Raw genomic sequence first — 72089 nt, 5'->3', positions numbered from 1 at the left:
TATATATATATATATATATATATATATATATATATATGTAAACAGGTAATATACAGTAAAGATACACACACACGTATTTCATGAAATGTAATAATATACATTATTGGATTATTTAAAAAATTATATTACGCACTTAGACTACTGAAAAGAAGTACTTCGTTCAAACATATTATCTAAATTACTTTAAAAAAAATTAAAGATTGATCATATTTTATGCATGTATAGATGTGTGTATGTATACAATACAAATGTGTATATATGTAGACACATGCATATATATATATATACATATGTGCATATATAGTACGCATATATTGTATTCTTTTATAAAGGTGAAAAGTAAAGAAAGATAAAGATTTTTGATAATATAAATAGTTTATATTTTTATGAAAAATGTCATATATATCATCTGATAATATTAGTGTTATTTGTTCGATAAATAAATTCATGATATCATATATTTGTTAATTAATTTTTTAAAACTAAATATATATCAAATTTATGATAATTAAAATAATTAAAATAATATTGTGAACAGGTGTGACACATTATTAATTTATAATAATGTGATTGATATATTGTAAATATATATATAATACTTTAAATCGAATGCTGTTATAGAACAGCTAAAATACGTTTAGAATATTCAATTTAAATGTCGTTTTTTGCCGTCACGTTTAATTATATTCCAATAGATATTCCGTGAATTTATATTTCATAAATCATATTCGTATATATATACACATACATATATTAATAATATATTTAAAAATACGATGTGAAGTATAAATTATAAAAATGTAAACAAATTTAATGCATAATTTCAAAATATTGCTAAGAATAATACGTAATAACACGTAACGTTAATGATTATAACCTATATGAATGTCGAAAATTTGACAGTAAAAAAAAAAAAAAAGGAAATCAATGATTTGAAACAATAAATATTTTAATAAGTGCTTAGTGAAGTGTTTTTTAGTTTTCTTTATTTATTTAATTTGAAAGTGTGAAAATGTAAATAATTTAACTATTTTTCTGTGGAATATTTTTACCAATTTGTATTATAAAATTATAACAATTATAACAATTGTTTATATAATAGAATTTTAGAACATACGTAAATATAAATCTCACATATAGTTTCTCTCCATATTAATTTTCATAGTTTTGTTATTTTGAAGATTATACTTTTTAAAATTATACGATGTAATTAGAAGAATTATAATAATGCAGAAATATTTAAATTCATAATAATTTTTGTGTTCAAATATATTGATAAACATTCGTAATAATAATAATAATAATCCATTTTAAATATATCTTGTTCTATAATAAGATTTAATTTTCTATATTACTAATATTAATATTATTTAACTATATTACGTGGAAATCGACAATGTGTAAATATTCGATAATGTGGAATTTATAATGGTCTGATCTCGTGGTTTGTGTTGTAAAAACAAATACTGACGCAGTGTTTAAAGAATCTTGTGGAAAAAGAAAATTCATGAATTCCAAAGCACATGTAACCTTATTACGGGCACGATTGTTTGATTTTTTTCTGTAAAAGATAAAATCGAGATAAAGGTCCAAAGGTCCGATATGGTGTGGATTTGTTCAATTGCTATTAATAAATGCAACAATGTAATGATACGAAAACACTGGTGTCATTAGAATCCACTGCATTGTGTTTTCTTCTGAAAGTGATGAAGTAAGTTTTGACTTTAATGTTCTTAAATATCGTGTAAGTTTTCCTAAGATCATAAAATTAAAAATTAAACTCCATATATTTTATTGGAATAAAACAAATATTAATGTCATTTACTTTTATGTAATAAATATATAAATATTTCTTTGTTTTTTTTTTTTTATGGAAAAAATTCATCCAATATGCCTGTCACTGTCAACACTTATATCGCTGGACTTACAAGAATCAGCATAATGTCACAAAATAAATAAAAGACAATTTTATAAATAATTTTTAATATTTTTTTAATATAATTTTACATACTTTAATAATCTTTTGAACTATTTTGCGATTTTGCGATTACTATCAATTATATAGCAATTACTATCAACACAACTATCAACTGATATAATAATACTGGGTAATATTATTTAATTGTTTTGGAAGAAAAATTAAAGAAATCTAGAGCTTTTGAACGTCAGTATATATTGTGAATTTAAATTTTCAAATTAAATTAACGAATATTGCAATTGTGTAAATATCCTCATACAAACAATTGAACTATCGAATGAATAAATAATACATATTGAAAAAAGTATTAAATTCATTTAGAACAGAAATAAAGTATATTATTAATAAAAATAATTTTTATAAAAATAAATAAAATATTTTGTTTGTTTAAAATATATTATAAAACGAAGAAAATATCAATTTTTTGCAATATCCAATTTTAATTTTTTAAATTTCTAAATTTTCAAGTTTAGAAAAATTTAATACAAAACTAAATATATATTGTTTGGTTATATATAATTGAATGATAGAATTAACACGTTATTTGATTATTTATATTATATATTTGTATCATTGAAATATATTGATATAATATTATAATATCTTTATATTTAAAATCGACCAAAAGTGTTTGTTCACGAATATTTATTACTCACGAGATTTATAAACAGCTTATTCGGAGAAATTTTTCATATAAAAAACTCTTTTTGTTTTTATCGCGTGCGGATCTCTATTAAGTCTAAACGAAAGATGGTGTTATCTGAGAAGATTGTCTTTGAGCCGACACTTATATTGTATATTTCTAACGTATTTCTAACGTAACTGAATCGATCCTAACGATGATATATTCCAGACGCGGCTAATTCAAAGACAAATAACATTGTTCTAGTTCGAAAAATGTATAAAAATAATTCTGTTCCTGTTTATAAGATTTTTGAATACAGATCACTGAGCGAGGAATTTCCTCGAATTTATGGGTATCGCGAACAGGCCGCGATATTATTGTTATTGGCGTGTCCCAACAAGAAACTGTTCCAATCGAATTAAAAAGGAATTTTTCTTTAAAAAGGGCACGAATGTCACTACTAAAAAGATCTTGTTGTGAACACGTCGTAGTCCGATCGCCAGAGATTATTAATTACATTAGTTTTGTTTTAACACCTCATCGTACGATTATTTGCTGCGATTTTGTGAGAAACCATGCTCTTTAATAATCACATCCGCATGTGCAACTATTTATACAGTCCATTATCATCTTTGAGAAGTATATAAGTATATAAGTATATTTAAGAATACCATTTGTTGTCGAAGGACATTTAACAAGTATCCAATATTAGCTTATATTCATCAAAATTATTACAATAATAATAATTATTACAATAATAATTATTACAACAATAATAATATTACAATAAAATTTTATTTTAATTTATTTAAATTAATATATTGTCAATTAATATTAATATTCCGTTATTTTATACGTTAATTAAAATGATGATCCAATGTAAAACTGAATAACCATTGAATAATTATTAATTTAATTTAAGTTAAAATTTTAATTATCTCTATCAACATAGTTGTTTAATACATAATGCACACAAAATAATTATCAATTAATACTGGTGAAATTTTTATTTATTTTTCATATCTCAATCTCAGTTTTTCATTAAACAGATTTTTAATATCTTAAGAAAAACTATAATATAAAATTGAATCCAGAAATCCAGAAGAAAAAGAAATTTTTAAAATTTTAAATAAAAGTACATCTAAAAATACATAACGAAGTTAAAGAAAATTTTATCAGTCTTATATCATCATTTTTTTTATATAAAATATTAAATAATATCGTGTTGAGCAACTAATTTAGATATAATAATCAAATAAAATCAATTCTATATAATTTTAAAAGTGCATAATCTAAATAAATATAATTTACAAAAAAAATTTTAAATTTATCATAATCTATCACGAATCCATAACGAGAAAAGACGAAATTAGAATGAGACAAATCTAGTTTATATATTTTTTATATATTTTTATATTATATTTTATAATTGTATTTAAAATAGAATGTTATATAAATGTTTATTTTATAGAAACACAAAATAGAGGGAAAAAATGCAAAAAAAAAAGTAATGAAAAATTATGATTTCTTACTGAAAGTTCTCGTGATGGTACATTACATGGTATAGAAAAGTCACGAGATCATACGAGATCACGAGATCAATTACGACTTTCAAAATATTGATAAATAATTTATCTGGAAATATTATCTTAACATTATTTTAGAACATACAACATGATTCAATTCTTATGAATAGTACTAATTTCTTTCTTGTCATAATTGATATTGACATGATCTTTGTAAACGAAAGTATGATTTACTGTAAAGTAAAATGCATCCAAAATATGATTCTTTTCTCTCTTTCTAAGAATTTTTTTTTTATATAAAGAACTATATTATATAAAGAACTATATGAAATATAAAAAATAAATATAATTGCATACATTATATTAAAAAGAATATCAAATATTCTTGCCGTAAAATTTTAATGATCTTTTGTCAAGTAAATTAACATGAGTTTTTGTAATTGTATTTAAAATAAGTCAAACTTGTAAACCTGTTTGAAAAATTGTATAAATTAATTCTGTAAAAGATCCAAATACATATATTACTTAATATATATGATATAATATATATTACTTAATATATATATATTATAATATTATTTTATATTATAATTTTATATTATAATATATATATATTAACTAATTATAATATAATATATATTACTTAATATATATGATTTGCTGAACTTTTTTACTGTACTTATGAAGAACTGAATTTCCATTCTTTAGTTTCAAATGATGATATAATGTAATTTCGATTTCACACAAATTTGTTATTATATACAATGAAAAATGTAAAATAAACATATCTTTATTTTTGAATATTGGTTATTATTAATGATAAAAAAATCAAATTAAATTTGAAGAAAAACTTAAAGCTATAATATTAAATATTACATAATTTAACATAAGTAATTTTTGATAGATATGTAGATCATAGAAGAAAATTTATTTTATATTTTCTATTTATTTTTACATTGAATTTTTCTATCAATAATTAATTCGCATATAGTCAAAAGCAATTAATTTCGCTTATACTTGATAACTTTTTGAATTTCATTTATTTGAATAAAAATTTCAAATGAAAAAAATTTTTTTCGATTTCTTCTTTTCTATTTCCATCTCGCTTCGTCTAAACTTAAATTGTTTAAAACTTAACAAGTAATATTTTTTTATATATCTAATCTTATTTTCGATCGACTTCTCCACAAATATCTATGGTATCACACTTTAGATGCCAGAAAATAAAAATTTGTGTCAATATTATTGCTTAATATTAAAAGAAATTTTTACTTTATTTTTATATTATTTTAAAAATAAACAAAGACTTAACAAATGTAAATTAAGAAAATTAAAATAGTAATAAGAAAAATATTTGTTAATGTTATTTTATAAAAAATATTAAAAATTAAGTATAGTAATTAAGAAAAATTTCATTTGTTTATCATATTTTAAATATTTTTAATATATTAAAAATTTTTTTTAATCAATGACTCTATGTTATATTCTTTTGTTAATAACCTAACCTTTTGTTAAATGAATTTTAATTTTAAAAATTATTAATTTATTTAATATTTTAAAAACTGATGAAATGAAAAGAATCAATCATTTAATTTAAAATCATTTTTAAAGGATAAAATCAATCTTCAAAAATTCAACTATTCAAAAATTCCGATTTTATGTTATAATTCCCAAAAGAAAAATAAAAAAATAAAAAAATTGAACAAGGAATCAGTTTCTTTTTATAATTATCATTTGATAAAACATTTTTTAATTGTTTATTTAAAAAAAGTTATAAACGAAAAATTAATAATTTTTAATTTTTCAACATGTAGTTTTAATCAATAGTTTAAATAACCATAATATAATATGGACAAGGAAATAGTTTATTTTTAATAAATAGCTTTACTGTATTTCATTTCGTAATTGTTTGAATTTCGAATTAAAAAAAGTATAATATAATTTTCGAAATTTATATTACACGTTATATATATATTATATGTTTATATATAATATGTACTTTTGTCCTTTATTAAATATTAGATCAACATATCACTTCAAAATAGAAAAAAAAAGAAAAAACAACTTATATAAATTTTTTATAAAAAATTTTATATTTAATTATTAATTATATATTACTAATTATATTATAATTAATACTAATATATACTAATTATAATTATATATTTACTAATTATATATTATTAAAAATATTAATTATACTTTTTATTTTTAATATATTAGAGTGTTTCATAAGATTTTCGCACGCTAGGAATGACTTTAACTAGTTATTTTTATATGAACATATAAGTTTATCTATTAGCCATTTATAGCATCAATTTCAATCATTCCGGAACTCTTTTAAAGTTTTTTCGTTGGTGAATGTTTCTTGTAAGACTTTTTTCTACATCATTCGATATGAATAGTCAAAGAAAGTATTTGCGGCATGTTATGCTTTATTGCTTTAAAAGAGCAAAAAAAGTGATAGTGTAAATGATAATACAAACGAGATTTGTACTGTTTACGGAAGTGGTGCTACAAAGATTTAGAGCTGACAATTTTAACTTGAAAGATGAAGATTGCAGCGATCGCCCAGCAACGACGAATATGGACTTTATCAAGGCCATACTCGCTGAAAATTCGCAATATAATGTGCAAGAGATAGTGGATACCACTAACATTTTCAGGAAAACAGTAAATAATCACCTAATCAAGATGGGATATGTCAATCGATATGAGGTTTGGATTCCATAGCTATTGACACAGACCGATGAACCGCGTCTCTACGTACAATTTTCTTCTCCAGCAACATGAAAGAGATTCTCTTATAAAGAGGCTTGTCACTGGAAACGAGATTTGGATTTTGTATCAAGATGCATCGAAAACGTATTTGATTTAAGGACAATCGATCTTCAACTATCACGAAGCCTGAATTTCACCCGAAGAAAGTTTTTTTTATCCATTTGGTGGGATTGGAAAGATATAGTCTACTATAAACTCTTTTCTCAAGATGAAACCATCAATTTTGGAAAATATTGCAATCAACTTGATAAATTAAAACACGCCATAGCAGAAAAACAGCCAAAATTGGTGAACTGAAATGAACTGAAATTGCTGAAATGTAATGAACTGACGAAGTCATTACAACAAAATCGCATGTTGCATCGACTGTAAGAGAAAAATTATAGAAATTATATATGAATTATATATAGAAATTATATATGTGCTTAATGTATATGGTTTTGTATATGGTTTTATACAGAAGAATTTTATATAGAAATTTTCTTATTTTGTTGTTATATTATATAACTACAACATAAATATATACATCTATGATATAATATCATAATATCATAATGATATAATAATAATATAATATTAATATACATCTATGAAATAATATCATTAAATTACAGTTTCTATTTCATAATCAATTTTCATCTCAAAAATATTATAAAGTATTCACTCACGCATGATTAAACGGTACATGATGATGAGAAATCAAATAATTTTAAAAATTCGTTAAATAATTTTAAGAATTCGCTTTTTTTGGAACATTTTTGCAAGATTTCGGATGATCGTCTCATTTAATATACAGTAATCATAATATTATAGAATGAGAATGGTAATAAATTTCTATTAATATCTAACACTTTTCTGAAAAATTTCATTATCACGTAGAATAATTCATAATATTATTTATGTTATTTGTTCACTGTTATTCACTTTACTGTTATTCATTTTTATCCCTTTATTATCATAATAAAAATAAAGAAGTCTGATGATTACGTTAAAAATAAAAGATCTCATAAAATAATTATACATTTATCTAGTATGTCCAATGTCTAGTGTACTGTACCCATTGTTTAGTAAAAAAAAAAAAGTATAAAATATAAATTTTTCTATTTTTAAAATTTAACAATGAAAATCAACACGACAAAATTGTATATATTAAAATCAAAAATATTTATTTATACTATCACGATTATTTATACTGTTAATTAAAATTTTATGTTGACAAACAAGTTTAAAAATTAATTTTTTTGTTTATAATTTTTTTTAATTAATTGTATAAAAAATATAACAATTGTATAAAAAATATAACAATTGTTCTATCAGATGAAAAAAAAATTTATCCGAAAACATTTTTTCATATTTTTTATAGTTTGGTTATAAGATAAAATCGAAAAATAATTTAAAAATAGAATTTTTAAGAGTTGATTTCCTCCTTGATTTCAAGCAGGAAAAAAATTATATAATTATGCATATCTACATAAGGATATCTCCAAAGTTTCATGATTTTTTGAATCTCTGAATTTGGAATCGTTTTTTGCTAAAAAAAATTGAAAAAAATGATAAAACAAGAAAATTTTATAAGTTTAAAAACAATTATGATTTCAATAACGTTTACAGAAAATGTTTATAATTTTTATAATTTAATAAATTATAGATAAATAGGATTACAGGATATCTAAAAGAAATTAGAAAATTTTGATTTACAAAACATATTTAATACAGTTTTATGCTGATTATCGCATTGATTCTTGTAATTATTATAATAATAATAAAATAGATTAATAATACGAAATTCTTGTCTAAGTGAAGAACTGTATAAATTCTTATGAACGAAAAATTCGATCGATAATATGCAATGATCTCAACACGATTTATTTTAATTAAATTAGATTGAGATTAAATTTAGAGAAACGATATATATGCGATACATTTATATATATATATATATATAAAAAGAAGAAAAGGAATTAAATTTTAATTAACATTTTAAAGATCTTTAACATCAATTTAAAAATGTGAAACAAGAAATAATTTTAAATTAAATTATTATGTTATGTTATATAGTTCTGTTATATATTTATATATATTATATATTATAATAAAATAAAAAAAAGATGAAAAAGAAAAAATCTCTTTCGAAATGATTAAAAAATAGAATTGAAATAGAAAAAAAAATTGGAATTTTAATCTAGCAATATTTTATCTTTTAAACTATTTGGAAAATTAATTATATTATTATATATATATATATATATATCAGCATTGGTACAGTTATCAGAAGGACCCAGCGATGATATCACTATTCACATCGTAAAGCTTGAAAATCTTGCACATTGGTTGTAAACTCTGGGATGAGAAAATTCCAAGTCGAATGAGTATTACTAAAATAATCATAATATTACCTCCGTCATTCAAATAGTTTATTAGTGCGTGAGAATCAACTCAACCCAACGAAAGAACTCTCGCAAATCTTATTTCAATGCTCACCATTGAGGAAATAAGGACAGGAACCGAAGAAAGAGCAGAGAACATTGCTTTTACTGCCAATAAGCATCAATACAAGAAATATTTCAAAAAAGGCAACGTTGGATCAGGCGTGTGTCATTATTGTCACAAATCAGGACATTGGATCGAGAAATTCAGAAACCGAAAAGCAACAACACTAAACGAAAAATACACAGGAAGGAAAGAAGAGGCACTCATTGAAGCTATGTCTGCAGAATATAATTTAGAAACCAGTGATGTATAGCACATGGATTCGGGTGCGAATGAACACATGTCAAATCGTTGCGAGTGGTTCTCGTCATATAAAAAATTCGATACAGTAGAGAATATTAAGATAGGCGATGGAAAATATATTCAAGTAATTGAATCAGGAAGTTTTCTTCAGGAGAAATCGATGAGGTCATCTACATGCAGCAATCGAAGGAATACGAAAATGATCGTGTTTGCAAGTTGAATCGTAGTATATATAGTCTAAAACAGACAAGATGTTGGAATCATAGTTTTACAGCGGTATTGAAGAAGCATGGTTTCACGTTCACCAGAGCTGATTTACGTATTTACAAATGAAAACAATCAGGACCGATTGATTCTAGCGATCCATATCGATGATGGACTAATTAGTACAACGAACCAATCATCTATAAAAAAGTTGTTAGCTGAACTCCGTAAGAAATTTGAAGTAACATCCAATGAGATAGATACATATCTGGGATTGAGCGATTGGCAGATGGATCCATATTTTTGCATCAGGAGACTTACACTAAGAAAATTTTGCAACGATTTCGGATGGATGCTAATGCTAACGTAGCTAATGCTAACGATGCTAATGCTAAGTAGCAATCCCAACAGATTAAAACCATCAACTGTGCGTGGAGGCGCATAAAAATGAGTACAAGGAAAAATCAGAATTCCGTCCTCTCGGCAAGCGATAGGAAGTTTAATGTATTTGTCAATGGGCACTAGACTAGACATTATATTTGTTGTAAACAAAGTTAGTCATTAATTGGAAAAACCCAACAAAATTCATTGGAACGCAGTAAAAAGAATTTTCAGTATCTAAAGGAAACAACAAAATATGATATTCATATTTCAACCGAACAGAATAATCATATTAAATTCATTCAGTGATGCAATTTAAGCTAGAGATAAAGAGAAACTAGAAAGTCCATTACTACTTTTATATTAAAACTAGGCTGCAATTCTGCAATTGCTTGAAGGTCAAAACGACAACGAACCGTAGCTCTATCGAGCTACTATACTGTAGCTCTATTGACTACTGAAACCGAATACATAATAATTAATGAAAGAGATCAAATGTCTGATGATCAAATGATCTAGCTATGTCCAAGAATCTTACAACGACTGTTTATGGATAACTTGAGCGCAATCAAACTTATTAAAAACCCAGAATTTCATCGAAGAAGTAAGCATATTGATATACGCTATCACTTCATACGAGACAAATTCAAGGAAAAGAAGTTTCTTCTGCAACATATAGCATCGGAGGATCAGCAGAGATAGATCATTTGACGAAACTCCTGAGAAGAACAATATTTGAAATATAGAGAAATCGACTGAATATCAAGCGTATCGAAGACATAATGGGCACATAGAAATATAACACTCAAACATAATAAACATACATACACTAAATAAATTTCAGTTCACTTTTTTTAGTGGGCGTGTTATAAAATTTAAAGTTCATTGAAATTTTATTTGTGGTTTTATTATTTTATTAATGTTGCTAGCAATACCACTATTTTATAGTTGATACCTATTTGTTTTTCTTCGATACGCATACTTTCACTGTTTTGTAAATAGATATGCACTATTACGTATAATCAAATATATATTCATTCAGTTAAACCCGTACATTTTTATTTATTGTTTTCACTGCTCGACAAATTTATATAATAATAAAAAAAACAGAAAAAATAAAAATAAATCTTATGAACTGAAATATATAATAAAAAAATAATAAAAAAATAAAAAATTTAAATAATAATAAAAAAATTTTGAATCTTAGCATAAAATGAAAATTCACATACATATCTCGCAATCTTTGATATATCTTTCTAATGAATTACAATAAATCAAATTATTACGATCAATACTAAAAAGAGAAACAAGTATTTTCATCTAGATAATATTATTTATTAATGTTATTTATTAATAATTTATTTCCATTCTGGAATGAAAAAAAATTATGGAACAAATAAAACAAAATCGAGTATTTAAAAATAAAATGATGCGTGATATAAATTCGATATTGGTCTATATATAATTAACTTAAACATAAATCACAAGCAAAAAAAAAGTGCAATTAAAAAGTGCCATTTAACACACTTTCCGAATATAAAGAATCCAAGAATCCAAGAATAAAGATTTCATGCTTGAATTTTTTATGAAAAATACGAATTATAAGTATACTATATATTTTATTAATATTACTGTATTTTAAAATAATCTTTTAATAAATAGTTCAATAATTATAATATTGATTATATTAAGAAATTCATAATTTAAAAACAAATTTGATTTTTATATATTTTCTAAATATTTATTTATAAAAATTGCGTAAAAATGAATTCGAAATTGTGAAAAATAAAAAAAAAACATTAATTTCAAAATAAATTTATTAATCGGATAATTTTTCATAAAAATGATCTATTTTTAGAACTTACATAGGACATATTCTAATATTCTTTATATTAAAAAATATTTTAATTTTTATGTTCCGATATTATTTGAATATTGAATCGTTATCAAAGTTATATAGCAATCGTAAAAGTTTCCAATCGCGTTGTAATTTTATTACCAATCGATATTTAGATTTATTTATATATTATATTGTATTAAAATTATTTATACTTTAATGTAAAATTATTATAAATTTTTTTCTTTAAAAAATATATATATTATAGAATAAATATATATTAATATATATTTATAGAATAAATCTCCAGTTCCTATTCTACTCTACAATATAATATAATAATATATTATCTTTTGCGTTTAAGTAACAACTTGAAATTTTAATTTTAAGAGAAAAACATTACCTTGTTTAAAAATTCAATAATCTAAGTGTTTCTAAGCGATTCAAATGAAAATAGTTTGAGACAATGCAAAGTTCAATCAATACTACGTGCAATTATGATAATAAAATGTCACTATTGCGCGCATCTTTAGCGGATAATTCGTTATTTTATGAACGAGACAAATAATTAAAAGTATAAAATTATTATCATGAATTACTATTTTTTTTATTATACAAATCTATCAATTCATTTGAACAAGACCAAAAGGCGATTAATTATTAATTAGGCGAGAAAATATTGAAACTACAATACCATCATATGATAGTTTACATAATAAATAGTTCTCGTAAACGATAGCAAAATATCAATTGTATAGATTGCACTTTGTCAATATTTCGATCGATGGTGACTTATTAGTTATCGATTTTTGCATGTTTGCATCTTTTTCTGTGCATAGCATACAATATATGCAAAAAGATTTTTTGGATAGAGTATTAGAAACTGAAACAAAGAAAAGATACAAATATATTATAATTATAAATATATATATTATAATAATTTATTATAAATATATATATTTATAATAATTTTAACATATTCATGCTTTAAATATTTTAAAATATACAAAGAAAAGTATCAAGATAAAATAATTCTAGAAAATAAGTTTTGTTAGATAAATGAGAAACGATAATTGTGACAACTAAATTATTTTGAAAACAAATTGAAAAAATTTGAAATATAAAGAAAAATATCAAATTATATTAATCTCGATTCAATTATAAAAGTTTTATTTTAATTTTGTTATATAATAATTTAATATTATTAATTATTATTCTATAATATTAATAAATTTTCACATTGATAGGATATTAAAATTTATAGAAATTTAATTTTTCAAACGAATTATTAATAATCATAAATAATAATGCTTTAGAAATGAAAAAATTTTATAAAAACGTGATAGTCAATAACTTATATCATAGAGATATTGAAATATCATAACGATGTTGAAATTTTTAGCAAATATTAAAATTTTGTTTGATAGAAAATTTCTGAAAATATATAAATTCTTAAGGAAAGATTCTAAAAGAATCCTAAAATTTATGATTTGTGATGTGTTCGCGCCCGCACATAATAATAATAGAATTGTAATGGATTATTAAGTGCACATTTGTATATGTGTCGAATGCTCTTTCGATTTATTCGATTATGTTATATAAAAAAACTGGTTACTATTGGTGCATTTTTTCACGATGAGTGGACTGTATTAGTGCGATTACAAATGCGATACATAAAAGAGCTAAGTCTTTCACAATGTATATATATAGATATGTGTGAGATGGTAATCGACGATAATCTAACTATTTCATTATTGTATTCGGCAGTCAGAAAATGAGACTCTATTTCAAGTGAAGCTCATGTCTCTCTTCTTAGTTCAATTGAGAAAATCTTAGTTTCTCCGTATGCATAATAACCAATAATATCGCGATCAGTATCTGACTCGCGATATCCTCAAATTAGAGGAAAATTTTTCGAATTAAAATAATATTGGTTATACGTTGAGTCAATCGTGCTTGGAATATTACCTTTGGAATCGGGCTTTGCTCTAACCAGGCTGAAGTATGTCAAAATATACAATTATACAATATAAATATACAAATATACAAATATGACTAAATTTTTAAAAATGTTTTTTCAGATAACATCATTCTTTGTTTAGGCTTAATAAACATCTGCCAGCAATAATAGCAGAAAAGAGTAAACTGTTTATAAATCTTGCGAGCAATGAATTCTCCCGAACATGATGATTTCAAAACTTTGATTTTTTTCAATATATCTTTTGATATCTTTACAAATTTCATATGTTTAATATCTCTAATGAGTTTAGTTTCTATCTTTTTATCGATTTATTGAGAAATAGTAAAAATAAAATAATTAAACATACTAATTATCGATAACTTTGAAGAAAAAAAAAATTTTTGTTTCTATTTTAGTTTAAAACTTTTTAAACTATTGATTAAAAATGTTTCAAATCAAATATATAATATTTAAAAATAATTTTTTTTAATTTGATCCATTTCTTATTATGTAAAAGTTTGGAAAAATTTCCTATTACATTATTTCATAAAATTTGATTACAAACATAAATTTTATAATATTCCTTTTATTATTGTTATTTAAGTTTTGCAATATAATTATAATTTATCACTATCTATTATCATTATCAAAAATAATTGCATTTGTTATATTTTTTTCTTTAGTAACCCCGTGATTTTATCTTATTGTCAATTTCATGCGAAACATAGAAATCTCATACTTGCATTTTATACTCGTTTTTCGCGTTTTTGATTAGTCTTGATTTCTTCAGTTTTTCCAAAGAAATTGATTACATTAAATATAATGTAAATATAATGTAAATGTTTTGCGTATTTCTGATTATCCTATCGATTATAACTATCAGTTGTTTAATGTTTATTCGACAGCAAGATTGCTAAGGATTTATTTATGCAATGCGGGGATTTGCGATGAATTCATTAATTAGTATATATCATTTTGAGGTATTATATTCTAGTTGACAATATAATTTCATTATGTATTCATTCATATCATTATTATTAGTTAAATGATCATTTATTCGACTGTCTATAATTTATGAATTACACGAATTATTGCAAAATGATCGAAGACGATTTTTCTTCTTTGTCTTAAAACAAAATTTATAGTTACATATTATAATAAACTTCATCGAGAAATTTTGATTTTTTTTTTTTTGATGTAATAAATATTTTGGTAATATGAGATAAATAATCATGTTTGTATTTTTTATATAAAATTATGAAAATTATGAAAATTATTATTAACGATTAATATTAAGATTTAAATATTTGAAGTTAACTGAATTACAAAATTATTCTCTTTCTTTGAAATAACTTTAATTGCTATGTTAAATAAGCTATTCTGAAATATAAATAAAAAGTATAATTTATTGCGATTATTATTTAATTTTGTTATTATTTAATATTATTTAATTTATTATATTTAATAAGCAAAAGCAATGATAATCACTTAATATTTTAGAAAATTAATATTAATTAATATTAATATTAAGAAAAATATTGTATTAAATCTTTGATATTAAGATAATAACAACAATTTGATTGTCATGTTTATTATAACTTTTTATTATTACAAATTTTTTAAAAAATAAAACTACTAAATTACTTTCTTTTTAAAAATGTTTTCTCTATTAACATAATTCTATCTCTAATTTTAATTTTCATTTGATTGATACATATACGTATATCAATTAAATTTCTTCTTTATTTTTGTACATAATATATATTCTCTATTTTTTTTATTTTAATTAATAGCCATTTTAAGAAAATATTGAAAATATTTGATATTCATCTTTCAATTTTACGAATTCAATCATCTTTCTTTTCTATTTTTAATATCTTAAACAAAATATTTTTTATTCGTAAATTAATTTCTGTAATTTAAAATATATTTAATTTTTGAAACATTATCGCTTTAAATAAATTCTAAATAAATCCTACATTAAATTACGAAATCAATTTTTGAACAATTTTTCAACATTTGTGTTTTCACGTTAACTATGAACATTGTTTGAAACATCAAAAGATCGAAAAGATAAAACGCTGACTATTTTATTCCATACACGTTATTCCATACATATACACGTACACTATATAAATTATATCTGCGTATGTTGACTAAATATAATCAACTTCTATCCGTTGCATCTGACTCACTTTGTAAAGTCATGAAATCAAGTTACCAAGAGATTAGTAACTTACTGTTGTTTCTTAATAGATCTACGGGACCATTTTATGTCGATGATTTTTATGAACTTCAAGATATCTTTACCATCAAAAAAAGAATTCAAATGAAATTTTTCGTCATTTTAATTCGAAAACATTGATTTATTTTATTGAGAAGAAATATTTATAGAGATATTTATCAAATCAATATAATTAAAATATTTCTTAATATTTATAGAGAATAGCAGTATTATATTGAATAAGATTGTTAAGAATGATTACAATATTTTATTGTGTGTGTGTGTGTGTGTGTGTGTGTGAGATATTATATTTGATTATATAATAATAATAACAATAAAAATTAATATAAACGAATGAAAAATATTTCTTGTTATATGAAATAGTAATAAAATATGTATAAAAATGATATAAAAAATAATTCGTTATTTTATCTTTTTTAATTTTTTATTATAATATCAGATGAAATAAAGTAATATTGATAAATAGAATATCTATTTATATTTATATGCTATCTTACTATATCAAATTAAATTTATATTTTTTATTTCTATCAAATTCATTTGCAATTTTCTTTAGATTGAGAATTCAAATTATATCTAATATAATAACAAATATTATATCTAATATTTATATCTAATACAATTTATTCTCTGTTTTGTGATACGTTTCCTTAATAAGTTTGAAAAAAATAACGAATTGATTGATCAAATAGAATGAATATAAAAAAAAAGGATGATAACGATAATTATTATAAAAATATAAAAAGGAAAATTTCCAGTCAAGGATATATTCCAATGAATCTTGAATGATGTGCAATAATATTTAATAATGTGTTTAATAATATGCAAATGATTGACGTTGAATTATAAAATAATTGAATGAGCGTATTTAGATATAAATGGCCAAGAATTAATATTTCCATCGAAAGAAACGAAAAAAAAATCGAACAATTTTATAATCAATTTGTTTGTGATATATAGAACAATATATAAAACAAACTGAAAAATATCAGAAAAATGAGTATATTTTCGAGATTCTTCAACTTTTGATCATTATTTAATCTTATAATGCGATAACTATCTACTTATATCGTTTTGTTCGAGAAAATTCATAAAATCATTTTTCTCCTTAGGAGAAAATGGATAATTATTACTATAAAAATGCAAAATATTTTCAAAAATAAAAAATTGCAATTTTTTAAAAATTGATTCTTTTGAAAACTGTGGATTTTGAAAAAAAAGTTTGCGTATTCATACTCAGCACATTGAAATATAACAAAATATCACACACAATGAAATATAACACAATATCATTAGAAAATTGTTTTAATATGATCATAGTTGTATTAATGTAGAGAATTATATAAGATATTTAATAAATTTTATTAATTCTAATATGGAATGACATTATGATAAATTAGATTTTACTGTTACAAAAGATTTATATTTTACATATAATAGATCATGATTTAGAAATAATTTAATTCTATTTAAATAGCAATATATTTTAATATTTTATATTATAGATCATATATTATAGATCATCAACTTAAATGATCGTTTTTTTAAATTAATTTTGTTTCTTATTTTTCTAATATTATACAATATTTTTTTTTAAATTTTCATAATAATATGAATATTAATATAAATTTTATTACTTCGATTCTTATTTTCTTCTTATTTTCTTTTTTAATTTAAATTTATTTATTAATAATATAACAAATTATTAAGAGAAGTTTTTTACTTTTAATTTTTTCAGCTACTTTTTTTCAGCAAAGAAATTTTATTCATTAAATTATTTTTTTCTCTTTTTTTAATCGTATCAAAAGAAATAATAATTTCTATTTTGGCATATCAAAATTATAATTATATGATAAAATAAGATATATCGATATTAATTATCGATATATGGTTTTTGTTATATTATTGAAAATTATAAGGTAACAAATCATCAAAATTCTTTTTTGTTATTATTAACAATACTTGTAATTTATAAAATGGATGACTAATTATGCCAATAAATTTAACAATGCTTTTATTCTAATTTAATATCAATCGGAACATGATCACATAAAAATAATCTAAAAAAATTTTAATCTAATAACATTTTCTTAAAATATATCAATTTGATGGAAAATGAAATAGGTTGTGGATGATGAAAATAATTTTTAATTCTAATTTTCATTGCGTCATTTTGATTCTATTAATAATTAAAATATCAGTTTAAAACAATTTCATTATTAAAATAAATTTTTTAAATTTATTTTTATTTCTATCAAATTGTTTATATCAATTCCGTATTTTTCTCATGCATTAATTTGATAAAAAAAATTAGATAAATAAAATGAGAAATATATTATGTTATATTAATTCTCTTTAATTCTGAAAGTATTTAATGTATTTGGCTACAAGCAGTATACATGTAATCGTAATATTACATATTATATATTAATCCAAAGGAAATATATAATATCGTATATCAGGTTTAGATTTCTTCATATTAAAAAATAATTAATGATATTTCTATCTTTTTGTTAGAATTGTTTAAGAATGATTTATTATTATGCCGAGTTGTTTACAATTTTTCTTTCTCCTTTCTTTTTATGATGAATATTTTTACGATCATTAGTATTTCATATCCACGAGAAAACAATGATATCGGCGATATTCACGTTGAACATGATACAATGTGATACCTTGTTGGATCGGATATATTGGGTATGTATCAACTTATCCATGACTTATCCATGGATCGAAAGCAAATGCAAAACTATATGCAAAACTAAAATATTGGAAAAAAGATAAGAGAAACCGATCATGGAAGTATGTATACGGGAAAATATCATCATTAGAATTAAATGATTTATAAAAATCAAAATTAACTCGACATGTGTCTTCCTTTGTTAGTTAAAAAATCATATTTAACATTTAAAAATATAAAAACTTATATTTCAATTTTTTTTATAATGTTTTTTTAAAGATTTTTCTAGATTCTTGCAATAATATCTTGAAAAAAAAGAAATATTAGATTAAACATTTTAATTAAGGAGAAAAAAATTTTTTTTATAAAAATTGTAATATCTTTTTTTTTAAAAATTAATTATGCAATTCATTAAATATTAGTTTTTTGTATCGCATTTAAGAATAAAAAAATTATTAAAGACAGCAATTATTAAATCATCTATAAATTTTCTATAAATATCTTTTTTTAATATCCATTCATTACGACTATTATCATTCAACAAAAAATATATTAAAAAATATTTCAGATTGTACTATAGTGATATATTTTAACAAAAAGAATTGAATAAAAGTTAAGTGAACCGAAATCAAATTCAATTTATATAAAAATGGAAAATCTTGATCATCAGTATTATATCAAAAGAATCATATAAAAAATTATGTATTGAAATTCGTACAAATCATGTAAAAATCCAGCCAACCAATAAATTTTCTAAAAAATAGTATCAATCGTATCTTTAATTTCGATGATATTTGATATATGATTATTATTTATTTAAAGATTAAATAATGAATTTATATAAAAATTGAATAAATGAGAATCGAAAGATCTCAGAAAATTTCATTTTCTTTAGATTCCTGAAAATTTGTTCTCCCCTTCTTCTTTAAAAAAAAGATTAAAAAATATTAAAATCTTTATTTTTTTCTTTAATAAATATAAATTTTAACAAAATATTTATTCTATATATAAATGCTATAAATATTGTCTATAAGTATATTTTTTCAGACATTGAAAAGATGATCGAAGGTGATACTGCGAATATAATGCAATTTTTGAGAAAAGAATTTAGAGAAACCAAAATTAGGTTTGGTATATTTGTTAGAAATAATTTAGTGGTTGGAATGCCAACGTGGTCTTGAGACTTGAGACGATATTTTCCTGCCAATTCAATGATAATCAGCATCATCCTTGAGATGAATTATTGCAAGTACTCTTCAGTTTTCTGGGAAACAACGGATTCTGTTGGTGGCGTAATTTCTTAGTCTTATTTTAGGAATTTTTCTTAGATTAAAGATATCGCTCAATCGGAAAGCTGATCCATAATGTTATTGATCATTTGTATATCCCACTAAAGATTCGCGATCTCGCGAGATAAGCATGGAAAGAGCTTTAGAGTAGGCATGAGTGTTTTGAGAGAATTTTTTGAACTTCAGAATTTTTCGAACTTTTTTACTCTTCAGAACTTTATGAACGTCTGAACTGGCAAAATTTTAAGAACCTTTTAATTTTTAGAATTCTTTTGAACTTGTAATCTCGAACATTGTTAATTTAATGATAAATGTGAACTTTCATTAGCATACGAATTTTGCTTTTGATCGTTTTACAATAACTTATTAACAGTGAGCTTTGTAATAAATGAATTTTATTACTACATACTATAGCTTCAGAAATGGATCGGAGCTAACATATTCTGTTAAAACAAAAAATTTGAAATCAGTAATATTTTTTATAAATTTAAAAATTTAAGTTAGAAAAGTTAGGTTAAAATTTTATAAACTTAAAAGAACTTTTCATTTCTTTCTTTTAATGAAAAATTTATTAAATAAATTAAAAGTGAAATTAATATCGGCATCTTTCGTTTTTATTAATTTTTACAACAATAACATTTAAATTCAAGAAATTAAATTTAAAATTAAGTTAGAATTTTATAACCACGAAAAATTCTTACATAAAATATCTACTGATGTAAATAGTAAATGAAATTACTATTGATATTTATAGCATTTATAGCTTTTACATTAATAACAAACAAAAGCAAAAAATTAAATTATAATGGAAAAAATTATTACTACAATTAAAAATTTAAAAAAAATATATATATAAAGATAAATTATACATTATTAATTTTTGTATCAATTAATATTCACTGGCTCAATATGTTCATTAGATCTGATTAATTTCGAGCAAATTCAATTTTTAACGTAGATTCAAAATAGGTATTCCAACAAAACTTTTTTACGAAGCGCAAAACTACGAAGCCAGTCTGATCACTTATCATTTTTTCCTGATCTCTTCAGGAAGAAGAAACCTACATGACTCTGCAAAACATGATCTTTATCTGAATCCCCAGAACGTTCAAAATATATTGAAATAGTTGGATGAATCTGTACACAAGTGTCCTGCAAAATTCCTTGATATCAGTACAAGAAAGATAAACGATATCACTATCTTTTGCGAAATCAAGATCACCAAAAATAAAAAAATTGCAATCACTTTTAAATAATGCACAAAATAGATTTTTAGATGGAGAAAGTGAAACTAGAGTGAAAAGAAAAAGAGTCCCTTTTTGTATTAGTGGTGAATTTTACAGAAAGTTATTGATTATAACCTGCTTTATGGCAATTTATCATTATTTAATATATTGAAATTTGTCTTTCATTTTCTGTTTCAATGAGAAACTAATTTAACAACTAATCTAAGTGTCCTTTAAATCCGTAATAATAAAAATAAAAAGTATTGATAATACACTCCAGAAACAAATTCAATTATTAAGAATAGAATAATTTACTATTATTTATGTTTGATATAATTGAAATTATGATTATCTTCTTTTGTTTACTGTATATGTTTCGTGATATAGTATTGATATAATGTATCTTGGAAGCATGTTTAATTACTGGTGTGTTTTAGCAGTTTGTAACATGATTTTAATATTTATTATTCACTTTTCTTTTAACATTTTCTGTTTAAACCTTATGGAATTAAACACTATCTTTTTAAGTAATAAGAAAAATTGGTAGAATGAACTTTGACATGATTTATAGATATCTTTTTATAGATTTTAATTATAGCATTGTTTATCGTCATTTGTTATGTTTGGTATAATGATATGATTGAAATTCGATTATTTTAAATTTCAATTTTGCAGAATTACACATCATTTTTTAAGATATATTTTTATAAAATAAATACTAAGAATATAATAACAGTGAGATATCATTAGTTTATTGGTTTTAATTTTTAATATTATTAGTAAATATTGGAATTGAAAATAAATATTGTATACATAAATATTGTGTACATAACAAAAGTTGAGCGTGATCGTAAAATAATAGCTACCGTTCTATAAAGAATTGTTTTTTTTATATTTTCATCTGATATGTACGAGATATTTTTATCTTTGTCAATCAAACGAAATTGAATTATTGTCTGCATAGTTATAATAATTCTCTAATGTAACATTATTATATTAAGATTGATAAAATAATATACAACTTTAGATTTTTAAAAATAAAAATAAATTAATGATTAGGGATTTCTTTGCAATTTACTTAATATTTAATGTCAAAATCGACAAACGATATAAACATTAGACTGAAATACTTCAACATATTGAATTTTGTATAGTCATAGATTTTCCTCATGGATTCTAATCCAATGATTAATATTGCTTAAATTTTTTAAAAAATAAGCACGATTCATAAATGATATTTTGTTTTTTTCTTATTTTGTTTATTTTAATATTTTAATTGATCTATTTTCTGATATAATATAATCTCGAAACTGTTTAACAACTGAAGATAAATCTGTTATGAATTTTGCATTACAATCTTTTCGTAATATATCTCATGAGCGAAAGCTTTCTGTATCAATAGTAGCTTGAATTTGAGAAAGCTTTAATATCTTAAAAAAATATCATTTTGTAAATAAACATTCAATAAATGAATCATTTTATAATATGCAACTTGTAAAAAAAGAATTATTTAGTAAATAAATATTTTTTTTAAAAAAAAGTGATAATCTCTAAACAAACATTTTAAATAAAGTTAATTTAATTAAAGATAAGATTATTTTTGCGATAAAAAAATTTGCGATCCATAATTTTTTCGAAATTTTTATTGCTCGTGATAAATACTGTATGATGCAATAAAAAAATGTTAATTTTGATAATCATAAATTTAACATTCCAATCACATCAAATTGTTTCTAATGAATATACAAAGAAAACGCTCGCAGCATCATCCTGTACTATTCAATGTCTAACAGTAATATATGTACCTTGTTTAAAATAAATCTTTGTTAAATTATGTAAATTTACATAATGAAAAATGATAAAAATTTTTTTAGACAATAAGTAGATTTCGTAAACAAAGGAAATGTTATTGAGCTCTGATCGACTAGTAATAATTTATTTATATATTCGAATAACAATCATGTTTTGGAAATTTGATCCGATTAATCACAATATGTCTTTTTTTCTTTTTTTATTATTATTGATTGTATGTTAAAATATTACTATTCGAAAAATTATATTTTAACTATATTATACAACAATACATATTTTGATTTTTAATTTTTAAAGAGATTTTTAATTTTAATTTTTAAATATATTAAAGAGAATATATTCGAATATTTTTGAATATCATACTTCATAATTTATATATATATTGTTACAATAGTTAATACAAAAAAGTTCATGGACAACTTTATTGAAGCTTTAGACAAAACTTTTCAAGATTATTACTTCTAAAATCATGATTTGTGATTATTATATTTTACTATAATAAAGAGATTATTGGGAAAAAAGTATTGGAATTTTGACTGTTTATGACATTCATTTCCTAGCTTTTTTGAAAACCATTAAAAGAACTTTTAAAATTTTCTGAAATTTCGAAAGTTATCCCATCACGATTTAAGTTGTTTATTTAATCATAAATCGTGTTTGTTAGAAAAAATATATTTCTTAATTTTTTTACTTTATAGTATTATAGAATTCCATGACTATACGTTACAATCAACTTTTTAATCTCTACTCTTATGACTACTATTATGAATACTATTATGAGTATTAGATATATTATTAGTATATATAGTATTAGATATAAAGTATAAGAATTTATTTAAAAGAGAAAATTGCGAAAACAGATTTATATGATTTATAAAAATTTATAAATCAATTTATAAAGATAACATCGCGAAACATGTTTATCTTCAAAAATTGTTATTCATATTGAAAAACTAATTATAACAAATAAAATTTTATATAATATGAATTCAAAAATATTATTTTTTCTCTTTCATCATAGCATACCCAGGCGATCTCGAAATATGTGTCATATGCTTTTTATACTTATCACAATTCTAAAGATATATATATACTTACTCAGTTGTAATTATATACTGAGAAGTTATATATAAAAGTTTGGATTCGAAATAGAATCGTAAAAGAAATAATTTAACACAATCCTAAGATAATTATAAAGGATTTTGGAATTTCTTTAAAAAACAAATGTTACATTTGAGATGTATTATATATATGTAATTATATATATTAATTATATATAATATGTAATTATATATATGTATGTATTCTATATATAATATATACATACAATATATATAATATTCTATATTATATATATAGAATCATATTATTTTGCTTATTTTATATCGTAATATAACAATTATAACAATTTACAGTTAATAATTTAATATTATTATTAATAATTTAACAATCATCCGCAAACAGAGCAACAATTATCAATTTTTAAATACGATTATATTCATTCAACGGAATCATTAATCATGAGACAAACAACTGAATTTAAGCGAAGTTATTTTGAAATTAAAGAAGAGTAATTTGGATTTTTCATGCAGGAAAATTGAAATATGTTAATAATCAGTGTTAATAATCAGTTACTGAGAGATTAGTTACTTATTGAGATTAAAATTATTGTATGACTTACTTTAATACTCCGATGATGTATTATGGTATATAAGATAAAGACAATCATATTATAAATAAATGATAATTTTTAAAATGCAAGAAATATCAAAATAACGAAATAAAGAAACAATTACGTACATGATAAAGCATAGTGTACATGATAAAATATAACTTAATCAAATCATATATGATCATATAAATCGAGGGTATCAATAAAAAAAATCTATTGATCACATTATAAAATAGTAACAATATATCATATAATAGCTAATATGAAATCTTTAAAAATAAATTTTGATTTCTAACTTTGATCTAAAACATATGAGAAAACAAAAAAAGAAAAAAGATAGATAACTAAATGCAAAATATAAAAAAAAAATATTGATTATCAATCTACGGCATGACTTCCGGTCGAAGTCAGCGTGTCGTTCTATCTCAAATCGTCTGTTTGAATTACATCAAGAAAAACGTCCTTTATCTTCTCGAACATTCAGATGGCAGTACTTGCCTAATTTTCACTTCATTTAAGCAGCAGCTTAAGATTATGTTCTCGATAAGAACCTTGAAATGAATTCACAAGAAAAAAGATTCATGATTTCATGAAACCGAAAAAAATGGTTATCTTGGCCATTTACAACGAAAATGTCTTCTTCTTCCAATGAGGGTGAGGCGGATATTTAAATGGAATGCGATCAATCCTTTCGATCCAAGATGTTTCAAATAGATGTTCACAAGCTCGGAATAGAACATCATCACTTACGGATTATGCGAGGGAAAGCATAAAAATCGAATTTCCCGGATTATACACAACGTACAGTCGAATGCGGTGCCATTCAAATTTTGAACATTGTATATGTGATGTTAGGATAGTGTTTTGAAATTGAATAAATTAATTAACGTGAAATAGTTTTTTTTTCTCAAAACTAAAACTCTCAAAAGTTAACATAATTTAACAATAAATATTTAATTTAATTTAATAATTTAAATTAAATATTTAATTTAAAAAAAACATACAAGTTATAACATACAAGTTATTTTTTAAGAAATTAAGAAAAAGAATACCCGAATTACATCGATTTGATAATCCTACCGTACGCGCAGTTCGATCAGATTGGTTCGCCCGTCCTATGCATATCGCTCAGAATTCCCCCGGTCAAGTCGATTCGCTCGTCCTATTCATATCGCTCAGAGTCTCCCGGTAATGTCGGTTCTCCCATTCTATACGTATCGCTCGGATTTACCCAGTTAGATCGATTCGCTCGTTCTATTCGTATCGTTCAAAGTTCCCCGGTTAATCGGTTTGCCCGTTCTATATGTATCCCTCCAATATTCCCGATTAGATATTAGGTTTAACGTTTCGAGTGATAATTCTTCCATTTTCTAATTTTACTTTCAAGAAGCTCGTATTTATTTATTATTATCATTGTTCGCTTACATTCCATATTTTGGTCCTGAAAAATCATTTATTGCTATTATTATTGATATTATTATTATTATTATTATTATTGATGTTGTTATTACTATACTACTGCTACTACTACTACTACTACTACTACTACTACTACTACTATTATTATTATTATTATTATTATTGTTATTATTATTATCGTTGTTATTATTATTATTATCATTATCATCATCATCGTTATCATCATTTTTTTCTTCTTCTTTGTCTTTCTTTCTTCCTTTCTTATCCCTCCTTTTTTTTCCCTTTTTTTTAAATAGAAACGTGAACTCGCGTATAATATTTTTATGAATACAATTATTTTATATTTTTATATTAATTTATTTTACATTTTATATCTGTTAGGAATATCCATAAATATTTACATTTCCGTCCTTTTCTTCTTTTTTCTCTCTTTTTTTTTTCTTCTTTTTTCTTCCAACTCTATTCTCCTCGGGATTTTTTATCACTATAAATATTTTCATTATTTTTATTAATTATACTAATACAATATTATAATTATATTTTTTTGTTTTTCCGTATATTAATATTACTATATTATAAGTTACGATTACGTTCTGTTTAATTTACGTATTTGTTCAATTTTCTAATAACATCGATTTTTCGTTTTAATGACCTCGGTCATATCGTTTCAGTGCATCCGTTTCGTTTGCGGCAATCTGCTCGGTCACGTTGCATTGGTGCCATCCTACTGTTCGCGATAATTTCCCCGGTCGCCATCGCTTCGGCGCCATCTGATCGTTTGGATTAAAGCTCCCGGACATGTCGCTTCGCCCCGCTTTATTATATTTAATAAATTCGATCTTTACTAGCGGCATATTGCTTTGCATCACGAATGCTCTTTCAATTTCCCAGCAGCGTATTGCTTATATTTTACAAGTATCAGCTAAATTTTTTTTTATAAGTTTCAGCGGCATATTGCTTTCTGAACTTTAAAAAAAAAATTTGGAAGATTGGAAAAATCAGGAATGGGGACTCTTTCGGGAGGCGTATTTAACCGCACGCCGTAGCGTGCGTTGTCCAGAGAATGCTATGTAGACATAGTAGAATCTGCCACACGCCCTCAACGTACAATAGTACGTCAGGACTCGCACCGCTCGATGTAAAAGGCCGATATGGACTAGATTATTTGTCAGCTAGCAGCTGCTTCGTCTTTTTAAGTGTCGACCTGTGGTTTAGTTCGCTTTTAAATTTTGGATTTGCCTTGCGGCTTCGTCAGTATTTAAAAAAAAATAAATAATTGAATAAATAAATAAATAGGTTTTTAATGATTACTTTATGTGATCGTAGTCCAAGAATTCATTCGCTATTTCAATCGACGATCGAAGAACTATGAGCGAAGCAAGGGCATGCTTTGTTTGAAGCCCTAGGATTTTGAGACTATCTACAGTGGCACTACCTCTCTGCACCCGATGACCATTGATATAACACTGCTCTCCATCGTCTTAAATTTTTGTTTTAACATCTACGCCGTCTCTTCGTATTTCTTGCACTTTTCCTTATATGTTTTCATCAGGGAGTCGTTGTTTTCCTTACGGTGACGTCTACGTAAACCTTTTCATGATCTTTTATGACCATATTAGGTTTACGTCTTTCACCGTTGATTTTTATTTCCGGCTCTCTGAATATTGCGTATTCTTTGGAGACGTTATTTGCGATGAGATCGCAGATTTCGTCGTGTCTTTTCATTTTTTTGCTTTTTGTATTAATGCATAGTCCCAAAATGTATCTTAGAGTTTCGGCCTGGATGCCGCAATTTATATTTGTGTCCTTTTTGACTCTGCGGAATGCTGTTCTTGTACAGTATGCGTTTGTTCTTAATTTTAATACGTTCAAGTATCGGGACGGCTTCAGCAATTCGGGTTTATATACTCACGTATTTCCAATTTTATCCCCGAAAAATTCTTGTATGCCTTGTCCTTGCGAGGCTAATGATTTTCATTTGCTCATATCCGTCTTCTTTAATCTTTTTTTTAATTCTTTTTCGCGTAGCTTCGATTTCTTCTGTTTCGCATAGCCATTATAGGCCTATGTATGCAGCATATTTCTTTGTTACCTCCTCTTGTTAAATTATCTTTTTGTGGCAATATCCTCTGACCTAATCATTTGAATACTATTTCTTAATTTGGCCAGCTTTACGATATTAGCTATCTGTTGGATACCTAGAGCCCCATGATTTTTATTCCATGTAAATTATTCTTTTATTATTCTTTTATTATTTTATTTTGATCTCGTGGTCTATTTGGTCTAAGCTACTCAACGGGAAAGGATTTGCCAGTTTAGTTTATGAATGTATCTCGGCAAGAGATAGTTTCATATTAGGTTTATTTTCAGGCGCGGTTTATTTTAGTTTTAGATTTTTGACGCACTTGGCTGCATTAACTATCTCTTGAATCAAAGCTTTGCATATTTCTTTCCATAGGTTGAGCATGGTTCCTAGATGTTTGATTGCTTTTTCTGAATCATCATACGAATATGTTGCTTGTGGGTCTTCTAGGAACCATGTTTTGCGTTTTTGTTTAATAAGGAATGTTGCGCATTTTTCGGCGGATTGCATTTTTAGTTTTTCCAGATATTCGTGTAATAGCCGATTTTGCTATATCCTTTAACTCCTTTCACTATGTCCACTGGCAGGATTTTATCCCTGCAATATATTATGGTTTTGCAGTTTTTGTACATGTATTCGCTTATGAGATTTGGAACTCCTTTGATTTCCAATCCTTTGCTAATTGCCCTGTGTCAAAAGCTTTTGAGATATCAATTATTATTACAATTCCACCTAGTCTTCTTTCATTTTTGTAAGGGCACTGTTGAAGATGTCTATGTTGTTTTTGCAGCCATCCCCTTCTGTCTTGGTTTGCTGCTTAATTTTTGATCGTAACTTTCGTTCGATCATAGTCGAATATATTTTTTCTAGCAGAGATCCGATGGTGATTGTGGTTTCCAGTACTCAACCTTTTCCGCGCTTTTCCCCGGTTTGGGGATAAGTGTGGTTCGATTGGTTTTCCACTGTACTGGGTATATTCGATGCAGCATGAAGAGATTACACAATTTCGCAAATACGTGTAGTGCCTCTTTCTCTCTTAGGTGGAGATTCTTGATTCGGTCCGGCTGTAATAGGAGTAATAGGAGTCCAAATCTTGTTGCGGATGATTGTTAAATTATTAATAATAATATTAAATTATTAACTGTAAATTGTTATAATTGTTATATTACGATATAAAATAAGCAAAATAATATGATTCTCTATATATAATATAGAATATTATATATATTGTATGTATATATTATATATAGAATATATACATATATATAATTACATATTATATATAATTAATATATATAATTACATATGTATAATACATCTCAAATATAACATTTGTTTTTTAAAGAAATTCCAAAATCCTTTATAATTATCTTAGGATTGTGTTAAATTATTTCTTTTACGATTCTATTTCGAATCCAAACTTTTATATATAACTTCTTAGTATATAATTACAACTGAGTAAGTATATATATATCTTTAGAATTGTGATAAGTATAAAAAGCATATGACACATATTTCGAGATCGCCTGGGTATGCTATGATGAAAGAGAAAAAATAATATTTTTGAATTCATATTATATAAAATTTTATTTGTTATAATTAGTTTTTCAATATGAATAACAATTTTTGAAGATAAACATGTTTCGCGATGTTATCTTTATAAATTGATTTATAAATTTTTATAAATCATATAAATCTGTTTTCGCAATTTTCTCTTTTAAATAAATTCTTATACTTTATATCTAATACTATATATACTAATAATATATCTAATACTCATAATAGTATTCATAATAGTAGTCATAAGAGTAGAGATTAAAAAGTTGATTGTAACGTATAGTCATGGAATTCTATAATACTATAAAGTAAAAAAATTAAGAAATATATTTTTCTAACAAACACGATTTATGATTAAATAAACAACTTAAATCGTGATGGGATAACTTTCGAAATTTCAGAAAATTTTAAAAGTTCTTTTAATGGTTTTCAAAAAAGCTAGGAAATGAATGTCATAAACAGTCAAAATTCCAATACTTTTTCCCAATAATCTCTTTATTATAGTAAAATATAATAATCACAAATCATGATTTTAGAAGTAATAATCTTGAAAAGTTTTGTCTAAAGCTTCAATAAAGTTGTCCATGAACTTTTTTGTATTAACTATTGTAACAATATATATATAAATTATGAAGTATGATATTCAAAAATATTCGAATATATTCTCTTTAATATATTTAAAAATTAAAATTAAAAATCTCTTTAAAAATTAAAAATCAAAATATGTATTGTTGTATAATATAGTTAAAATATAATTTTTCGAATAGTAATATTTTAACATACAATCAATAATAATAAAAAAAGAAAAAAAGACATATTGTGATTAATCGGATCAAATTTCCAAAACATGATTGTTATTCGAATATATAAATAAATTATTACTAGTCGATCAGAGCTCAATAACATTTCCTTTGTTTACGAAATCTACTTATTGTCTAAAAAAATTTTTATCATTTTTCATTATGTAAATTTACATAATTTAACAAAGATTTATTTTAAACAAGGTACATATATTACTGTTAGACATTGAATAGTACAGGATGATGCTGCGAGCGTTTTCTTTGTATATTCATTAGAAACAATTTGATGTGATTGGAATGTTAAATTTATGATTATCAAAATTAACATGTTTTTATTGCATCATACAGTATTTATCACGAGCAATAAAAATTTCGAAAAAATTATGGATCGCAAATTTTTTTATCGCAAAAATAATCTTATCTTTAATTAAATTAACTTTATTTAAAATGTTTGTTTAGAGATTATCACTTTTTTAAAAAAATATTTATTTACTAAATAATTCTTTTTTTACAAGTTGCATATTATAAAATGATTCATTTATTGAATGTTTATTTACAAAATGATATTTTTTTAAGATATTAAAGCTTTCTCAAATTCAAGCTACTATTGATACAGAAAGCTTTCGCTCATGAGATATATTACGAAAAGATTGTAATGCAAAATTCATAACAGATTTATCTTCAGTTGTTAAACAGTTTCGAGATTATATTATATCAGAAAATAGATCAATTAAAATATTAAAATAAACAAAATAAGAAAAAACAAAATATCATTTATGAATCGTGCTTATTTTTTAAAAATTTAAGCAATATTAATCATTGGATTAGAATCCATGAGGAAAATCTATGACTATACAAAATTCAATATGTTGAAGTATTTCAGTCTAATGTTTATATCGTTTGTCGATTTTGACATTAAATATTAAGTAAATTGCAAAGAAATCCCTAATCATTAATTTATTTTTATTTTTAAAAATCTAAAGTTGTATATTATTTTATCAATCTTAATATAATAATGTTACATTAGAGAATTATTATAACTATGCAGACAATAATTCAATTTCGTTTGATTGACAAAGATAAAAATATCTCGTACATATCAGATGAAAATATAAAAAAAACAATTCTTTATAGAACGGTAGCTATTATTTTACGATCACGCTCAACTTTTGTTATGTACACAATATTTATGTATACAATATTTATTTTCAATTCCAATATTTACTAATAATATTAAAAATTAAAACCAATAAACTAATGATATCTCACTGTTATTATATTCTTAGTATTTATTTTATAAAAATATATCTTAAAAAATGATGTGTAATTCTGCAAAATTGAAATTTAAAATAATCGAATTTCAATCATATCATTATACCAAACATAACAAATGACGATAAACAATGCTATAATTAAAATCTATAAAAAGATATCTATAAATCATGTCAAAGTTCATTCTACCAATTTTTCTTATTACTTAAAAAGATAGTGTTTAATTCCATAAGGTTTAAACAGAAAATGTTAAAAGAAAAGTGAATAATAAATATTAAAATCATGTTACAAACTGCTAAAACACACCAGTAATTAAACATGCTTCCAAGATACATTATATCAATACTATATCACGAAACATATACAGTAAACAAAAGAAGATAATCATAATTTCAATTATATCAAACATAAATAATAGTAAATTATTCTATTCTTAATAATTGAATTTGTTTCTGGAGTGTATTATCAATACTTTTTATTTTTATTATTACGGATTTAAAGGACACTTAGATTAGTTGTTAAATTAGTTTCTCATTGAAACAGAAAATGAAAGACAAATTTCAATATATTAAATAATGATAAATTGCCATAAAGCAGGTTATAATCAATAACTTTCTGTAAAATTCACCACTAATACAAAAAGGGACTCTTTTTCTTTTCACTCTAGTTTCACTTTCTCCATCTAAAAATCTATTTTGTGCATTATTTAAAAGTGATTGCAATTTTTTTATTTTTGGTGATCTTGATTTCGCAAAAGATAGTGATATCGTTTATCTTTCTTGTACTGATATCAAGGAATTTTGCAGGACACTTGTGTACAGATTCATCCAACTATTTCAATATATTTTGAACGTTCTGGGGATTCAGATAAAGATCATGTTTTGCAGAGTCATGTAGGTTTCTTCTTCCTGAAGAGATCAGGAAAAAATGATAAGTGATCAGACTGGCTTCGTAGTTTTGCGCTTCGTAAAAAAGTTTTGTTGGAATACCTATTTTGAATCTACGTTAAAAATTGAATTTGCTCGAAATTAATCAGATCTAATGAACATATTGAGCCAGTGAATATTAATTGATACAAAAATTAATAATGTATAATTTATCTTTATATATATATTTTTTTTAAATTTTTAATTGTAGTAATAATTTTTCCATTATAATTTAATTTTTGCTTTTGTTTGTTATTAATGTAAAAGCTATAAATGCTATAAATATCAATAGTAATTTCATTTACTATTTACATCAGTAGATATTTTATGTAAGAATTTTTCGTGGTTATAAAATTCTAACTTAATTTTTAATTTAATTTCTTGAATTTAAATGTTATTGTTGTAAAAATTAATAAAAACGAAAGATGCCGATATTAATTTCACTTTTAATTTATTTAATAAATTTTTCATTAAAAGAAAGAAATGAAAAGTTCTTTTAAGTTTATAAAATTTTAACCTAACTTTTCTAACTTAAATTTTTAAATTTATAAAAAATATTACTGATTTCAAATTTTTGTTTTAACAGAATATGTTAGCTCCGATCCATTTCTGAAGCTATAGTATGTAGTAATAAAATTCATTTATTACAAAGCTCACTGTTAATAAGTTATTGTAAAACGATCAAAAGCAAAATTCGTATGCTAATGAAAGTTCACATTTATCATTAAATTAACAATGTTCGAGATTACAAGTTCAAAAGAATTCTAAAAATTAAAAGGTTCTTAAAATTTTGCCAGTTCAGACGTTCATAAAGTTCTGAAGAGTAAAAAGTTCGAAAAATTCTGAAGTTCGAAAAATTCTCTCAAAACACTCATGCCTACTCTAAAGCTCTTTCCATGCTTATCTCGCGAGATCGCGAATCTTTAGTGGGATATACAAATGATCAATAACATTATGGATCAGCTTTCCGATTGAGCGATATCTTTAATCTAAGAAAAATTCCTAAAATAAGACTAAGAAATTACGCCACCAACAGAATCCGTTGTTTCCCAGAAAACTGAAGAGTACTTGCAATAATTCATCTCAAGGATGATGCTGATTATCATTGAATTGGCAGGAAAATATCGTCTCAAGTCTCAAGACCACGTTGGCATTCCAACCACTAAATTATTTCTAACAAATATACCAAACCTAATTTTGGTTTCTCTAAATTCTTTTCTCAAAAATTGCATTATATTCGCAGTATCACCTTCGATCATCTTTTCAATGTCTGAAAAATATACTTATAGACAATATTTATAGCATTTATATATAGAATAAATATTTTGTTAAAATTTATATTTATTAAAGAAAAAAATAAAGATTTTAATCTTTTTTTTTTTAAAGAAGAAGGGGGAGAACAAATTTTCAGGAATCTAAAGAAAATGAAATTTTCTGAGATCTTTCGATTCTCATTTATTCAATTTTTATATAAATTCATTATTTAATCTTTAAATAAATAATAATCATATATCAAATATCATCGAAATTAAAGATACGATTGATACTATTTTTTAGAAAATTTATTGGTTGGCTGGATTTTTACATGATTTGTACGAATTTCAATACATAATTTTTTATATGATTCTTTTGATATAATACTGATAATCAAAATTTTCCATTTTTATATAAATTGAATTTGATTTCGGTTCACTTAACTTTTATTCAATTCTTTTTGTTAAAATATATCACTATAGTACAATCTGAAATATTTTTTAATATATTTTTTGTTGAATGATAATAGTCGTAATGAATGGATATTAAAAAAAGATATTTATAGAAAATTTATAGATGATTTAATAATTGCTGTCTTTAATAATTTTTATTCTTAAATGCGATACAAAAAACTAATATTTAATGAATTGCATAATTAATTTTTTAAAAAAAAGATATTACAATTTTTATAAAAAAAATTTTTTTCTCCTTAATTAAAATGTTTAATCTAATATTTCTTTTTTTTCAAGATATTATTGCAAGAATCTAGAAAAATCTTTAAAAAAACATTATAAAAAAAATTGAAATATAAGTTTTTATATTTTTAAATGTTAAATATGATTTTTTAACTAACAAGAAGACACATGTCGAGTTAATTTTGATTTTTATAAATCATTTAATTCTAATGATGATATTTTCCCGTATACATACTTCCATGATCGGTTTCTCTTATCTTTTTTCCAATATTTTAGTTTTGCATATAGTTTTGCATTTGCTTTCGATCCATGGATAAGTCATGGATAAGTTGATACATACCCAATATATCCGATCCAACAAGGTATCACATTGTATCATGTTCAACGTGAATATCGCCGATATCATTGTTTTCTCGTGGATATGAAATACTAATGATCGTAAAAATATTCATCATAAAAAGAAAGGAGAAAGAAAAATTGTAAACAACTCGGCATAATAATAAATCATTCTTAAACAATTCTAACAAAAAGATAGAAATATCATTAATTATTTTTTAATATGAAGAAATCTAAACCTGATATACGATATTATATATTTCCTTTGGATTAATATATAATATGTAATATTACGATTACATGTATACTGCTTGTAGCCAAATACATTAAATACTTTCAGAATTAAAGAGAATTAATATAACATAATATATTTCTCATTTTATTTATCTAATTTTTTTTATCAAATTAATGCATGAGAAAAATACGGAATTGATATAAACAATTTGATAGAAATAAAAATAAATTTAAAAAATTTATTTTAATAATGAAATTGTTTTAAACTGATATTTTAATTATTAATAGAATCAAAATGACGCAATGAAAATTAGAATTAAAAATTATTTTCATCATCCACAACCTATTTCATTTTCCATCAAATTGATATATTTTAAGAAAATGTTATTAGATTAAAATTTTTTTAGATTATTTTTATGTGATCATGTTCCGATTGATATTAAATTAGAATAAAAGCATTGTTAAATTTATTGGCATAATTAGTCATCCATTTTATAAATTACAAGTATTGTTAATAATAACAAAAAAGAATTTTGATGATTTGTTACCTTATAATTTTCAATAATATAACAAAAACCATATATCGATAATTAATATCGATATATCTTATTTTATCATATAATTATAATTTTGATATGCCAAAATAGAAATTATTATTTCTTTTGATACGATTAAAAAAAGAGAAAAAATAATTTAATGAATAAAATTTCTTTGCTGAAAAAAGTAGCTGAAAAATTAAAAGTAAAAACTTCTCTTAATAATTTGTTATATTATTAATAAATAAATTTAAATTAAAAAGAAAATAAGAAGAAAATAAGAATCGAAGTAATAAAATTTATATTAATATTCATATTATTATGAAAATTTAAAAAAAAATATTGTATAATATTAGAAAAATAAGAAACAAAATTAATTTAAAAAAACGATCATTTAAGTTGATGATCTATAATATATGATCTATAATATAAAATATTAAAATATATTGCTATTTAAATAGAATTAAATTATTTCTAAATCATGATCTATTATATGTAAAATATAAATCTTTTGTAACAGTAAAATCTAATTTATCATAATGTCATTCCATATTAGAATTAATAAAATTTATTAAATATCTTATATAATTCTCTACATTAATACAACTATGATCATATTAAAACAATTTTCTAATGATATTGTGTTATATTTCATTGTGTGTGATATTTTGTTATATTTCAATGTGCTGAGTATGAATACGCAAACGCTTTTTTTCAAAATCCACAGTTTTCAAAAGAATCAATTTTTAAAAAATTGCAATTTTTTATTTTTGAAAATATTTTGCATTTTTATAGTAATAATTATCCATTTTCTCCTAAGGAGAAAAATGATTTTATGAATTTTCTCGAACAAAACGATATAAGTAGATAGTTATCGCATTATAAGATTAAATAATGATCAAAAGTTGAAGAATCTCGAAAATATACTCATTTTTCTGATATTTTTCAGTTTGTTTTATATATTGTTCTATATATCACAAACAAATTGATTATAAAATTTTTGGTTTTTTTTTCGTTTCTTTCGATGGAAATATTAATTCTTGGCCATTTATATCTAAATACGCTCATTCAATTATTTTATAATTCAACGTCAATCATTTGCATATTATTAAACACATTATTAAATATTATTGCACATCATTCAAGATTCATTGGAATATATCCTTGACTGGAAATTTTCCTTTTTATATTTTTATAATAATTATCGTTATCATCCTTTTTTTTTATATTCATTCTATTTGATCAATCAATTCGTTATTTTTTTCAAACTTATTAAGGAAACGTATCACAAAACAGAGAATAAATTGTATTAGATATAAATATTAGATATAATATTTGTTATTATATTAGATATAATTTGAATTCTCAATCTAAAGAAAATTGCAAATGAATTTGATAGAAATAAAAAATATAAATTTAATTTGATATAGTAAGATAGCATATAAATATAAATAGATATTCTATTTATCAATATTACTTTATTTCATCTGATATTATAATAAAAAATTAAAAAAGATAAAATAACGAATTATTTTTTATATCATTTTTATACATATTTTATTACTATTTCATATAACAAGAAATATTTTTCATTCGTTTATATTAATTTTTATTGTTATTATTATTATATAATCAAATATAATATCACACACACACACACATAATAAAATATTGTAATCATTCTTAACAATCTTATTCAATATAATACTGCTATTCTCTATAAATATTAAGAAATATTTTAATTATATTGATTTGATAAATATCTCTATAAATATTTCTTCTCAATAAAATAAATCAATGTTTTCGAATTAAAATGACGAAAAATTTCATTTGAATTCTTTTTTTGATGGTAAAGATATCTTGAAGTTCATAAAAATCATCGACATAAAATGGTCCCGTAGATCTATTAAGAAACAACAGTAAGTTACTAATCTCTTGGTAACTTGATTTCATGACTTTACAAAGTGAGTCAGATGCAACGGATAGAAGTTGATTATATTTAGTCAACATACGCAGATATAATTTATATAGTGTACGTGTATATGTATGGAATAACGTGTATGGAATAAAATAGTCAGCGTTTTATCTTTTCGATCTTTTGATGTTTCAAACAATGTTCATAGTTAACGTGAAAACACAAATGTTGAAAAATTTTTCAAAAATTGATTTCGTAATTTAATGTAGGATTTATTTAGAATTTATTTAAAGCGATAATGTTTCAAAAATTAAATATATTTTAAATTACAGAAATTAATTTACGAATAAAAAGTATTTTGTTTAAGATATTAAAAATAGAAAAGAAAGATGATTGAATTCGTAAAATTGAAAGATGAATATCAAATATTTTCAATATTTTCTTAAAATGGCTATTAATTAAAATAAAAAAAATAGAGAATATATATTATGTACAAAAATAAAGAAGAAATTTAATTGATATACGTATATGTATCAATCAAATGAAAATTAAAATTAGAGATAGAATTATGTTAATAGAGAAAACATTTTTAAAAAGAAAGTAATTTAGTAGTTTTATTTTTTAAAAAATTTGTAATAATAAAAAGTTATAATAAACATGACAATCAAATTGTTGTTATTATCTTAATATCAAAGATTTAATACAATATTTTTCTTAATATTAATATTAATTAATATTAATTTTCTAAAATATTAAGTGATTATCATTGCTTTTGCTTATTAAATATAATAAATTAAATAATATTAAATAATAAAAAATAAATTAAATAATAATCGCAATAAATTATACTTTTTATTTATATTTCAGAATAGCTTATTTAACATAGCAATTAAAGTTATTTCAAAGAAAGAGAATAATTTTGTAATTCAGTTAAATTCAGTTTGTAGTTCAGTTAATCTTAATATTAATCGTTAATAATAATTTTCATAATTTTATATAAAAAATACAAACATGATTATTTATCTCATATTACCAAAATATTTATTACATCAAAAAAAAATCAAAATTTCTCGATGAAGTTTATTATAATATGTAACTATAAATTTTGTTTTAAGACAAAGAAGAAAAATCGTCTTCGATCATTTTGCAATAATTCGTGTAATTCATAAATTATAGACAGTCGAATAAATGATCATTTAACTAATAATAATGATATGAATGAATACATAATGAAATTATATTGTCAACTAGAATATAATACCTCAAAATGATATATACTAATTAATGAATTCATCGCAAATCCCCGCATTGCATAAATAAATCCTTAGCAATCTTGCTGTCGAATAAACATTAAACAACTGATAGTTATAATCGATAGGATAATCAGAAATACGCAAAACATTTACATTATATTTACATTATATTTAATGTAATCAATTTCTTTGGAAAAACTGAAGAAATCAAGACTAATCAAAAACGCGAAAAACGAGTATAAAATGCAAGTATGAGATTTCTATGTTTCGCATGAAATTGAAAATAAGATAAAATCACGGGGTTACTAAAGAAAAAAATATAACAAATGCAATTATTTTTGATAATGATAATAGATAGTGATAAATTATAATTATATTGCAAAACTTAAATAACAATAATAAAAGGAATATTATAAAATTTATGTTTGTAATCAAATTTTATGAAATAATGTAATAGGAAATTTTTCCAAACTTTTACATAATAAGAAATGGATCAAATTAAAAAAAATTATTTTTAAATATTTGATAATATAAATAAATATATTTGATTTGAAACATTTTTAATCAATAGTTTAAAAAAGTTTTAAACTAAAATAGAAACAAAAATTTTTTTTTTCTTCAAAGTTATCGATAATTAGTATGTTTAATTATTTTATTTTTACTATTTCTCAATAAATCGATAAAAAGATAGAAACTAAACTCATTAGAGATATTAAACATATGAAATTTGTAAAGATATCAAAAGATATATTGAAAAAAATCAAAGTTTTGAAATCATCATGTTCGGGAGAATTCATTGCTCGCAAGATTTATAAACAGTTTACTCTTTTCTGCTATTATTGCTGGCAGATGTTTATTAAGCCTAAACAAAGAATGATGTTATCTGAAAAAACATTTTTAAAAATTTAGTCATATTTGTATATTTGTATATTTATATTGTATAATTGTATATTTTGACATACTTCAGCCTGGTTAGAGCAAAGCCCGATTCCAAAGGTAATATTCCAAGCACGATTGACTCAACGTATAACCAATATTATTTTAATTCGAAAAATTTTCCTCTAATTTGAGGATATCGCGAGTCAGATACTGATCGCGATATTATTGGTTATTATGCATACGGAGAAACTAAGATTTTCTCAATTGAACTAAGAAGAGAGACATGAGCTTCACTTGAAATAGAGTCTCATTTTCTGACTGCCGAATACAATAATGAAATAGTTAGATTATCGTCGATTACCATCTCACACATATCTATATATATACATTGTGAAAGACTTAGCTCTTTTATGTATCGCATTTGTAATCGCACTAATACAGTCCACTCATCGTGAAAAAAATGCACCAATAGTAACCAGTTTTTTTATATAACATAATCGAATAAATCGAAAGAGCATTCGACACATATACAAATGTGCACTTAATAATCCATTACAATTCTATTATTATTATGTGCGGGCACGAACACATCACAAATCATAAATTTTAGGATTCTTTTAGAATCTTTCCTTAAGAATTTATATATTTTCAGAAATTTTCTATCAAACAAAATTTTAATATTTGCTAAAAATTTCAACATCGTTATGATATTTCAATATCTCTATGATATAAGTTATTGACTATCACGTTTTTATAAAATTTTTTCATTTCTAAAGCATTATTATTTATGATTATTAATAATTCGTTTGAAAAATTAAATTTCTATAAATTTTAATATCCTATCAATGTGAAAATTTATTAATATTATAGAATAATAATTAATAATATTAAATTATTATATAACAAAATTAAAATAAAACTTTTATAATTGAATCGAGATTAATATAATTTGATATTTTTCTTTATATTTCAAATTTTTTCAATTTGTTTTCAAAATAATTTAGTTGTCACAATTATCGTTTCTCATTTATCTAACAAAACTTATTTATAGAATTATTTTATCTTGATACTTTTCTTTGTATATTTTAAAATATTTAAAGCATGAATATGTTAAAATTATTATAAATATATATATTTATAATAAATTATTATAATATATATTTATAATTATAATATATTTGTATCTTTTCTTTGTTTCAGTTTCTAATACTCTATCCAAAAAATCTTTTGCATATATTGTATGCTATGCACAGAAAAAGATGCAAACATGCAAAAATCGATAACTAATAAGTCACCATCGATCGAAATATTGACAAAGTGCAATCTATACAATTGATATTTTGCTATCGTTTACGAGAACTATTTATTATGTAAACTATCATATGATGGTATTGTAGTTTCAATATTTTCTCGCCTAATTAATAATTAATCGCCTTTTGGTCTTGTTCAAATGAATTGATAGATTTGTATAATAAAAAAAATAGTAATTCATGATAATAATTTTATACTTTTAATTATTTGTCTCGTTCATAAAATAACGAATTATCCGCTAAAGATGCGCGCAATAGTGACATTTTATTATCATAATTGCACGTAGTATTGATTGAACTTTGCATTGTCTCAAACTATTTTCATTTGAATCGCTTAGAAACACTTAGATTATTGAATTTTTAAACAAGGTAATGTTTTTCTCTTAAAATTAAAATTTCAAGTTGTTACTTAAACGCAAAAGATAATATATTATTATATTATATTGTAGAGTAGAATAGGAACTGGAGATTTATTCTATAAATATATATTAATATATATTTATTCTATAATATATATTTTTTAAAGAAAAAAATTTATAATAATTTTACATTAAAGTATAAATAATTTTAATACAATATAATATATAAATAAATCTAAATATCGATTGGTAATAAAATTACAACGCGATTGGAAACTTTTACGATTGCTATATAACTTTGATAACGATTCAATATTCAAATAATATCGGAACATAAAAATTAAAATATTTTTTAATATAAAGAATATTAGAATATGTCCTATGTAAGTTCTAAAAATAGATCATTTTTATGAAAAATTATCCGATTAATAAATTTATTTTGAAATTAATGTTTTTTTATTTTTCACAATTTCGAATTCATTTTTACGCAATTTTTATAAATAAATATTTAGAAAATATATAAAAATCAAATTTCTTTTTTTAAATTATGAATTTCTTAATATAATCAATATTATAATTATTGAACTATTTATTAAAAGACTATTTTAAAATACAGTAATATTAATAAAATATATAGTATACTTATAATTCGTATTTTTCATAAAAAATTCAAGCATGAAATCTTTATTCTTGGATTCTTGGATTCTTTATATTCGGAAAGTGTGTTAAATGGCACTTTTTAATTGCACTTTTTTTTTTGCTTGTGATTTATGTTTAAGTTAATTATATATAGACCAATATCGAATTTATATCACGCATCATTTTATTTTTAAATACTCGATTTTGTTTTTTTTTATTTGTTACATAATTTTTTTTCATTCCAGAATGGAAATAAATTATTAATAAATAACATTAATAAATAATATTATCTAGATGAAAATACTTGTTTCTCTTTTTAGTATTGATCGTAATAATTTGATTTATTGTAATTCATTAGAAAGATATATCAAAGATTGCGAGATATGTATGTGAATTTTCATTTTATGCTAAGATTCAAAATTTTTTTATTATTATTTAAATTTTTTATTTTTTATTATTTTTTTATTATATATTTCAGTTCATAAGATTTATTTTTTATTTTTTCTGTTTTTTTTTTATTATTATATAAATTTGTCGAGCAGTGAAAACAATAAATAAAAATGTACGGGTTTAACTGAATGAATATATATGATTATACGTAATAGTGCATATCTATTTACAAAACAGTGAAAGTATGCGTATCGAAGAAAAACAAATAGGTATCAACTATAAAATAGTGGTATTGCTAGCAACATTAATAAAATAATAAAACCACAAATAAAATTTCAATGAACTTTAAATTTTATAACACGCCCACTAAAAAAAAAAGTGAACTGAAATTTATTTAGTGTATGTATGTTTATTATGTTTGAGTGTTATATTTCTATGTGCCCATTATGTCTTCGATACGCTTGATATTCAGTCGATTTCTCTATATTTCAAATATTGTTCTTCTCAGGAGTTTCGTCAAATGATCTATCTCTGCTGATCCTCCGATGCTATATGTTGCAGAAGAAACTTCTTTTCCTTGAATTTGTCTCGTATGAAGTGATAGCGTATATCAATATGCTTACTTCTTCAATGAAATTCTGGATTTTTAATAAGTTTGATTGCGCTCAAGTTATCCATAAACAGTCGTTGTAAGATTCTTGGACATAGCTAGATCATTTGATCATCAGACATTTGATCTCTTTCATTAATTATTATGTATTCGGTTTCAGTAGTCAATAGAGCTACAGTATAGTAGCTCGATAGAGCTACGGTTCGTTGTCGTTTTGACCTTCAAGCAATTGCAGAATTGCAGCCTAGTTTTAATATAAAAGTAGTAATGGACTTTCTAGTTTCTCTTTATCTCTAGCTTAAATTGCATCACTGAATGAATTTAATATGATTATTCTGTTCGGTTGAAATATGAATATCATATTTTGTTGTTTCCTTTAGATACTGAAAATTCTTTTTACTGCGTTCCAATGAATTTTGTTGGGTTTTTCCAATTAATGACTAACTTTGTTTACAACAAATATAATGTCTAGTCTAGTGCCCATTGACAAATACATTAAACTTCCTATCGCTTGCCGAGAGGACGGAATTCTGATTTTTCCTTGTACTCATTTTTATGCGCCTCCACGCACAGTTGATGGTTTTAATCTGTTGGGATTGCTACTTAGCATTAGCATCGTTAGCATTAGCTACGTTAGCATTAGCATCCATCCGAAATCGTTGCAAAATTTTCTTAGTGTAAGTCTCCTGATGCAAAAATATGGATCCATCTGCCAATCGCTCAATCCCAGATATGTATCTATCTCATTGGATGTTACTTCAAATTTCTTACGGAGTTCAGCTAACAACTTTTTATAGATGATTGGTTCGTTGTACTAATTAGTCCATCATCGATATGGATCGCTAGAATCAATCGGTCCTGATTGTTTTCATTTGTAAATACGTAAATCAGCTCTGGTGAACGTGAAACCATGCTTCTTCAATACCGCTGTAAAACTATGATTCCAACATCTTGTCTGTTTTAGACTATATATACTACGATTCAACTTGCAAACACGATCATTTTCGTATTCCTTCGATTGCTGCATGTAGATGACCTCATCGATTTCTCCTGAAGAAAACTTCCTGATTCAATTACTTGAATATATTTTCCATCGCCTATCTTAATATTCTCTACTGTATCGAATTTTTTATATGACGAGAACCACTCGCAACGATTTGACATGTGTTCATTCGCACCCGAATCCATGTGCTATACATCACTGGTTTCTAAATTATATTCTGCAGACATAGCTTCAATGAGTGCCTCTTCTTTCCTTCCTGTGTATTTTTCGTTTAGTGTTGTTGCTTTTCGGTTTCTGAATTTCTCGATCCAATGTCCTGATTTGTGACAATAATGACACACGCCTGATCCAACGTTGCCTTTTTTGAAATATTTCTTGTATTGATGCTTATTGGCAGTAAAAGCAATGTTCTCTGCTCTTTCTTCGGTTCCTGTCCTTATTTCCTCAATGGTGAGCATTGAAATAAGATTTGCGAGAGTTCTTTCGTTGGGTTGAGTTGATTCTCACGCACTAATAAACTATTTGAATGACGGAGGTAATATTATGATTATTTTAGTAATACTCATTCGACTTGGAATTTTCTCATCCCAGAGTTTACAACCAATGTGCAAGATTTTCAAGCTTTACGATGTGAATAGTGATATCATCGCTGGGTCCTTCTGATAACTGTACCAATGCTGATATTATATAATAATATAATTAATATATATAATAATATATAGTTATAAAATATAAAATATAAATTAGATTAAAAGATAATTAATATATTTAAAATTCAATTTTTTTTTCAATCAATTCTATTTTTATCATTTCGAAAGAGATTTTTTTCTTTTCATCTTTCTTTTTTTATTTTATTATAATATATAATATATATAAATATATAACAGAACTATATAACATAACATAATAATTTAATTTAAAATTATTTCTTGTTTCACATTTTTAAATTGATGTTAAAGATCTTTAAAATGTTAATTAAAATTTAATTCCTTTTCTTCTTTTTATATATATATATATATATAAATGTATCGCATATATATCGTTTCTCTAAATTTAATCTCAATCTAATTTAATTAAAATAAATCGTGTTGAGATCATTGCATATTATCGATCGAATTTTTCGTTCATAAGAATTTATACAGTTCTTCACTTAGACAAGAATTTCGTATTATTAATCTATTTTATTATTATTATAATAATTACAAGAATCAATGCGATAATCAGCATAAAACTGTATTAAATATGTTTTGTAAATCAAAATTTTCTAATTTCTTTTTAGATATCCTGTAATCCTATTTATCTATAATTTATTAAATTATAAAAATTATAAACATTTTCTGTAAACGTTATTGAAATCATAATTGTTTTTTTAAACTTATAAAATTTTCTTGTTTTATCATTTTTTTCAATTTTTTTTAGCAAAAAACGATTCCAAATTCAGAGATTCAAAAAATCATGAAACTTTGGAGATATCCTTATGTAGATATGCATAATTATATAATTTTTTCCTGCTTGAAATCAAGGAGGAAATCAACTCTTAAAAATTCTATTTTTAAATTATTTTTCGATTTTATCTTATAACCAAACTATAAAAAATATGAAAAAATGTTTTCGGATAAATTTTTTTTTTATCTGATAGAACAATTGTTATATTTTTTATACAATTGTTATATTTTTTATACAATTAATTAAAAAAATTATAAACAAAAAAAATTAATTTTTTAAACTTGTTTGTCAACATAAAATTTTAATTAACAGTATAAATAATCGTGATAGTATAAATAAATATTTTTTGATTTTAATATATACAATTTTGTCGTGTTGATTTTCATTGTTAAATTTTTAAAAATAGAAAAATTTATATTTTATACTTTTTTTTTTTTACTAAACAATGAGTACACTAGACATTGGACATACTAGATAAATGTATAATTATTTTATGAGATCTTTTTATTTTTAACGTAATCATCAGACTTCTTTATTTTTATTATGATAATAAAGGGATAAAAAATGAATAACAGTAAAGTGAATAACAGTGAACAAATAACATAAATAATATTATGAATTATTCTACGTGATAATGAAATTTTTCAGAAAAGTGTTAGATATTAATAGAAATTTATTACCATTCTCATTCTATAATATTATGATTACTGTATATTAAATGAGACGATCATCCGAAATCTTGCAAAAATGTTCCAAAAAAAGCGAATTCTTAAAATTATTTAACGAATTTTTAAAATTATTTGATTTCTCATCATCATGTACCGTTTAATCATGCGTGAGTGAATACTTTATAATATTTTTGAGATGAAAATTGATTATGAAATAGAAACTGTAATTTAATGATATTATTTCATAGATGTATATTAATATTATATTATTATTATATCATTATGATATTATGATATTATATCATAGATGTATATATTTATGTTGTAGTTATATAATATAACAACAAAATAAGAAAATTTCTATATAAAATTCTTCTGTATAAAACCATATACAAAACCATATACATTAAGCACATATATAATTTCTATATATAATTCATATATAATTTCTATAATTTTTCTCTTACAGTCGATGCAACATGCGATTTTGTTGTAATGACTTCGTCAGTTCATTACATTTCAGCAATTTCAGTTCATTTCAGTTCACCAATTTTGGCTGTTTTTCTGCTATGGCGTGTTTTAATTTATCAAGTTGATTGCAATATTTTCCAAAATTGATGGTTTCATCTTGAGAAAAGAGTTTATAGTAGACTATATCTTTCCAATCCCACCAAATGGATAAAAAAAACTTTCTTCGGGTGAAATTCAGGCTTCGTGATAGTTGAAGATCGATTGTCCTTAAATCAAATACGTTTTCGATTCATCTTGATACAAAATCCAAATCTCGTTTCCAGTGACATGCCTCTTTATAAGAGAATCTCTTTCATATTGCTGGAGAAGGAAATTGTACGTAGACACGCGGTTCATCGGTCTGTGTCAATAGCTATGGAATCCAAACTTCATATCGATTGACATATCCCATCTTGATTAGGTGATTATTTACTGTTTTCCTGAAAATGTTAGTGGTATCCACTATCTCTTGCACATTATATTGCGAATTTTCAGCGAGTATGGCCTTGATAAAGTCCATATTCGTCGTTGCTGGGCGATCGCTGCAATCTTCATCTTTCAAGTTAAAATTGTCAGCTCTAAATCTTTGTAGCACCACTTCCGTAAACAGTACAAATCTCGTTTGTATTATCATTTACACTATCACTTTTTTTGCTCTTTTAAAGCAATAAAGCATAACATGCCGCAAATACTTTCTTTGACTATTCATATCGAATGATGTAGAAAAAAGTCTTACAAGAAACATTCACCAACGAAAAAACTTTAAAAGAGTTCCGGAATGATTGAAATCGATGCTATAAATGGCTAATAGATAAACTTATATGTTCATATAAAAATAACTAGTTAAAGTCATTCCTAGCGTGCGAAAATCTTATGAAACACTCTAATATATTAAAAATAAAAAGTATAATTAATATTTTTAATAATATATAATTAGTAAATATATAATTATAATTAGTATATATTAGTATTAATTATAATATAATTAGTAATATATAATTAATAATTAAATATAAAATTTTTTATAAAAATTTATATAAGTTGTTTTTTCTTTTTTTTTCTATTTTGAAGTGATATGTTGATCTAATATTTAATAAAGGACAAAAGTACATATTATATATAAACATATAATATATATATAACGTGTAATATAAATTTCGAAAATTATATTATACTTTTTCGAATATTATTTTCGAAAATTTACGAAATACGAAATACAGTAAAGCTATTTATTAAAAATAAACAATATTTCCATATATTATTACATGGTTATTTAAACTATTGATTAAAACTACATGTTGAAAAATTTTAAAAAATTATTAATTTTTCGTTTATAACTTTTTTAACTAAATAAACAATTAAAAAATGTTTTATCAAATGATAATTATAAAAAGAAACTGATTCCTTGTCTCAATTTTTTTTTATTTTTCTTTTGGGAATTATAACATAAAATCGGAAAATAGTTGAATTTTGAAGATTGATTTTATCCTTTTAAAATGATTTTAAATTAAATGATTGATTCTTTTCATTTCATCAGTTTTTAAAATATTAAATAAATTAATTTTTTTAAAATTCATTTAACAAAAGGTTAGGTTATTAACAAAAGAATATAACATAGAGTCATTGATTAAAAAAAATTTTTAATATATTAAAAATATTTAAAACATGATGATAAACAAATGAAATTAAATACTCAATTTTTAATATTTTTTATAAAATAACATTAACAAATATTTTTCTTAATTACTATTTTAATTTCTTTAATTTACATTTGTTAAGTCTTTTGTTATTTTTAAAATAATATAAAAATAAAGTAAAAATTTCTTTTAATATTAAGCAATAATATTGACACAAATTTTTATTTTCTGGCATCTAAAGTGTGATACCATAGATATTTGTGGAGAAGTCGATCGAAAATAAGCATAGATTAATATAAAAAAAAAATATTACTTGTTAAGTTTTAAACAATTTAAGTTTAGACGAAGCGAGATGGAAATAGAAAAGAAGAAATCGAAAAAAAAGTTTTTCATTTGAGACTTTTTTTCAAATAAATGAAATTCAATAAGTTATCAAGTATATAAAAATTAATTGCTTTTGACTATATGCGAATTAATTATTGATAAAAAAAATTCAATGTAAAAATAAATAGAAAATATAAAATAAATTTTCTTCATTTTCAAATATTCGTTTTCAAGAAAATTGAATTTGAAAATTTGTTAATACGATTACAAATGTTCCATCTCAATTTTCAAAAAAAGAAGATTTAATAAGATTACTTATTCATTCGTATATTATATCGAAATTTTATTTGTATTTGAAAAATTTTCGAACTTAATTTGCTAGAAAATAAAACCTCAAATTATATAAATTATATTCTACATTATTAAAATTATAGAAAAAAAACATATATGAAAAGAAAAAAGAAGAATTATAAAAAAATAAATTAATTATAAAAGAATATGTTGTATTACCACAGCATTTCAATTCATTCAGCTTTGGAACGCAAACAAAGTACAGAAAGTTACCTTATAATGTGATTGCGATAAGATTATTTTTAATGAAAATTTTTAGAAGATTTTTTAACAATAAACTAGATACCTCAAGATTTCCGTTTTTATATTCTATATTAATTTGTAGGTAATTATTCTATATTAATTTATATAGTAATTTGTATAAAAATTGTCACGATTTCGAAATTTCGCGGATTTCATTTTGGACATTATCCATATTTCCATTAGAAATATTCATCATCTCGAAAAGCATCTCGAAAATAACCTTGATTGGTTTCCAAAAATCAAGATTAATCAGGAATGCTACGACATAAACGAACGAAATGAGCAACGCAAAAATAAAATAAATTCAATTATCGCGAAAACAAGATCGATTATCATTCGCAAAAGAATTCACTTCAATATCAACAGCACTTATTTCTTATTAAGGAACTGTCATCATTTCAATAAGATTCAACATCACTAAGTTGAAATTGAATCATTCGGAGCGTCACAACAACGTACATACAATCTATATATATCTTTTATATATCTGTTTTCAACAGAATATAAAAATTTTATATTTTCGATTTAATTCTTCAAGTAAAATCATTTCTTTCACGATTGTATCATCATCCGTGAGATGATAACTTTTATAATTTCTATTAGATAGTTTTGTAATAAAATATTTTTTTATTTTTTGATATATATATATATATATATATATATACTATACATTAATATTACACATATACATTAATATGTTATAAAGTATTTCTGTTGATTCATATATATTTAAGTATAGAAATCAAACTTATATAAGTGATTTATAATTTTTCGTTATTCATTAATACTCCTTAAATTAAAAATTATATAAATTAATGTTCAATTTGAAACGAAATAAATTTTACTTAAAATCTTTTTTAATACGTTGCGAAACAATTAAATAAAAACTTTTCAGCTAATGATTTAGCTGATGGAAGATAATTATAACTAAAAAGAAACAAATATTTTATAAGTATAATACTTTTTAAATAGATAAGACATATTTTTCTTATTTGCTTAATAATATTGTTCGACTAATTAAATATTCCATTAGCTTCTGTTATTAGTTCATAGAGAATTGTGTGATCAATCAGTTTATTAATTATGTTATTGGGATAATTCATCATTACTTCATATGACAATTTAAGTGATTTTTTTTAAAATTTATTTTACAAATATATGATATATATAATGAAAATATTGATACAGTTCTTCACAAGTATACTAAAAAAAAATTCAGTAAATTATAGCATATTAAATAATAATATTACATATTAATATATTTTCCATATATATGTATTCCAGAATTCCGAAGAAATATAAAATTTTCCGTTTTTATTCGTAAGTTTCGAATGTAGTTTGATATCATACAAGTATAATTTATTACGCAAAAAATCTACTATAATTCTTATGGAAGTATTCTAAAATATGCCAATTTCTGCTTCTTGTTTTACAGAAGGCTTTAAGCAGGCCTCGGATTCAAGATACGATATCCATATTCAATTTACATATCAATGATTTTCTATGTCTCTAAGTCAAAAAACTCATTTTTATACGAATCTTTTGTAGAAACTGTAATGGATATACATTACATTTACAATTATAGAATATAATGACGCGTCGCGCAATGATTCATCTCACCAAATAAAATCGATCAAACTATATAAATTAATTCTATAAGTTCATTTAAACGTTTTACATAGATCGAGTTTTCATTTTGTGGTCATAACGCAAGTTTTTGTTTTTATCGTGTCTTAAACGATGAATTGTATATACATTAGTAAACCATAAAACCATTTATTTTATCGTTTTTTTATGAAGACACTTTTACGAAGACAAAGAAATACCTATAAAAAAAAGAATATTCTAATACATAAATAAATCACGATTACATAAACAAATTATATATTCGATTGCTGCCATAAAGTAAATTATATTCTTTTATAATTAATTAACTTCTTAATTAACTTGTGATTTGAATGATTTTAAACTATTATATAAATACATCTTAAAATGCTTTGACAAATCGTATGATCGTATCATTTTTAAAGAAAAAAAGGAAATTGATTTTTCTATGATCTACATATCTATCAAAAATTACTTATGTTAAATTATGTAATATTTAATATTATGCTTTAAGTTTTTCTTCAAATTTAATTTGATTTTTTTTTATATCATTAATAATAACCAATATTCAAAAATAAAGATATGTTTATTTTACATTTTTCATTGTATATAATAACAAATTTGTGTGAAATCGAAATTACATTATATCATCATTTGAAACTAAAGAATGGAAATTCAGTTCTTCATAAGTACAGTAAAAAAAAAGTTCAGCAAATCATATATATTAAGTAATATATATTATATTATAATTAGTTAATATATATATATTATAATATAAAATTATAATATAAAATAATATTATAATATATATATATTAAGTAATATATATTATATCATATATATTAAGTAATATATGTATTTGGATCTTTTTTTACAGAATTAATTTATACAATTTTTCAAACAGGTTTACAAGTTTGACTTATTTTAAATACAATTACAAAAACTCATGTTAATTTACTTGACAAAAGATCATTAAAATTTTACGGCAAGAATATTTGATATTCTTTTTAATATATTGTATGCAATTATATTTATTTTTTATATTTCATATAGTTCTTTATATAATATAGTTCTTTATATAAAAAAAAATTCTTAGAAAGAGAGAAAAGAATCATATTTTGGATGCATTTTACTTTACAGTAAATCATACTTTCGTTTACAAAGATCATGTCAATATCAATTATGACAAGAAAGAAATTAGTACTATTCATAAGAATTGAATCATGTTGTATGTTCTAAAATAATGTTAAGATAATATTTCCAGATAAATTATTTATCAATATTTTGAAAGTCGTAATTGATCTCGTGATCTCGTATGATCTCGTGACTTTTCTATACCATGTAATGTACCATCACGAGAACTTTCAGTAAGAAATCATAATTTTTCATTACTTTTTTTTTTGCATTTTTTCCCTCTATTTTGTGTTTCTATAAAATAAACATTTATATAACATTCTATTTTAAATACAATTATAAAATATAATATAAAAATATATAAAAAATATATAAACTAGATTTGTCTCATTCTAATTTCGTCTTTTCTCGTTATGGATTCGTGATAGATTATGATAAATTTAAAATTTTTTTTGTAAATTATATTTATTTAGATTATGCACTTTTAAAATTATATAGAATTGATTTTATTTGATTATTATATCTAAATTGGTTGCTCAACACGATATTATTTAATATTTTATATAAAAAAAATGATGATATAAGACTGATAAAATTTTCTTTAACTTCGTTATGTATAGATGTACTTTGATGTATTTAAATTTTTAAAAAATAAAAATTTCTTTTTCTTCTGGATTTCTGGATTCAATTTTATATTATAGTTTTTCTTAAGATATTAAAAATCTGTTTAATGAAAAACTGAGATAGAAATGAAAACATAAAAATTTCACCAGTATTAATTGATAATTATTTTGTGTGCATTATGTATTAAACAACTATGTTGATAGAGATAATTAAAATTTTAACTTAAATTAAATTAATAATTATTCAATGGTTATTCAGTTTTTACATTGGATCATCATTTTAATTAACGTATAAAATAACGGAATATTAATATTAATTGACAATATATTAATTTAAATAAATTAAAATAAAATTTTATTGTAATATTATTATTGTTGTAATAATTATTATTGTAATAATTATTATTATTGTAATAATTTTGATGAATATAAGCTAATATTGGATACTTGTTAAATGTCCTTCGACAACAAATGGTATTCTTAAATATACTTATATACTTATATACTTCTCAAAGATGATAATGGACTGTATAAATAGTTGCACATGCGGATGTGATTATTAAAGAGCATGGTTTCTCACAAAATCGCAGCAAATAATCGTACGATGAGGTGTTAAAACAAAACTAATGTAATTAATAATCTCTGGCGATCGGACTACGACGTGTTCACAACGAGATCTTTTTAGTAGTGACATTCGTGCCCTTTTAAAGAAAAATTCCTTTTTAATTCGATTGGAACAGTTTCTTGTTGGGACACGCCAATAACAATAATATCGCGGCCTGTTCGCGATACCCGCCAAATTCGAGGAAATTCCTCGCTCAGTGATCTGTATTCAAAAATCTTATAAACAGGAACAGAATTATTTTTATACATTTTTCGAACTAGAACAATGTTATTTGTCTTTGAATTAGCCGCGTCTGGAATATATCATCGTTAGGATCGGTTCAGTTACGTTAGAAATACGTTAGAAATATACAATATAAGTGTCGGCTCAAAGACAATCTTCTCAGATAACACCATCTTTCGTTTAGACTTAATAGAGATCCGCACGCGATAAAAACAAAAAGAGTTTTTTATATGAAAAATTTCTCCGAATAAGCTGTTTATAAATCTCGTGAGTAATAAATATTCGTGAACAAACACTTTTGGTCGATTTTAAATATAAAGATATTATAATATTATATCAATATATTTCAATGATACAAATATATAATATAAATAATCAAATAACGTGTTAATTCTATCATTCAATTATATATAACCAAACAATATATATTTAGTTTTGTATTAAATTTTTCTAAACTTGAAAATTTAGAAATTTAAAAAATTAAAATTGGATATTGCAAAAAATTGATATTTTCTTCGTTTTATAATATATTTTAAACAAACAAAATATTTTATTTATTTTTATAAAAAATTATTTTTTATTAATAATATACTTTATTTCTGTTCTAAATGAATTTAATACTTTTTTCAATATGTATTATTTATTCATTCGATAGTTCAATTGTTTGTATGAGGATATTTACACAATTGCAATATTCGTTAATTTAATTTGAAAATTTAAATTCACAATATATACTGACGTTCAAAAGCTCTAGATTTCTTTAATTTTTCTTCCAAAACAATTAAATAATATTACCCAGTATTATTATATCAGTTGATAGTTGTGTTGATAGTAATTGCTATATAATTGATAGTAATCGCAAAATCGCAAAATAGTTCAAAAGATTATTAAAGTATGTAAAATTATATTAAAAAAATATTAAAAATTAATTATAAAATTGTCTTTTATTTATTTTGTGACATTATGCTGATTCTTGTAAGTCCAGCGATATAAGTGTTGACAGTGACAGGCATATTGGATGAATTTTTTCCATATAAAAAAAAACAAAAAATATTGATATATTTATTATATTACATAAAAATCATTGACATTAATATTTGTTTTATTCCAATAAAATATATGGAGTTTAATTTTTAATTTTATGATCTTAGGAAAACTTACACGATATTTAAGAACATTAAAGTCAAAACTTACTTCATCACTTTCAGAAGAAAATACAATGCAGTGGATTCTAATGAAACCAGTGTTGTTTTATCATTACAAATTGTTGCATTTATTAATAGCAATTGAACAAATCCACACCATATCGGACCTTTGGACCTTTATCTCGATTTTATCTTCTATAGAAAAAAATCAAGCAATCGTGCCGATAAAATTACATATGCTTCGGAATTGATGAATTTTCTTTTTCCACAAGATTCTTTAAATACATGCATAATAGTATTTAAACACAAACCACGAGATCAGACCATTATAAATTCCACATTGTTGAATATTTATACTGTCGATTATTTATATTATCGATTTCCACGTAATAGTTAAATAATATTATTCTTAATTAGCAATATAGACAATTAAATCTTATTATAGAACATGATATTTAAAATGGATTATTATTATTATGAATGTTTATCAATATATTAAATACAAAAATTATTATAAATTTAAATATTTCTGCATTATTATAATTCTTCTAATTATATCGTATAATTTTAAAAGTATAATCTTCAAAATAATGAAACTATGAAAATTAAGATTGGAGAGAAACTATATGTGAGATTTATATTTATTCATGTTTTAAAATTCTATTATATAAACAATTGTTAATTTTAAAATAATTTTATAATAAATTGGTAAAAGTATTCCACAGAAAAGTAGTTCAATTATTTACGCTTTTATACTTAGCATAAAATATATATTAAATTTTATATTTGGTCATTATAATTTTTTTTTTTAAATATGAAAGGCAATTAATTTCGTCTAATATTCAGTATTGAATTTAGTTCTTGATTGGCAATGATTCATGAAAGTTTGGTTGATATATTCTTACATATTTAAAATTCTTTGGCTTCTTCGTATTACTATTTATAATCTGATTCGTGTAAATTATCAATAATAAAAATCTATAAATCTGTAAAATATTTTTTATCATAAAATTTAATTGCAATAAAATATGAATCTTTGCTTAAAATATAATTTTATATATTTATAATTCAACATTTTAATTTTTTCCGCTTTTCAGATATTCTCAATATTCAGTTTTTGTAATTTTATTGAACTAAACTAACTGAAAATAAGTAGAAATTAAATTATATAATTTCATATAATTGCTAATTGAATACAACTATTATTATTAAAATTTCCTGTGTTATGATATTAAATGCCTATTTATATCATTTAATTATCATTCTTGGGAAAATCAATGAACGTGTTAATAAATAGAAACATGTTCCATGATTAATTAATGGAAAAAACTGATAGTTGTTAAAACTATTGTGGGAAAGATTATAGAATGATTTAATATTTATTAAAGGTATAAATAACTTTTATTTGAATATTTTATAAAATTATAAACTGTTTGGAATCAAATTTAATATTGTTACGATTAATTAAATTATTGATAATGTATGTAATATTTAATACATTTTGTTTTTCATAATGGAATAATTTAACACAAACTAATTCACTATTGTAAAAAAAGAAGATCGCACTTTTAAGATTACTTTCAGGATTAATGGAAAGAATTATTTCAAGGGATCTAGAGATTTTTGTTTGACTCTGACTTGAAAAATCACCATTTAAATTTTTGGATTTATAACCAAATATCTTTTTTCTCATTGGAATATTAGAAAATAGGAAGTGAGAGAGTACTTAAAAAATAAATAAGTAATTAAAAAAGTCTAATTTTTTAAATTATTATATAAATTATTATATAAATTTCAAACATAATATATCGAAATTTAAAATTTTGGAAATGTGAAATTGAATATACTATATATGATATAGTTAGTAAATTAAATTTACTAAAGATAAAAGAAAGCTACAATTTAATTTTGCAAGATAATTAAATATACTTGAGAATTAAAAATACTTATTGAAAATTATAAAAAGAGTAAAGAATAGAAAAGATTGATAAATAAAACGCTCCGATTATTTATTATAATTTAAACATTAAAATTTTTACTTCAAATTTAAATATTATATTGTACTAATAAATGAAATGTATCGAAATTTTGCGAATCTTAAATAATAATTATGTGATAATTATGTTATAAATTAAACGTAAAATGATTTTACGATGTTAAATAACTCAATACACGATAGATTTGTTTAATTTGTTTAACCTGTTTTTCGGACATAAAGAAAACGGAATACGATTTTAATTTTTTGTCATTCTTGTCACGAAGAATTATCTTATTGCAATAAGTCGCAGATACCAAATATAGAAGTAATTTAAAATATAAATATAATATTTACTTAAAATTCTACCTCGGATAATTCCATTTGCACTTATTGATATAAAATAAATCCTATCATATTTACCTCATTCAATCTGTATCGATTTAACAATTTGTTATAGATTAATCGAAGTAACGAACAAGATATTGTAAGACAAAAAGGTTTTTGCCAAATTATATTCGAGATACAGAATACACACGACCAACCTCATGAAATCATTTATGCTCCTGCATTATAGCCTTGCAGTAGTTTAAAAATAAATTTATATTTTATAATTTTTTAATTTGCAACTAAAATTATAAAGATAGAAATACTTTACGAGTAATTATCGACAAAAGTAATGTGTATTCTAAATATTTAAAATATTCAATTTTTCAACAATATTTATTGTTAAATTATGTTAACTTTTTTTGTGAAAGAAAAACTATTTCACGTTAATTAATTTATTCAATTCCAAAACACTATCCTAACATCACACATACAATGTTCAAAATTTGAGTGGCACCGCATTCGACTGTATCCTGTGTACAATCCGGGAAATTCGATTTTTGTGACTTTCCCTCGCACAATCGGCAACGTAAGTGATGATGTTCCATTCTGAGTTTGTGAACATCTGCTTGAAACACCTTGGATCGAAAGGATTGATCGCATTCCATCTAAATATCCGCCTCATCCTCATATTGGAAGAAGAGAATATTTCCGTTGTCCACGGCCAAGATAACCATTTTCTTCGGTTTCATACCGAAATCATGAATCTTCTTTCTTATGAATTCATTTCAAGGTTCTTATCGAGAATATAATCTTGAGCTATAATATAATCTGCTTAAATAAGTAAAAATTAGGCAAGTACTGCCATCTGAATGTTCGAGAAGATAAAAGACGTTTCTCTTAATGTAATTCATACAGACGATTTGAGATAGAACGACACGCTGACTTCGACCGGAAGTCATGCCGTAGACGAGGATGGTTTTCGAGGCTGTATCGAATACGTAGATGACTACACCTTTCTGTCTTGGATACGTATCCTAAACGAAATGTGGATCGATCAGTTCCATGGTTCTTATTGGTTACGAAAGAGAGAGAGAAAAAGGATTAATTAAGTTGTTTCTATATGAAGAATTCTAGAGCACTAAAGGATAATTTTAGGGAATATTGTGTATATAATTTTCAATGGCTTAAAAATTTTTTAGCAAATTTGTGGAGTATATATAATTGTGATTGTGGAATGTTCTATCTTAAAATGCAGAAATGTTAATAAGACTTTATAATTAAATTTTTAAATATAATTTTTTTTAAATGTTTAGTTTGGCGAAATAAAAATGTTAAGAAGCACTAAGAAATGATTCTAAAGAAATCTAGTAAATAGTATCAATACAATAATACAATAGCCAATAAATTTTTCAATCCGTTTATATTGCAATATAATTATATTAATGTTATAATAAAATATTCCAGTTTAGAATAAACAAGTATTTTCGTAATAAAATTTCTCTTAAAAATAATTTCAATTAAAAATATAACTTAGATTTGAATCATGTTTTTTTCATCAATTTATTATTTCAATTTTATCGTATAATTTAGAAATGAAAATTAAATTTAAAAATTTTCGACAAAATATATGTTAGGAGCGTTAAGAAATGATTCTAAAAACAGAATTTAGATTTTTAGAATTATATTTACATGAAAGTCAAATAATTTTCAACAAATTTGCATAATTAATGCAAATTAATGTTACGATTCTAATATTTGAAAAAGAGAAAAAAAATTCAAGCAATTTTAGACATTCGTAATATTCGTATTTCATATCGTAATATTAAAATATTTAATGTCAGTTCTACGTTGTGTTATATAATGTTTTTGGAATGTGAAACGTCACTGCATAACTAATCAGGCAGTAATCTCAATTGAACACCTTGAGAATCGTGATTGAGCATAAGCATAGGGTCTATTAGTTTATTTAAAATTACTGAAAAATATCCAGATCGTGACGACAATTTCGATCTCATTAATACCATGATCTATATCTCACATATCAGGGTAATCATTAATTTATTTTTATTTTTAAAAATCTAAACTTATTATTTTATATTATCTTATCAATCTTAATATAATAATGTTACATTAGAGAATTTTTATAACTATGCAGACAATAATTTAATTTCGTTTGAATGACAAGGATAAAAATATTTCGTACATATCAGATGAAAGCATAAAAAGAACAAACATAAAAGAACTCATAGAACGGTAGCTATTATTTTACGATCACGCTCAACTTTGATATGTTACAATATTTACTATATTTTCAATTCCAATATTTACTAATAATGTTAAAAATTAAAACCAATAAACTAATCATACCTCGCTGTTATTATATTAGTATTTATTTTAAAATATAATATATCTTAAGAAATGATGTCTAATTCTGCTAAATTGAAATTTAAAATAATCGAATTTCAATCATATCATTATACCAAACAAAACAAATGACAATAAACAATGCTATAAATAAAATCTATAAAAAAATATCTATAAATCTTGTCAAAGTTCACTATATCACAATTTTTCTCATTACTCAAAAAGATAGCGTTTAATTCCACTATAAGGTTTAAAAAGGAAATGTTAAAAGAAAAATGAATAATAAATCATGTTGCAAACTGCTATGAACACACTAGTAATTAATATAATAAACATACTTCCAAGATGCATTACATCAATACTATATCATGAAACAGTAAACAAAAGAGGATAATCATAATTTCAATCATATCAAACACAAATAATAGTAAATTATTCTATTCTTAAAAATTGAATTTGTTTCTGGAGTGTATTATCAATACTTTTATTACACTATTACTATGGATTTAAAGGACACTTGATCAGTGTTAAATTAGTTTCTCGTGGATTGAAACAGAAAATGAAACAAAAATTTCATCAATATATTAAATAATGATAAAGCAGCATTTATAATCAATAACATTCTCTAAGATACACCACTAATACAAAAAGGGACTCTTTTTCTTTTCACCCAGTTTCACATCTAAAAATCTATTTGGTGCATTATTTAAAAGTGATCAATTTTTTTTATTTTCGATGATCTTGATTTCACAAAAGATAGCGATATCTTATCTTTCTTGTGCTAATATCAAGGAATTTTGCAGGACAGATTTTGTGTACAGATTCATCCAACTATTTCAACATATCGAATATTCTAAACAATATTCTGAGGATAAAGACCACGTTTTGCATAATCATGTAGGTTTCTTTTCCTTAAGAGATCAGCAATGATAAGGAATCCTGCTTCTGCATAACATCTTAAGCCTGTCTACCTGTGTACGTTGACAATGTGCAGTGACTGGCATATTGGATGAATTTTTTCCTTATAAAAAAAATAAATATATATATATATACAATACATCGTTCATATTGTTATAAATTACTAATGTACCACACTTGTTAACAATATTATTCTAACATAATTTTGATATATATTTAATTATAATTAATTAATTAATTATCAAATATATGGTATCATGAATTTATTTATCAACAAATAATACTAATATTACCAGACAATATATATGACTGTTTTTCATGAAAATATAAATTATTTATAATATCAAAAATCTTTATTTTTCATTAATTTTCACCTTTGTAAAAGGATACTATATATATATATATATATATGAACAAAAAAAAATAAAATCAGTCTTAATTTTTTTAGATTAATTTAGATAATATGTTAGAACGAAATACTTTTTTTAATTTAAATATAATCCATTTCGTATAAAATTGATTTTTCTTTTTCATTATTAATTTGTTAATAAGAACATTATATATATATATATGTTAGTATAGCAGAAGTTTTCGTATATTTTACACAAATTCAATTGTATTTGTGTTATCGAAATCGACATAATCAATAATAATTTTTTATATGAAATATTGCGAGTATAATAATATGAAACCATGTTTTTTTTTTTATTATGGGATATCAATTTAAAGCAGTGAAATCAATTTTTCAAGTTTCAATATTATTTTTCTTTCTTTACATACTTTCAATTCGTAATGATTCGAGATAAAACAAAATTTTAAATTATAAAATATTGAATTCTAATTCTATCATCGGAGATAGAATAAAATACATTTCTAGAAGAAATTGTATGCAAAACATGGATAAATGAGAGTTGATTTCACATACTCAAAGAAATTTTTTGTCCAAAAATAAGTTATTCTATATATAATATTTTAATATACTGCTATATATAAATTTTCATTGAAATCAAATCTTTCATAATAATTCAATTTCTTTGTTAAGATATAAAAAAAGTTTGCGACTATAGATTAAGTTACAACTAAAACTTCGATTAATCAAACTAATAGTAGTAATATCAATAGTTTAAGTGTGTAATATAATTTATTAGATAATCCAATAATTTATATTATTGTGTTTCATGTGAAATATGACAATTTTGTGTATATTACCCGTTTATACATATATATGTATATACACGTTTGTTTCAATCAGTTTTTTTAGTTTTTTGATCTCTTTTCTTTCTTATCTGTCAAATTATTTTTCAAATTGCTACTACGATATTGCATTTCCTTCTTTTTTTTCAATGCTTCTAAATGCATAGAAATACGCATGTTAACGAAAATATCATTAAATTTATATTTATTTTCGCTCATAAATTTATCTTCAATTTTTTTCCATGATTTATTTGTTCAATTACGTATCGTTTATCATATCATTTTCAAACTTCTATCTAATTTCACCATGCCAATCTTTATTATTGCCTATCATTGAATATATGTTAAATATATAAGAATATATCATATAGATATTATATTGTGTGGTAAAATTGTAGATTCTAAATTGAGTCGTTGAATCCAAATATAATCTATTTCCATCTAAACGTTCAATCGTTAATGTATCATCTCGAAACATGTATATCTTCGTCATCCATAGTTAGATTCTTAGATCGAGATCTAAAATTTTATTTAAGTAAAATGAATATTTCATGAAAAATTAATACCAATCTTCTTACCAGTGCTTATCACTTTATCTTGTTCATCCTGTTACATGTTACGTTAATGTTCTTTTGATACGCTTAAATCATTTTGATCTGAATTAATATTCGGAACTAAATTCTTCTGACAATCTTGTATCTTATTTGGCAAATGCACAAATGAAACGTAAAAAACATAAAAATATATCATAGCGTATAATACTTGTCGTAGAATAACCAGCTACAATCGAATATAAAGAGCAATATTTCCTGCTTGCAATGAGCGGAAGAAACAATATGTATCTTTGTTATCTTCGGAGATACAATGTCGTTTCAATGTTGTTTCAAATATTCAAGATATTCTAAAATTTGCACTTTTTTATTCGACCGTAGCGTTTGAACCGCTTGTAGAAAAGTAATCAGCTAAAATTGAATGTAATGTGCAATATTTCCTGTTTGAATGAGTCAAGAAAATTCTTTTTACCTCTTATATATATTCTGTAGTCAGTTCAATAGTGCCCAAATTTAAAGATTCTAAAATTTCCTGTTCCTCATACACTTTCATTATATAAACGCTTTGGGGTGTAATAATGAATAAAATTGCGTTTCAGTTTAGATAGGTGTGTGTGTGTGTGTGTGTGTGTGTGTGTGTGTGTGTGTGTGTGTGTGTGTGTGTGTGTGTGTGTGTGTGTGTGTGTGGGTGTCTGTATTTTTCTATTGGCTTGGCTTATTCCGCTTTGATTTCGTTGAAAGTGACGATTTCTCACAAATACGTTGAATTCACGAAAATTCGGTTTTCATCATCAAAATTGTAGCTTTTCGGCGTAAAAAATGCTGGTACAACGATTTTCGATTCGAAGTAAGCAGAAATACGACATCGTACAAAAACGAGCCAAACTATGTCAAATTCTGTCTGGAAATATTGATTTTGATTGAAATTGTAAATTTCGTTACGAAAAACGATATTATGAAGAATTGTGCATTGAAAATTACAAGAAATTATAGAACGAAGAATTGATTACGGTACGTCACGCAGTTTTTGTACACGAAAATTGAGAGTGACGATCTCTCAGATACCTTGAATTTTTCAACAAAATTGAAGATTTTCGATGTAAAAAACGCTGCTACAGTGATTTCGAATTCGACATCGTACAAAAACGAGTTAAATTACGTCAAATTTGGTCTTGAAATATTGATTTTGATTAGATTTGCAACTTTTCGACACAAAAACCGGAAAATTAATACGGAGAATTGTTCATCGAAAATGACCCAAGAAATGTTATCCGATACAAAAACGCCCAGTTACAGCAAATTATGGAACGAAAAATTGATTTCGGTAAGTCACGCAGCTTTTGCACAAGAAATTCGAAGGCTTGGCCTATTTCGCTTTGATATCGTTGAGAGTAACGATTTCTCACAGATACGTTGAATTCCGATACAAAAATTTGATTTTCATCAAAATTGTAGTTTTTCGACGCAAAAACTGTTGTTACAGCGATTTCGGATTCGAAAACAAAGACATCCAACAAAAAATTTAGCAAATTATGTCAAATTCTGACATGAGAAATTGATTTTGATTAAAACTTTTCGACAAGAAAACCGCTGTTACGGCGAATTGGGGATAGAAAATGATCAGAGAGACGTTAGTTAATCCAACACAATAAATTCGCATTGATAATGAATAAATTCTTCAATGAAAAATCAATTTGGATGGAAAATGTTGCTTTTCGTCGAGAAACGCTCCTACGGCAAATTCTGCAATGAAAACGTTCAAAGAGAGACAGATAACTCGCATCTCAAATACAAACTCGCCCTGTTACCTCAAATTTCAGAACGAAAAATTGATTTCGATAATTTATGTAGCATTTCGGCACGAAGATCGCAGTTTCGGCGAATTCTGCTTTGATATCGTTGAGAGAGACATTTTCAATCTGATACTCGAGTTAGGTTGAATGAAACGAGACACGAAAATACGATTTTGATCAAAATTGTAGCTTTTCGACGTTAAAAGAGCTGTTATCGCGAATTCGGATTGAAAAACAAATAGAAATACGACATCGAACAAAAACTCGCCATATCATGACAAATTCTGCCATAAAAAAATTGATTTTTGATTAAAATTGTAACTTTTCGACAAAAAAATCGCTGTTACGGCGAAATTAGAGATCGAGAATGACTTAATTAATAAATTATAAATTTCTTATAAAGTTTTAGAAATCTTAATTTTAATTTTGTGTTAGATAGAATAGTGATAAACTAAAAAAAACTAAAAGATGCGCAATAGTACCGTATCACATTTTTGTTTACTCAGTAAACGCAGTTATATAATAATCGTACTAAACACTGAATATTTGTTGGAAATAAATCTTAAATAAGTTAAATAACAAATTATGTAAATTTGCATAATTAAAAATCATAAAATTTTTTTTAATGATAAATATATTTCATAATAATACTTATGATCATTGTATATTATGATCATTGTATATTATATTTTACTAAAACTTAGAAATATTCATTTCTATATATATTTAAAAGAGTTATTTATATTATATACATTTGCTTTTTGTTGAGAAGTTCTATGTAAGTGATATTGCGATATATAAGTAACATTACTACTGCATCTAGTTGAGCGTTTTCGTTCTTCAACTATTTCATTTTATATAATGTAAACTTACAATGCTTACAACTAAATTAAATCTTAGATATATATGAACTATCTTCATTATTTTAATATCCAATCTTCAAAACGTCCCATATTTTTATAAACATATATATTTATCATATATATGTTGTATATATTATTATTTACTATTATTATTATACATTTATTAGTGCAATTATAAATTATCATAACATATAAATTATCATGCAAATAATGTTTAAAAATTATTTGTCACAGCTTTGAAAAATAATTTCTTATCTTCAGATACTTCTAAATATATCAGATACAGATAAAAGGTTAAAGAAATAATTGCAGAATTGATTTATGTTTTTAAAAATTTTTTTTATTATCTCGTATAGTATTCATTACAAAAAAGAAAAATTTCAAAGAAACCATAGATTATAAATATATTTTTCTCTTGATTCATTTCATTTAAAATATTTATATAGAGAATATCATCTTTTTTTTTAAATAGAATATTTATTTATAGAATAATTCCTTTTTAGAATACTACGAAATGACTTTTTTTTAATGAATGTTAAATTACAGATTGATTTTTTTTTTTTAAGATATAAAACTTTCTTCAATGTTGCTATCGATGTAAGAAATTTTTGCCCGTGAAATATATTGCAATATATAAAAAGATTATTATATACAAAATTTACAGCAAATCTATTTTTAATTGATAAGTAGTTTCTAGATTATATTATATCAGAAAATAGATCTTATAATTAATTTTATAAATCATCTGCATAAACCAATGTAAAGTCAAATAATTTATTAACATAAACTAACATAAATAGAATTCAATATAATATCAAAAGTATTTGATAAATGATTAAAAAATTAAAGCTATTCACTCATTATGTATGAAGAAAACACTCAAAATAGTTATTTTTATGTATATCAAAACTATGAAAATTAATAAAAAGAGAGGAATATAGAGTTACTTTCGCAGAAATAAATCATAGTAAATTCAAGTTTAATCCTTATAAATGGATCTTACCTCATCTCTAATAGAATTAATATTAATCTAAATAGCAAATTTCCAATTATCGAAGTAAATGTACTGTTATTTGTATCTATAAAATTTTAGTATTGTATACATATTTTTATATTAATTTTTCTTTATATAGTGTAATAAGTATAATCTTACTTCACGATAGAAATTAGTACAATGATTATTTATAAAAATAATTTTTGCTAAATTGAGAAATGTTCATATTAAATATCCTATAATTTCTTATTTGACAATAGTTCTGATGTGTTGAATGATTTTAAATAAAAATATAAATTATAAAGTACTAATAAAAATTCCACTATTAAGTTTAATAGAATTTGATAAATATATGCTTGATTAAGTTCATGTGAAAGTTTAAGGATCTCAAAATGAATGTACCTTTAATAGAGAGAAAAAAAAAAGGAAATAAAGTAACATCAATATTATTATTTTTATCAATAACTTATAGATAATAATAGTAGAAAAATCTTAAATATTTAAATGACACAAAAAAAGAAATCTATAAATTTTCTTTCTATAATGAAACTTTTCTTTCAGAAAACAAATATATAAAAAACTTTCTAATTTATTTGATTGCGTAAAGATTGTGTAAATCTTTATACAATCAGAAAATGATACATACAATCAAAAAATAGGTAACCCTAAACATAATTTTTAACGTATACATAACGTATACATAATTTTGCATATTCGAATATAACTTAAAAATATCAGAATAGTGTATTATAATATAAGTATCAGTATTTGTACTGTTCAGTATCAGTATTGTTCATTTTTATATCTGTTATATTATATTAAATTTTTCGAAAATATTTTACATAAAGAATACATCGTGTATTATAATATTCGTTTCTATTAAAAAGATTTTATAATTTCTTTTCACAATATGTTTTTGTAGCAATTTTTTTATAAAAAATTCATCATCAATTGTAAGAGATGTTAAAATTTCACTTTTTCGTATTAAAATATTAAATGTTTTTTTTAAATATTATGCAAAAATGGCAATAGTCTATTGTATTAAGATTAAGATTACTTATTAAGATTATTAATCGAACAAAAGGTTATATTGAAGTATTATATCAAAGTATTTATATTATAAAAAAATTAAGTAAATTCTGTTTCTATATCAATCATTGAAAACCGATAAAAAACTGATATCGTTAAATATAATCACGATTCAAAGGATCAAAGAATTTAAATTCCAGAATACTAAAATATCTAATTGATTTATTAAATTTATTAATTTTAAAAGATATTTAATTTTATATTTTTTAAAATTATTTTGTGATTCTTAAAAATGTCTAGAAATATTAATTTCATCTTTTGTCAATTTTGTGCCAATATAATATGAATGAAAATTTGTCAAATGATGTTTATAAGTTAAAGTCTTAAAATATGTTGAATTGTTATTTAAATTAATAGAATATTTAATAATAAACGTTGATAAAAATTAATATTAATATATTAATAATATTACTATTATATCTATAATTTATTTAATTTTATATCCAATTTGCTTAATATATATGATTTTACTACATATAATTCTTTATAGTCATAGATAATATAAAATATTAAAAATTTTGAGAGTTACCTATTATTTGAGGTATCTTTACTAAATAATATTACAAAATTACAAAATTTTATATATTGCTGTAAAATCATCAAACATATCTTGCAATTTGAAGAACATGTTGATTCTTGAAAATGAAATCAAAAACAAAATAAAATAGTCTTTAGTTTCTAAAAAGAAAAATGAACAAATCAAATTTTATAAAGATATAATAATTAATATTTTTGTTATTGTTATTAATATTCATGGTATATTCTCAAAATATTATTATCGACTATTGTATTATTATTATATTGCTATTTATTTATACTAAAATTGCGCACAAAGAGCATTGTTTATTTCTATATTTCAAATTTCATTAAAAATGATAGGAAAATTACAAGATTATTATAAAATAATAATTTAAAAATTTTTTTAAATATCAAATATGTAGTCACATTTTAACGTCATATATTTAAAAGTAAGAATTAAATGTGTCGACAATGTCATCCGATATTATGAAAAAAAAAATTAATGTGAAAGAATTATCTTTGTCGTTCTATTTGCTTTTATAAATACCATTCGTCTATCTACCATCTACACATGTACGCACAAAAACAAAAAATAAAGATATTAAAAGAGAATCTAAAAAACTTTAATCTTCAACAGATTAGCATAGAACTCGATAAAATGTTTAATTAAAATTCAATTTCTTGTATATTATAATATTGTTATATGGTATACAATTCAAGAAGTATATAAAAAATTATAAACTTTAAAGAAAATGGAAATAGCTAATCATTACCAATCATAGATTATAAAACAGAATTGTTATTAAATAAAAAAAAGTATAGGATTTTATTAATCAAAATCTATTAGAGATATTAGAATCAATGAATCCTAATCAAAAATAACAATTAAAACCACATTTCTTGATGAAAGATATTGTGTATATTTTCATAGCCAGTAAAGAAAAAGATATTTAGATTGTACTGTAAAATTACATCAAAAATTTATCAAAGTAAGGTTCGTTATTTTCTTTAAAAATATTCACGATCTAAACTCTCGGAAATATAAAAAAATATAATCGACTTACATAATCAGTTAGAAGTAATTGAAGAAGTTATCAACGACATTCTTTTTTCATGATAATGCTGTATAATTTATCGGAATCATATAATTATTTAATAAATATTTTTAAAAACAGACTTGAACAAAAATTAAAATTTTTTTCAATGCTAAATTAAAGAAAAATTAATGAATATCGTAGATTGAATTATCTTAAACAAGTTATCACCATATTTTTATATAGTGTAGAAATTATAAGGTAGTTCTAATCCAAGAAAAGAAAATTCATTCGAGCTAAGACTATTTTTGTAAAAGAGAAAATATAAAATCTGAAAGCAAAAGAAAGAAAAGATAAATAAATAAAGAAAAAGATAATAACAGTGAATTTTCTTTCAATTCGTATATAATCGTCAAATGAATAATATGTTGATTCAAAAAGAATAAGTCATGTGACAAATAAAATAAAAAATTTTTTATTTTTCATAAATAGTGCAACGGTAACAAGTATTAAAACGATCACAATTAGAAGATATAAGTAATATTAAATATTTAAATAAATTCAATGTAGGAAGAATTATTATTACACCATTACAGTAAAATATATAACATATGTTTAATATTATACGAAAATTAACTATCAGTTAAAAAAATGATTAATGATCATTTCGAAATAAAGTTTAGTGATTATAAATGCAATAATAAAAAATAGTGAAATAATTGCAATAACTATTTATATAAATTAGATCAAATAATTTATAATTTATAAATATATGAATGAACAAAACGTTAACATATTAAATGCACAATCAAAAATAATTGCATACATTCCTAATAGTACAGAAAATTAGAAAAAAAGAATTCGGATTATTATGCGCAGAATAATTAAAAAAGATTAATGTTAAACAGAAATTGAAAACTATGATATTCAAAAAAAGAATAAAAATATCAAATAAATTTAAGAACTTTACTCGATATAATACACTCTGATATATTATAATGCGATACAAATAAATTCAGCTCAAGCAATAAAAAAAATACATATTCATTAATGATTTTAATGGATGTATTGAAATTCAATTATTAGCATATAATCGAAAGTGTGTAAAAACGTTAAAAATATATATGGCGTTTATAAAAAAAAAGTTCAATTAATTTAATTAAAAGCCATTTGATTAGCTATAGATAAAGAAAAGAAATATATTAATGATGAATCGATAAATTATTTAAAGAATTAAGAAATAAAAGTGGAACTCACTGTAACAGAATGGAACAGCAAAAAAAAAGAAAGAAAAAAATAAATACAAATTGAAATAATAAGATGTAAACTTATTGAAAATGTACTGACAAAAATATTGAGATTAAGCAATAATAACGGCAATTTTTCTATAAAACAAATTATTTATTACACCATAAGATATCGTGAATATTTATGTATTTGATATTTGATAAAATTATATTTTAATTATGTGCATTTAAATATATTCAAATTATGCATAAAACATATTTACAAATTTTAAAAGAAAATAAAAAGTCATGTTATAATAATTTTTGATATTTAATTTGTCAGATTCTGCAAGCTACATTCTCTCAAAAGTCACATTTCAAATTAAATCAATAACATATTTGATATTGTTTATAAAATTGACAAAATAAAGATAACATAATAAAAATATTTGATATTATTTATAATATTGACAGAAAATGAGAAAAACTACTTTTTTGAGGAGATATTATTATTAGTATACATTCTCGAAAAAAAATGATTTAAAAAATTTGAAGTGAATTCATTGTCATTACAAACATTCAATCCTTATTAATAACATTGAAAATTTCATCTTTTTGCTTATGAGAAAATTTATTATCAGAAAAAGTTAGAAATCATATTGTAAAATTTGAAAAAATACATAAAATTCTCTTGAACTAAATGATAAAAATAATTTAATTACTAGTATTAGTAATTATTAATTTAATAACTAATTACTAATATTTGTGGATTCTTAATAACAAACAATCAAAAATAAAAGAAAGTAATTATATATTAAATACTAAATGTAAGAATAATACACATTAATCACAGTCCAAAAAGTACAAAATTTAAAAAAATAATCTTTATTTAAAAAGAAATTTTTATTTCTTGTCTTTTTTTATATCGTATTATAAAACATAAAAAGAAACTTCAATCTTTGTTTCATTTTTGTAAAAATATTAAGAAGAAATAAAGTTAAAGAAGAAATAAACTTAAAGTTCACTAAAATTTTATTTGTGATTTTATTATTGAATATTGCCAACAATACTACAATTTCATAATTGATATCTATTTTTTTCAATACATTCATTTCAAATGTTTTGTGAACAGATATTATGCAATTATTATAATTAAATATATTCATTCAGATAAACCCATACATTTTTTATTAGTTTCACCCATATATTTATTAGTTTCACCGCCCAACAAGTAAATAATTGTAAAAAAATATATATTCAACTTTTTAATTTGAAATATAGGATTTTGTAAATTTCATATATTCAGATTGTCATTCAACGATTCATTTGTGGATTTGAATAAAATGATATAAAAGATTTATCTATTAATTAATATATTAATAATACTTATGTATTTGATATTTGATAAAATCATATTTTAATTATATGCATTTAAATATATTTAAATTATGCATTAAACATATTTACAAATTTTAAAAGAACGTAAATGAAAATTAGATAACAAAATTAAGAAATTACATATACTGGGATATAATGAGAGATTCAAAATCGCTTAATAGATTTAAAGACAAATAAAAATGAATCGAGTATTATTTTTTTCAATAATATAAAAATGCAAATTAAAAGAATTTCGAAAAAAAATATGATTATGAAAATAAAAAGATATAGAATTAGAAATGATAAAACATGTGATAAAATAACTGAATAGAATGCATAGAATAAAGAAAATGAAAATATTCTGAAATTATCTAAATATAAACTGTTTGCGAGCCTTATTCACGAGATTTATAAACATTACATTCGGAAAAATTTTTCATATAAAAATTCTTTTTGTTTTTACCGCGCACGAGTCTCTGTTGAGTTTAAACAAGAACGATGTGATGTGAGAAGATTGTCTTTGAGAATTTAGTCAATACTTATAATTGTATATTTCTGATATATTTCAGACTAGCTGAACCGATCCTAACGATGGCATATTTCAAATACGGCTGATTCAAAGACAAAACAAATAATATTGCTCTAGTTCCGCGAATCTAATAAGAGAGATGCGCCGATCTGTTTATCATAAAATCTTTTATACAGATCACCGCGCAAGCGAGGAATTTCTTTGAATTTGATGGATATTAATTGCGAATCGGCAGCGATATTATTAATTATTGGTGTATTCTACCGAGAAATTTTGACCCAATTAAATTAAAAAAGGATTTTTCTGAAGGCACGCACGTTTCGTTAAGAAGATTTCATTGTGAACACATCATAGTCCGACTGCCAGATACAGTTACATTAG

Source organism: Apis cerana, unplaced genomic scaffold (genome assembly GCF_029169275.1).
Source record: "Apis cerana isolate GH-2021 unplaced genomic scaffold, AcerK_1.0 Chr0_AcerK, whole genome shotgun sequence".
Taxonomy (NCBI): Eukaryota; Metazoa; Arthropoda; class Insecta; order Hymenoptera; family Apidae; genus Apis; species Apis cerana.
The sequence above is the reverse complement of the archived record's forward strand: the minus strand, read 5'-3'. Positions refer to the sequence as shown.